The sequence below is a fragment of the Triticum aestivum genome, chromosome 7A (assembly GCF_018294505.1).
Source record: "Triticum aestivum cultivar Chinese Spring chromosome 7A, IWGSC CS RefSeq v2.1, whole genome shotgun sequence".
Lineage (NCBI taxonomy): Eukaryota > Viridiplantae > Streptophyta > Magnoliopsida > Poales > Poaceae > Triticum > Triticum aestivum.
Window position 1 is genome coordinate 246,684,934 of NC_057812.1, and position 72,089 is coordinate 246,757,022.

Here is a 72,089-nt window from a genome sequence, read left to right on the forward strand (position 1 = left end):
TTTTTTTTTCGCGAAATAAGGTGGCCCGTCCGGTGGGTCCCTGCTGTAAGGTGGAAGAATAATTATTTTGCGCGTAATAAGGAGGCACTTCCTTGCGGCCGCCTGGACCCAGTTGTCAGCCTCTTCACGTACAGTACTCTTCCGATGGAAGTCGGTCATTGACCACATTGACCACGCCGCACTGAGAGCACCAGGGCGGTGGTCTGGACGACGACGAGGCCTAGGAAGGGGACGACGCGGAGCCGGGGAAGACGCAAGAGCGGAAGTCCGCGTGGAGAGGAGTACGAGGGTTCACTGGTTCAACTGCGGTGTGAGGCTGCCGTCGCCGCAGAATAACAGGGGGTGTGGGTGAGTGGAGGGATGGCCTGGCCAGCGGTGGGAGTACTATGGGGGCGGTGAGGCCTCCGCGGCAGCACAGCCGGCCACGGGAGGCTGGAGCAGGCGGCACGATCGGCGCTGCTTTGGGCGGCTAGACCAAGAAGACCAGAGGTTGAAGAAGCACTACAGCCGTTGGATGGACATCGTACGGTCACTGAAGCTAGAAACGTTTATTATTGACTAAGTTGACAAAGCCCTTGGTATGCTCCATCTTAGTAGGCCCACAGGTCAGCCTCCGAAACGGTGTGCCCCAGATGTCAGGGGGAGGAATCATTTTTTGGGCGGCCGAAGCTAAGAATATCCAAGATTGAAGAAGAAGCACGACATTCGTTGGATAGACATCCAACGGCCACTGCTGCTAGAACCGTGTGTTGACTATAATAAGTTGGCAAAGCCTTGCATACGCGTCAACTTAATTTTTTCAGGGGACGCGTCACTTAGTAGGCCCACAAGGTGTGGCAGAGAACTTATAGCCCATTTGCATTTTGTAAGAATGTACAACCCATCTTGGAATTCTAATGGAATTTACAACAGCCCATTTATAGTTTGTTAAAAGTACAGCCCATTTTCTAGCTAGGACAATGATTAATAATTTCAACCAACCATTGAAGACAGAATTCAATAAAATTTCCCACATTTTGATGTGCGCTAAAATATTTTTATCTCGAAATTTGTAGTCAGATTAAATATAAATTTATATTACGTAAAAAACCAACAAAACATTGCACGCGCAACAATGAAAATTTAAGATTTTCAAAACCCATAAATAATATTTTATAAACTAATTTCGTGTTTGGTGCATTTTTTTATAGTTACTGCCCAGTTTTTATAATTACATCCCATTTATTATATTTTAAAGCCCATTTTCCTGTTAAGCCTAATGCATCCTCCTAGGAAAGATTTGCAGCCCAGCGGGGTGGAGAATAACAAGTTGACCTTGCGTGGGTATTCTCAAAAAGACGTATAGCTGGGCTAGCCATTTTCAACTTGAAGAAAATAGTATCTGGGCTGGATATCTAGCCTGGGCTAGACGGGCCACAACCCGCCCAGTTAATACCCTGCTCTCCTCTGAACAACAACGAAATCATCGCCAAGAAAAGCTCTGCAGTGCTCACGCCTCAAAAACACAAATACTGCTCGAGTTGCTTGGTCCCAGCTGTCGGCCGCACCTTGTGCAATTCTCTCGTTTATATTGACTACATAGGTTGACAATGGTGTGGGACCATGATGTCAAGAAACCAGGAGAAAGCAAAAAAATAGTTATACATAATAAGGAGGCACTTGCGTACGTACGGCTATGGCCCTAGTGGGTCCCTAGTGTCATCCAGTCAAAATAAAGTCATCACCTGAATCCTCATGTTCGTTGATGATATTAACAATGCTCGGCACCACGGTGAGCGCAACAACTCGAAGGACAATGGAGAGGGCCTCGCGGGCCCTACGGATGGTCTGATACAGCACCCACTACTCATTCAGGAAGCCAGGATCATCAGACACCTATGAGAACCTTCGAGAAACTGAGACGACATGAAACGGTAAGGCCGCACTTGGGAGCTCTGGTTTATTTCAAACCTATATTAACATACAAGTGTAATTTACTCGTCATCGAAAACAACGCGTAAAATACAGGCATAATGAAACCGAGGGCCCGAGGTCTGTAAGTAAAACCGGTGGGTTACGCATGTAATTTGAGAGACCAGTGTATATTTTACGAGCACTGCAATATGGACGACATTACCAGACGATACATGCACGACGTGCGTATCATGCCATCCATGGGCAAGGCTGAAACAACAGCTAACGGCTGGATTAGCAATCGTTCGAGTGTCGTTCAGTGTTTTTATCGTGTCTCAAGTACTTCCGATATTTTACTAGTCGAAATCGACCAACCAAGCGCCTTCGCCCGAGACCATCTACTTTAATTTACAAGCGTCAGTTTTACAAGCGGTTTTGGTTGGAAAACGACGATCCAATCACGGCCTAATATCATGAGTTGGTCAGAAGATCATATGGTTTCACGTCTAACCTACCCGACTTGTCGTATAGGCTATGAATGAAACATCAGACGATGAACTTCTTAAGCACGGAAACAACAGAAGAGGATGATCTTCTTAACAAGCAAATCACTGGCATTAGATCGACATGCAAAACAATATGAAGCATTATTCTCAGGAGGCACGGTGAATAGCTCATGATGCCGCATGCCACAACATTCCAAGCTCAACTTTGCAATCAAACCCAAGGCCTGGCATTACATAGACAATATTCAGAACAAACTCTTAACACAGGAATATCTCAGCAGAGTAACTGTTTACTTCTAAACTGAACACATGAATAGGAAAAACACTTGACGCTGCTCACAACAAGGGCGTCCCACTCAAATATGTCAAATGCATGTCTTCTGGCTAACATCTATGAGAAAATTTTGACAAGGTTTTCCAATTCTAATATATTAGACTAATGTCTTCTTGCTAACATCAATGATTAAACTTTGACAAGCTTTTCCCATTCAAAATATGTAATGCCTATGATCGTGGAGTCCTGTCGCTTCTTGCTAACATCAATGATTAAACTTTGACAAGCTTTTCCCATTCAAAATATGTAATGCCTATGATCGTGGAGTCCTGTCACTTCTTGTACTTGTTTGGGCACTTCTTGCCCAGGGCACTGCACGTGTTGTTAAATTGCCAATGGTCTCTGTAGACTAGTCATGTCACCGATGTCTAATATTTATGGCACCGGCTGTAGCAATGGATGGATTCGGTGCCAAACTAAGAAAAGGTGAAATTGGCACCTCTTTTGGCCTATATAGTGAAAGGCCTAATACTCTGTAAAGCTTCTTGGTCATTCCTTCTGTAATGTAGTGCAAACAATGACTGCTTCTTTCTGCAAAGTGGAACGACCAATTGGACCCAGTAATGCAGCAGTTTGCCTTGGACACATTGGCTCCTTTTGTGCAGTTGAACTAAAATCGAAGTCGGAATAAAACCGAGCTTTAATTTTGATATCCCTGTAAGCAACAAAAGGTACAAGGGAAACAATTACTGAGAAATAAAGGTTGATGACTTGTACTCCTAGAAGAAAAACATCTACTGATCTACCTTATCTTAATGGGAAACAAAGCATGAGAGTAGCAATTCTCAATCAGTGTGATGCATTCATATTAACTGAGACATTATCTTAACAATGCCTTGTTTCAAGATGTATAAAGAACGAAAAAGCAGAAAAGTATCATTCCTAAAACAATGCGACTGATTCATTTTAATAGAGACATTATCTTAACAATACCTTGGTTAAACATGTAGAAAGAACTACAAAGCAGGATAGTACCATTTGTAAAACACTGTAAGTCTGTACCTGATATATAATAACAGAGACATTATCTGAACAATACATTTCTTAAACATGTACTCCGGCCGATCCCTAACAGAAATGGTACTCATGCCGATCCCTAACAAGTGTTTTCCGTTTTGAACTAAGATTCAGTTCCAGGGTAGAGTGGGCGCAACAACAGTATGTGCTTCCCTCTACTTATAAAGGGGGTGATGCAGAGTTTGTTGTAACAAAGCAACAAGCATCATGTCTGGGTTGGTTCCATTTTTTGTTCACTACTTAATGGGAAAAGACAGCAATACAATAGCTTCAATTCAACATTTATTTAAAACAGTACCAATACAAGTAGCACAACATCTCAAAGCACACTGCACAATCATGTGGATGAAGGCCTGTACTGACCTTTCATGAGACCAACAACGATAAAATACGAATCTGCCAACACGAATAAGAAATCCAATCTCGTTTTGTGCAGTTGCATTGAAATCAAGCAAAGTGTTTCGCGTAGCGAAGCAAAATGTCGCAATAGCAACAAGTTGAATAGATATCCCTGTATAAATAGAGGCAAAAAAGGAATCAATTACTGGCTAATAAAGGAGGATGAAACATGCGGCCACAAAAATGGTAATCCTGCCAATCCCTAACAAGTGTTACAGTTTTGAAATAAGATTCAGTAGTTAATTCTGAGAGTGGCATCAATTACTGGCTTATAAAGGGGGTGATGCTGAATTTGTTGTAACAAAGCAACAAGCATCATGTCTGGGTTGGTCCCATTTTTGTTCACTACTTAATGGGAAAAGACAGCAATACAATAGCTTCAATTCATCATTTATTTAAAACAGTACCAATACAAGTAGCACAACATCTCAAAGCACACTGCACAATCATGTGGATGTAGGCCTGTACTTACCTTTCATGAGACGACCAACATAAAATACGAATCTACCAACACGAATAGGAAACCCAATCAAGTTTTGTGCAGTTGCACTGAAATCAAGCAAAGTTGCCGGTGTGACATTTAAGTTTTCTATAGCAACAAGTTGAATATATATCCCTGTTTTAAGAGGCAAAAAAGAAAACAATTACTGGCCAATAAAGGAGGATGAAACATGCGACCACAAAAAGAAGCATCTACCTTATCTTGATGGAAAACAAAGTATAGGACAGTAGCATTTCTAAAAAGGTTGCATTGATCCATATTAACAGAGAAATTCTTTTAAAACAGATCAGTAGTTAATTCTGAGATTAACAACAGCAAAATAGCTGCATGGGACATGCCAGCACCATGTGCGTCCACACGTATAAATGGGTGATGCAGAGTATGTAGCCAAGCAGCATATATGCGCTGGTCCCATATTTGTTCTCTTTGAACCTTCTTCCTATGTGAGGGCAACAAATCTAGTCATGCACAAACTACTTGACCCCCAGTTTCTTTCCCTTTTCAACAAAGAGATCGGTTCCTTACAGATGTGTGTACTGGGTTACCCACTTTTTCCCTTTTCGACCTACAAAGCGGCTGGATAGCCAGTCTATACTACTTTCCGCCCCTCCTTTCCTCATTGAACCACGTCCTAGATTCTTGCTCCAGCCCACCGCACCCTTCTTTCCTCTTTGAACCAAGACCTAGATTCGACTATAGATAAAAAAAGATCCACATGCAGCTAGAGCAATGACGGTTTCAAAGAAACGTATACCTTAGGGTCGTCGGGATGTGGCAAGGCGTGTGGTGGGAGGCCGGATCTTCCCACACTACGTACGACAGCGAGGAAGAAGGGGTCGGTGGCCCTCCCGCACAGGCGCTGGGTGAAAGAGAACAGCGCAGCCAGCAGTGGATTGCCTCCCTCGCCGAAGGCGATAGAGTGAACGTTGCACCTCCTCCCCTTCCCGGTGCGACGGGATACAGATGCCTCCTTCACCAGCTATGAGGGGGGAGAGATAGACAAGAGGCCAACGCAGTCTTGTTTAGATCTGGTGAAGAGAGGGTGAGTATCGGTGTCAAAACCGACGGATCTCGGGTAGGGGGTCCCGAACTGTGCGTCTAGGCCGGATGGTAACAGGAGACAGGGAACACGATGTTTTACCCAGGTTCGGGCCCTCTTGATGGAGGTAAAACCCTACGTCCTGCTTGATTAATATTGATGATATGGGTAGTACAAGAGTAGATCTACCACGAGATCAAGGAGGCTAAACCCTAGAAGCTAGCCTACGGTATGATTGTTGTATATGGAGTTGATTGCCTACGGACTACAATCCTCCGGTTTATATAGACACTGGATAGGGTTAGGGTTACATAGAGTTGGTTACAATGGTAGGAGATCTTGAATATCCGCATCGCCAAGCTTGCCTTCCACGCCAAGGAAAGTCCCATCCGGACACGGGACGAAGTCTTCAATCTTGTATCTTCATAGTCCAGGAGTCCGGCTGAAGGTATAGTCCGGCTACCCGAACACCCCCTAATCCAGGACTCCCTCAATAGCCCCTGAACCAGGCTTCAATGACGACGAGTCTGGCGCGCAAATTGTCTTCGGCATTGCAAGGCGGGTTCCTCCTCCAAGTCCTTCATAGAAGATTGTAAACACCAAGAGTAGTGTCCGGCTCTGCAAAATAAGCTTCCACATATTGCCATAGAGAGAATAATATTAACACAAATCAAATCTGCTGATGTATTCCGCAGTGCGCCATCACACTACGGCCAAGTCCTTTACTTGAGTCGTTTTTACTTTTCCACCTCAGCATGTTTTGCGAGGCGGTTTCCTTGGCACGTCTTGTCAAAGCAGAGATCGTGTACCCCCTTTACGGGATTCTCATCAATACGGACGTGGGCAACCCCACCGCGCCATTTATCACGGCGCTTGGGAGGCAAGCGAGTTTTACTAGGCTGGTGGGGACGCACAACCGCATCCGCTCATATGAGGGGATAAGGATCCACCTTTTTACCTACGCCTTCTTCCTCCTTTGCCTATCCATATCCTGTGCACTCGAGCTCCAACGCCCAAGCCCGCACTTCCCACCTCAACCTTCTCCAGCAATGTCCGAAGCGGGAGGCAAGTGGATGGTCTCCTCCGCTACAGAGGGCCAAGTCAAGAAGATAAGGAAGGCCGAATACCTGTCCAAGGACATCGTGCATCGGCTTCCCGAAAAGGGGCAGCTTCTCCCCACCCCAAGGCCCCATGAGAGGGTAGTATTTCTTCCCCACTTCCTCCGCGGACTGGGTTTTCCACTCCACCCATTTGTCCGGGGGCTCATGTTCTACTACGGCCTGGATTTCCATGATCTGGCCCCGAACTTCATCCTCAACATCTCGGTGTTTATCGTCGTGTGCGAGGCCTTCCTCCGCGTCCGCCCTCATTTCGGCCTCTGGCTCAAGACCTTCAACGTCAAGCCCAAGGTGGTGCGCGGTAGCCAGGCGGAGTGCGGAGGTGCCATGGCGGGCAAGATGGCCAACGTCCTATGGTTCGAGGGCTCTTTTGTGGAGACCCTAAAGGGGTGGCAATCCGGGTGGTTTTACATCACCGAGCCATGCGATCCGGAATGGACCGCAGCCCCCGAGTTCCGATCCGGACCCCCCACGTGGCTTATGGCCTGGAAAGAGACGGGCCTGTCGTGGGGTGACGAAAAAGAGGTGACCGGATTGAAAACATGCATCCAGTCCCTGGTGAACAAGCCAATCTGACTAGTTAATGTAATCCAGGTTATGCTCGTTCGCCGGATCCTCCCGTGCCAACAACGGGATTTTAATCTGTGGGAGTTTGACTCGGCGCAGCACCAAACCCTTAGCAGGCTCTTCGACACGACATACGAAGATGCCTGGAAGGTGCTATTCAAGGGTGCCGAGGCTCCCACATCCGCTTCCGAGGACCGCGGATACAGCTCGCAGCGTCACGCGAGGTAAGCTATCTTCACCTTTCACAGGATGTTAAGCTTTCTTCATAGTTTGACTCTATGCGGGATCTAAACTCCCTTACCTTTGACAGGCTTGGCGGGCGATATCCGGACCGATTAACTGTCCGGCTCCGCTGCCCGAAGACCCAGCCCCAGCTCTACTAGTGAAGCTGCTGGTTCCGGCTCCTTATGTGGTGTCGGAGAAGAAGGCCAAGAAGAAGAAGACCACGGGGACTCGAAAGAGTGCCCGTAACGTGGTGGTGTCGGACTCGTCATCCGACGAGTGCGAGACGCCCTCTTCCCGTGAAAACAAGGAGGAGGAAGAAGAAAACTCTCCCCCCCAGCGGAGGGAGGAGAGAAGAGGAAGGCCGCCCCAACGGGGGAGGCCGAGGGGTCTAGGAAAAGGAAGACCCCTCCGCCGGACTACTCCCCCGACGCCGAAGAGGGCGAAGAGGAGTGGCCAAGCAGGGCCAAGTGTCCGGCGAAATCGTAAGTTCGGACATCAGAGTAACTCATGATGTTCCCTTGTTGCATAGGTTTCCCTAATGTCGAACGTAATTATGCAGCCCGCCCCAGGCCGAATTCAATGAATCGTCGGGCGGCTCCCTAGACTCATCGGACGTGAACTCAGTTCCGCCCACTGTCTCCCCCCGCACTGCAGACGACGTCGAAGTGGCGTCGCCACAAGCTCCGGGGCAGGAGGAGGTGGTCCCGGAGGAGCCGCAAGGCAACCTCCCGGACTCAAGGAGTGAAGGGGATAAGGCCCCCCAGGGCTCCAAGTCCGTCTTTGTGCCGGACATCGCGCCAGAATCTTCCATAGTTCCGGACCACGGTAGGTGAACTCCTTCCAAGAGGAGCAAGCCTTCTGAGCCGACGGCCTCCGTCCAACCGAAGGTGCCGGACAATCTGCTGGAGGTGCTTGACGGCGCCTCCATCGATGAGGGGCACCGTACTATTATGAGTACGGTGATCCAGAAGGTTCAGTCCGCCAAGAGCGGACTGACTGAAGCTTGAGCTAGCCTTCTAACAGGCTTCAAGGTAAGTAAAAATATGTAAAAATATTACTGCATAGACAGTAGCCCCTGATTCTCTGTTTGGCGTTCGGAAAGAAAAGCTAAATAGAGGATCTATTAAATTTCGCAGGAGTCTAACAAAAAGAGTCAATATGCGTCTGCAGGCTTCGCTGCTATCGACGGCCGCACAGACTGCGGAGGTTGGTGTCTTGAAGCAGGATCTCGAGCGGACCGAGCAAGAGCTCGGCCTTGCCAAGCGGCAGCTCGAGGAGAAAGAAGGTAAGAAATACCTTACAAAAAAGTGCCTATAGAAAGGCGTGATTGCAAAAAAAATAACAGGATTGTACTGCTTATTGTAGGGGCCACGACTGAGGTGGCGACCCTCAAGCAGGCGCTGTCCGAGGCCGAAAAGAAAACGGCCGCGGAGCGCACCGAGCGAGAGAAACTTGGGGCTCAGGTCGGCGAGGTGCAGCAAGAGCTTCAGGCTCTCATGAAAAAACATGAGAGTTGGAGCTTGAGTCAAAGACCCAAGCGTCCGAGCTCGCGGCAGCCCTTGAGACTGCCAAGTCTGCTAAGGCCGAAGCCCAAAAGGCCCTCCAAGAGTTGGAGGAGGTGAAGAAGATAGCAGCGGGTAAGGCATTCTTTATGCAAAGCAGAAATATAAAAGTAAACTACTTATTACTTACCCGAATCCGGAGTTCTCTAGGGGCATTTGCAGATCTTCCCCGCAGCGTATCCGACGCTGCCGCATTCTACCGAGCTGAAGAGGGCAGCTCGACGGAGAAGGTGTTCTGGTCTCAGTATGCTGAGGCCGAACACCCTGTGCCCTTTAGCGACCAGCTGAAATAGCTGGTCGAGCTCCACAAGGCGGCCGAACAGGCCATGAAGGGCTTCATAGTTCGGCTATGGCCTGGAGAGGCCCTTCCTGGGAGCTACTTCGGGCTGGTGCGGCGGCTGGTGGAGGCCTGTCCAAGGCTCGAGGTCATCAAGCGCTCCGTCTGCATCGAAGGTGCCCGTCGGGCCCTTGCCCGTGCAAAGGTGCACTGGGGTAAGCTGGACGGTGAGAAGCTTGTGAAGGACGGGCCGCCGCCGGGGAAGGATCATCGCAAGCCCGAGAACTATTACAAGGATGTTCTTGCGGGTGCCCGCCTTGTGGCGGATGAATGTACCAAGGATGTAATTTTTGAATAAACTCGCTCGTTTTTATCCTGTGCGTTGAAAACTTGTTCATAGGCGCTTAAGCAATGCTTGTTGAATTTAAAATATTACTTTCTGTGCGGCCGTTTATCAAAAAATTGAGAGATGGCCAGTCGTCGGCTTCTGCCCCCATGCCACTAGTGCTGGGGTGTTCGGGATAAACCTGAGCGCTCTTTTTCCCATAGTTGGGTCCTTCGAGGGAGGCGCTCAGCACAACGAACCAGGCAATCAGACTATAATGCTTGAACACTCTCACTTAGCCATAGAACTCTATAATTTTAAATTTCGGCGAAGCCCCTAGTTCGGAAGACCGAGTTCGGGGCGCTATCCACGCCTTGGCTGGACAAAGCCAGCTCCTTGCTCGAAGCGGCATAAGTCTTTAGGGACTCGAAAAACCTCTCGAACAGCGACCGGTCTCTCGCCTCATCATGACAGTCAGTTTTAGCTTTCTCCACTGAGGTGCTTAACCCAGCTGAACCGGGGCACAATCGTAGTGGTTCTCCTAGTGCTACCTTAGCCGATAGAGCGGAACTTAAGGCACCAAAACATAGGAGCCGGGCAAACCCAACTATTGACCCAAATCATGATTCGGAGCCGATGCATATAGTGCTATAAGTTTGGGGTGCCGCACTTGTGAAAGTGTACGGACTTCTCACACCATTATGAGGGGTACTGAAGCCCCTGGCGTGTTTGCCGTACCATGGTGTACGGGTGCAATCATGTCATTTAATAAACATAAATGTGAAAAGAGGATAATGCAAAAAATAGACAAAAAGCTATGCATTGTTTATAGAGAGGCTATTTATCAAAGTCGAACGATACAAATAGTGCGGTAAGCAAAAGATATTGGACTATTTAGTATGCCCTGACCAGGGACAGGCCATGGAATTGTATTTAAAACAGGTATACCGCTCGTAACAGAGACCAACTGGGAGTTCCATATTGCGGCATGACTTGTCTGCCTCCCTGGATCTTGCATCGTTTGTGCGGCAGTCGAATTGCCGAATAGGTCGTCCGAAGTATGGAGTCCTGAAAGTAAGAAAAAATTAAAAAAAGAACCCGACAGCCCCTAGTATGTTTTAATCCGTATTTTGGGCGTGCCGTTATTGTGCCCCTTCCCCTGTGCCCATGGTATTTCAAGGGCGTAGTTATGTACGCGAGGTACTGGTTTCGCTATGTCGCGAAAGCTGGGGTTGGGGCCGCATTGCTACGCTTGCTCGGAGTGTGCCAGGCGGTCCTGTTGTGGGTTACTCCGGGCGCGCTTGGCAGTGTCTGGCTTTTTAATGGCCGGACTGGAGAATTTCCTGAGAAGTCTACTTTGTACCTCCGCTGCGAGAGCCGCCGTATGCTCCTCCGTACGGAGGGAGCGTTTGGTGTTTCCGTTGACCGTAATTACTCCTCGAGGGCCTGGCATCTTGAGCTTGAGATATGCGTAGTGCGGCACCGCATTGAACTTTGCGAATGCGGTTCGTCTGAGCAGGGCGTGATAGCCACTGCGGAACGGGACTATATCGAAGATTAACTCTTCGCTTTGGAAATTGTCCGGGGATCTGAAGACCACGTCAAGTTACTGAGCCTGTACAGTTGGCTTCTACACCTGGTATAACGCCTTTAAAGGTCGTTCTTGTGGGCTTAATTCTTGAGGGATCTATGCCCATTTTCCGCACTATATCCTGATAAAGCAGGTTCAGGCTACTACCGCCGTCCATGAGGACTCTTGTGAGATGAAATCCGTCGATGATTGGGTCGAGAACCAATGCGGCGAAGCCGCCATGACGGATGCTAGTGGGATGGTCCCTTCGATCAAAAGTGATCGGGCAGGAGGACCATGGGTTGAACTTTGGGGCGATTGGCTCTATCGCGTATACGTCCCGTAGCGCACGCTTCCGCACCCCCTTGGGAATGTGGGTTGCGTATATCATGTTCACCATCCGCACTTGTGGGGGAAAGCCCTTCTGTCTATTGTTGTTTGGTGGCTTGGGCTCCTCGTCGTCGCTGTGCAGCCCCTTGTCTCTGTTTTCGGCCCTTAACTTGCCTGCCTGCTTGAACACCCAACAATCCCTGTTAGTGTGATTGGCTGGCCTTTCGGGGGTGCCATGTATCTGGCACAAGCGATCGAGTATTCGGTCCAAACTGGACGGGCCCTGAGTATTCTTTTTGAATGGCTTTTTCCGCTGACCGGATTTATAGCCTTTGAATCCGGCATTGACTGCCGTGTCTTCATTGCTGTCGCTGCTAACGCAGCGTCTTTGCTTATTCCGACGTGTCCTGCCACTTTTGTCCTTGGTATCCGAATTACCAGGGTTCTTTGATAAGTTGTTACTGCGAGCTAGCCAGCTGTCTTCTCCCGTGCAAAAGCGGGTCATGAGTGTCGTGAGGGCTGCCTTGGATTTCGGATTTTCCTGTCCCAGGTGCCGGGCAAGCCACTCGTCGCGGATGTTATGCTTGAAGGCTGCTAGGGCCTCTGCGTCCGGACAGTCGACTATCTGGTTTTTCTTTGTTAAGAACCGTGTCCAGAATTGTCTGGCCGATTCCTCTGGCTACTGAATTATGTGGCTTATATCATCGGCATCCGGCGGTCGCACGTAAGTGCCCTAAAAGTTGTCGAGGAAAGCGGCTTCCAGGTCCTCCCAAGAACCGATTGAGTCTACTGGCAAGCTGTTAAGCCAATGCCGGTCCGGTCCTTTAAGTTTGAGCGGGAGGTATTTGATGGCGTGTAGATCATCGCCGCGTGCCATGTGGATGTGATGGAGATAATCCTCGATCCATACCGCCGGATCTATTGTGCCATCGTATGATTCGATGTTTATGGGTTTGAAATCCTCTGGGATTTTATGATCAATTACTTCTTTCGTGAAGCATAGCGGGTGTGCCGCGCCTCTGTACTGGGCTATATCACGACGCAGCTCGGAAGAGCTATGTCTGTTGTGTTCGGCCCGGCCGGATTTGTTGTATCCGGAGTGATGATCATTGTCACATGCCGTAGGGCGCCTGCGTGATCCGTAGATCGATCTTGTTTGTCTTGCCTTATCCTCCAGTATGCCTCGCAGGTCGGGCGCATTTTCCCGTGCCTTAGTTGAGCGCCGTCGGGGCATGGCTTGGGTGGAGGGCCGAGAGGCCTCTCTATCGCGGCCGCGAGGTGGCTGGTCTGCCATGTCATGTGCTGGTGATGTAGGTGCTTCCTCCTCTGATCGGGGTAGCGACCTGCACTTCGGGTAACTCTTGGAGGGGCGTTTGAGTTCATACTCTTCGGCCGCAAGGACTTCAGTCCATCTGTCAGCTAGCAAATCTTGGGCAGCTCTAAGCTGTTGCTGCTTTTTCTTGAGGCTCCTTGCCGTGGATAAAAGCCTGCGTTTAAAACGCTCTTGTTCGGCGGGGTCGGATGGTATGACGAATTCGTCATCATCGAGGCTTGCCTTGTCTTCGGAGGGAGGCGTATAGTTATCATCCTCGACCTCTTGGTCTGCCGCTCTCTCATGAGGGCTGGCTTCTCCATATTCCTGTGTCGAATCTTGCTGAGGTGGGTGTTCTTCGGCGCTGTCCGGGGTAGTATTATCTCCCGTGCCGAATCGCCGTTTTTGCTTTGCCGGGATTTAGAGCGGCGCCGCTGACGCCGGCGCTTTGGCTGTTTCTTGGGGGCGTCATCCCCCACTGTTCCATCGCCATCTCCATCTTTTGGAGTATCCACCATATATATGTCATATGACGAGGTGGCCTTCCAGCGCCCTACAGGTGCTGGTTCCTGTTCGTCTCCTACATCGTCGTCCATGCCGTCGATGTCTTTGGAGCTGAAGTCAGGCATGTCGGTTAGATCGTCGACAATGGCTACAAAGTGGGTGGTGGGTGGGCTTTGAGTTTCCTCATCATCTGTATCCCACCCTCGCTGACCGTAGTCTGGCCAGGGCTCTCCTGATAAAGAGAGAGACTTAAGAGAATTCAGGATGTCGCCAAAAGGCGAATGCTAAAAGATGTCTGCGGTGGTGAACTCCATTATCGGCGCCCAATCGGATTCGATTGGCAGGTGCGCGGGGGGTTCGGAGTCCGGGGAGGAGTCCGGATCCTCGGAGTCACGGGTCGTGCAGAGTGCGGGGCTAGCGTTCGGCTTGATCGCTTTCGGGATCGCAGCCCCCGAGGTGACGTCCAACCGCTCATCGTCAATTGGTGCAATAGGCTCCGAGTTAGGGGTCGGAACCGATGCATGTGCGGCCTCCAGTACACTGTCCGGGGGCAGAGCTAGATCATGCCCCTCGAGATAGTGCGACGCGCTTGGCTGTGGCTTGAATCCGTCGAAGATCAAGTCCCCGTGGATGTCAGCCGTGTAGTTTAGGCTTCCGAACCTGACCTGATGGCCAGGGGCGTAGCTTTTGATCTGCTCAAGGTGGCCAAGCGAATTGGCCCGCAGAGCGAAGATCTGTTCAGGGAGCAAAGTCTCACCCTGGACCGCATCGTTGTTGATGATCAAAGGAGCCATCGGGCCTAAAGGCGACGACACAGAGGAACTCTCAATGAAAGCACCAATGTCGGAGTCAAAACTGGCGGATCTCGGGTAGGGGGTCCCGAACTGTGCGTCTAAGCCGGATGGTAACAGGAGGCAGGGAACACGATGTTTTACCCAGGTTCGGGCCCTCTTGATGGAGGTAAAACCCTACGTCCTGCTTGATTAATATTGATGATATGGGTAGTACAAGAGTAGATCTACCACGAGATCAGGGAGGCTAAACCCTAGAAGCTAGCCTACGGTATGATTGTTGTATATGGAGTTGATTGCCTACGGACTACAACCCTCCGGTTTATATAGACACCGGATAGGGTTAGGGTTACATAGAGTCGGTTACAATGGTAGGAGATGTTGAATATCCGCATTGCCAAGCTTGCCTTCCACGCCAAGGAAAGTCCCATCCGGACACATGACGAAGTCTTCAATCTTGTATCTTCATAGTCCAGGAGTCCGGCTGAAGGTATAGTCCGGCTACCCGAACACCCCCTAATCCAGGACTCCCTCACTGAGAGACAGTGAATATAGCAAACCCTAGCAAATGAACGTTGGGCCTCCAGCGTGTAACATATATGTAGTGCGGCGAGCGTGTGGAGAGTGCAAACTCTAGCGAACAAGCGCTGAGGCTCCCACTTATATATATATATACTACTGTAGTACAGACTGAGCTCCAGTGCCTTCACTGCACCTGCTTTTGGCTGTATGACAGGTGAGCCAGCCACATTTTGGGCCCACCTGTCGTAAAACCCTAGCAAAAATTGCACCAACGTGAAAGACGGCTGCGACTCCAACGCAACCAAGGTGAACTGACGAAGGATATCATCTTTGTGCGTAACAAGCAAAGAGCACTAATGGAAGACAACTTGGTTTCGTCAAAAATTGATCAGTTTCACCCGCCGACGCAACCATGAGGCGCAACCATGAGCATTGATAGGTCATCGTGGTGATGCATCATCCATTTGGCATCAAGTTTGGGTGAGGCACCTAAGAAGTTCGACAAATCCTCACTGTGGTCTGTTTCTTCTCAGTAATCAAGCTCGAGGAAGGAAGAACCACGTGGCAGAGGACAGTGAGGCGGAACAACAATGGCCATCCAATTTTGTGCAGTTCCACTAAAATTGAGGAAGACATGCCTAGGTATGGAGACACGCATTGCTGTTTCCAAAATATAAAAAAGGGTTAGCAACGACATCTCAGTTGTCAATAAGAATTAATGAAAAGTACACCAACAAACAGAAGCATCATAATTATCTTGATGGGAACTAAACCAGGATATCCGAGAAAAAAAGCATTTCTTCATTTAACCAGTGATAGTACTACCACCATATGGACAATGACCGCACAACCACCATGTACTTTTTGTCGAAACAACATGTATACCTCCACCGAGGCATAAATCAGGACAACTTTTTGAGTGGCATTTCCTCTATAATAGTACTAGTAGGTGATGTTGGACCAGCCGACGAACCCTAGCTACTATGCATGGGGAGCTGGGGAGTAGTCGCATAGAAGAAAACCCGCACGCAGCAACCTGGGGAGCTGGACCAGTACAAGAAGTTATACCTCAGGTGGGCGAGATGTCGTTTAGGCGGGCGGGCGGGATCTGCCCACACGACGGCAGCGAACAAGGGTGCGAAGGATCTTCGTCCGTGCTAGCGCCGGCTCTGAGAGGATGGTGCGCATCGGCTTCCTCCATCGCCGACGGCGACAACGTCAACACTGTACCTCCTCACCTCCCGCAGCGGACGGGATTCAGCCGGATCTGTGACTACCGGTGAAGATAGAGATAGAGTGGACACTGTCATCTTGTTTTGATATGGAGAGGGTGAGAGAGCGAGACGCGAGAAACTCTATCAAACAAGAGGCTATAATGGAGTAAAAAAATCTCTCCATAGTAGTGGTGTTAAATAGAATACGCGCGTTCCCGGAAAAAAGAAACGAAAACTGGCGGACAATTTTTTAAGGGTCTGTCTAGGACACATCTAGATGTGACATAGTTATGTCACATATAAGTTGATGTCCACTCTGTTTGTGGTCTTTTCCTAGTTTTGTAGTTTCTTGTTGCTACATTATATACTTGTGGGAGCTTAGATGTGATATCCTTAAATAACATCTAGATGTGAATTAGACAAACTGATTTTCTAACGTACCAAGAAAGAAAACTCGATCAAAAACACGCCCCCGCTTCCAGGTTGTGAGAGTCGTCGCGCACACACACATAGACATAGACATGCATATCCGTGTTTACGTAAAATTCCATTTCCATCTCCATCTCCAATCATATTTGTCCAACTGGCACATTATTTACGTTGTTAACAGCAATATTAACGTACAACATCTCTTGTTTGCGCACGTCCGGACCGCTGCGATGGCCGGTCCTGACCAACCCGAACCCTCTTCATCACCCGCGCGTGCTTCCCGCCCGAAACGTCAGTGCCGCATTGTAGGATCTAGAAGTAGATGTGTCTAGAGGGGGGTGATTAGACACTTAATGCTAAAGTTGCAATTTTTAAGCTTTTTCGGTTTAAGTGGAGTTTAGGCACAATTTCAACACACACAATACATATCAAGCAAGCATGCAAAGAGTATATGAGCAGCGGAATGTAAAGCATGCAACTTGCAAGAATGTAAAGGGAAGGGTTTGGAGAAATCAAACGCAATTGGAGACACAGATGTTTTTCCCGTGGTTCGGATAGGTGGTGCTATCCTACATCCACGTTGATGGAGACTTCAACCCACAAAGGGTAACGGTTGCGCGATTCCACACAGGGATCCACCCACAAAGGGTAATGGTTGCGCGAGTCCACACAGGGCTCCACCCACGAAGGGTCCACGAAGAAGCAACCACCCACAAAGGGTCCACGAAGAAGCAACCTTGTCTATCCCACCATGGCCATCGCCCACACAGGACTTGCCTCACCAGCGGTAGATCTTCACGAAGTAGGCGATCTCCTTGCCCTTAGAAACTCCTTGGTTCAACTCCACAATCTTGTCGGAGGCTCCCAAGTGACACCTAGCCAATCTAGGAGATACCACTCTCCAAGAAGTAACAAATGGTGTGTAGGTAATGAACTCCTTGCTCTTGTGCTTCAAATTATAGTCTCCCCAACACTCAACTCTCTCTCATAGGATTTGGATTTGGTGGAAAGAAGATTTGAGTGGAAAGCAACTTGGGGAAGGCTAGAGATCAAGATTCATATGGTAGGAATGGAATATCTTGGTCTCAACACATGAGTAGGTGGTTCTCTCTCAGAACATATCAGTTGGAATGGTGTATGTGTTCTAATGGCTCTCTCATCGAATGAAGAGGAGGTGGAGGGGTATATATAGCCTCCACACAAAATCCAACCGTTACACACAGTTTTCCAATCTCGGTGGGACCGAATCAACAAACTCGGTCGGACCGAAAAGGTAAACCTAGTGACCGTTAGAGATTTCGGTGGGACCGACTGGATCAACTCGGTGGGACCGATGTGCTAGGGTTAGGGTAAATCCAAAACTCGGTTTGACCGATTACTCAAACTCGATGGGACCGATTTGGGTAATAAGTGAAATTGAGATTTGGCCAAGCAAACTCGGTGGAACCGATTGCATATCTCGGTGGGACCGAGAATATTGCAATGGGTAAGAGAGAGTTTGCAAGCCCATCTCGGTGAGACCGAGATCCCATCGGTGAGACCGAACTGATTAGGGTTTGGCAGTGGCTTATGACAAGTGAAACTCGGTGGCGCCGGATAGGAAGAATCGGTAGGACCGAGTTTGGCTTAGGGTTTAGGTCATATGTGGAAGTGGGAAAGTAGCTGAGGGTTTTGGAGCATATCACTAAGCACATGAAGCAAGAGGCTCATTAAGCAACACCTCATCCCTCCTTGATAGTATTGGCTTTTCCTAAAGACTCAATGTCATCTTGGATCACTAAAATGTAAAATGAGGAGTCTTGAGCTTGAAGCTTTAGCCAATCCTTTGTCCTTAGCATCTTGAGGGAGTTCCCACAACCTTTAGTCCATGCCACTCCATTGTTGAGCTTATCTGAAACATGCTAGATTGAAATGTTAGTCCAACAAGAGATATGTTGCCACCAATTATCAAAACCACCTAGGGAGCACTTGTGCTTTCACGCATTCATGCCCGGCCAGAGTGGACGCGACCTCTCACTAGCGCCGGCATTGAAGCGACACGCCGACCGAGAGAGCGTCACCCGCGCCGCTTCCGGGTGCATGCGGCTGCTCCGCATTCAAAGGTCGCAATACCCGACTACAACATGCGCGATCTCTTCCAGTAGTAAGTTCTTGGGAGTCCGTGCTACAGCTAGCTGTCCTCCCCCAACTTGTCAATCTCTTCTAGTAGTGCTAGTACTCCATGGCGTGATCCATCGACAAGCAGGCGGGAAAGTTATGGTATACTACTCGGTTTGCGGTGAGTGGCATGCCGAGTGACCGTGTGGGGTCGAGCCGTGGAGGAGGGTGAGACACGAAGACGACAAACGTGAATTAAATGTTAGTTTTGCTCAATGGCGCGATCCAACGAAACGAAACGTTGGTTTCTCTCCGTTTCCATTTTTCTCCGGAAAAACAGAAACTTTTCCACTCCATTTTCATTCCTATTCCAGGGTTGCCCCGTTACAACATTCCATCAAATACAAAGGAAAACTAACACGCATGCTGATGCATCTCAATGATTCACAGATCATAGCCAATATTTACTTCACAACTAGAGAAAAAAGTTGTGAGAGCATGTACGATAGAAAAACTATTGATGGGGTCACTAGGACTTAAACCCTAAACCCTAAACATGATTTAATTTCCTGGCCAGGTAGAACCTGTCGAAGGAAAGATGGCTGGCACCCTCGGATCATACGATGCTTTTGTGCAGTTCCACTAAAATCGACCTGAGCATCCCTGATGGCAAAGATATTGCAGAAGTGTGATTAGGATAATAGTACTGGCACTAGTTCATGAGACATAAACTCGTCACAAGTAGAAGCCGATAGAAGTAGATAAAGATCGACATGGAGATGGAGCTACGGCAGTGGAGCAAGCCGGCTCCAAAAGGAAGATGGACTACCTGGGACGTCGGGCTGTAGCTAGAAGGGCGGTTGGGACGCGACATCGACCCATACCGCAGTGACCCCCGATTGGGACGCACCGACTATGGGTTTTCTCCCTCGCCGATGTCGACCGCGTCTACGCAGAACATTGTTCCCTTCCCCCAGCTGCGGGATCAGCCCATCGTTCTATGCTTGTGAAGAGAGCAACCTAAGCAAGCAGGTTGTAGCTTAGGCTCCTGCTAGTGTATATATAGTGGTTTTCTTTTTCTCTCCATATCAACCATTTTATATTGCGTATGTGTCATTCAAGAGTGAAATGATGGTTGCTTCTTCCGACTAACTTACTGTGTGATTTGGCTGCTCCTTAGTGGCCCCTACACGTACTCCCCCTACGTGTATGCAATAGTCACACGTACACATGGACGTAAAAACGCGCACGGCGCCCTAATGCATGCATGTTCGAGCACACGACGGAACACACATGGTCACACTCAAGTGCTCAACCTACACGTGCATGCACACACATAGTCAGTCCGGGTGAGCTAGTGACCATATGAACACCGGAATATATATATATTGAGTGCAATGAGCGTATTATGAAGTCCACTGACCGTATTTTTACAAATATGCAGTGACAGACAATGTATTTATCTTGTTTGAAATTAAGCCATATTAATCGGAGAGGAGGCAGCATGGACTAACATTACTTTGTTGTGTCCCGTCAACTTGCCGAAAGAGGAGAAGGTTGCAGGACAGGAGAAGCATGCGCGCGGTGGCTCGCAGGACAAGGAGAAACTTTTGACTAATGCAAGCTCTCCCTCGCTCAGGCGGTGGACGTTCAACAGTTAATTCAGTGTCAGATTGCCAGAAGCATACACTATACTACTAGTGCTATTATTGTTCGACCTCCCGAACAGCCAAGCGCAAATTTTACTAGTACTACTACTATAGTCCATAAAGGTACGTACTATACTAGTACTAGGAACCGGATGGAGGAGCGTCTGCACTCTTATTATAATTTTAAAATGTGATAAAGCAACCTTCAACACATTTGGTTCTCTTCGAGGGTTCTCGCATGTGATAATGGAAGTTGATTGCATGGAACACTCGCCACAATTCTCTCTTAATTCTGGCTCATATCCTGTTACAAATAGTAGTGCTCAGTAATATTTCCTCTTTTTTTGTTATTCAGCATGTAAACAGGTCAGCAAACCTTGCGGCGCATCTTCATGCGAACCGTGCTTGCTGCACTTTGAATGTGGACGAGAGCTGGCTTGATGAAATACCTCGCTTCCTACTTCTTTTTTGCGGGGTACCTCGCTTCCTAGTGACCAGTTTCTTGGCTGATCGTCCTAAGAATGCTTATATATGAATAAAGCTCTCTCATTTACCCACAAAAAAGATTAAGCCATATTAACCAGAAAGGAGGGAGTATGGACTAGCACTACTTTTTGGTGTGTCCTGTCAACTCGCAGAATGAGGAGAAGCTTGCTGGACAAGGTGAAGCTCGCTTACGCCTTTTGACTAATGCAACCTACCCTCGGTAGACATGCATCAGTCCATTCGGTGTCAGATTGTCAGAGGCATACACTGTAGTACCCAACATGCGGAGTACCATCATTGTTCGACTTCACGAAGGGGCGAAGAGCCAAGCGCAGTAGTACGCGTACTTGGTTTTGCACCTTCATACTACTCCACCCTCCGTCATAGTTTACAGGGCGTGCTTCATTATGATGCATTTCTCTAAATGCATTTCCACCACCAGAGAGACTTTTGACGCGTTTGGTTTAATGCTCAATTAATTAGGGTGTGGTAACCGCAATCAAGTCCACAATTATCTCTCCATGTAATGTACTACTACGGAGTGCATGCATGTGTGTACCCGGGGTGGAAGCACTGCATGCATGTGTGTACGCATTATTCCCTCTAGTAATAGACGCTGTGCTATAACTACCAATGATATTTTTCAGGCCGATCGCTAGTCGCCTTGGTCCCACAGATTTTTTTTCTTTTTTCTGAAGCGCGCTGTATAAACAGTGACGGATGGAGTAGTATGAGCGGATTCAAAGTAGAATGTATTGATGGTTGCTTCTTCAAAGCAACTTACAGTGGGAAAGGTGGGGCTTATGATTTGACTGCTCATTACTCACTATTAATGCGGTGCAACGACCGAGCCGAGTCTCCCATGCAGTTGTGCACTACCCCCTCGGTTCTTAAATATACTCCAGAGTATTTGTCTTTCTAGATATTTCAACGAGTGGCTACTCAAATATTTGTCTTTTTAGAGATTTCAAATGGACTAGCACATACGGATGTATATAGACATATTTTAGAGTGTAGATTCACTCATTTTACTCCGTATGTAGTCACTTGTTGAAATCTCTGTTAAGACGAATAGAATATTTAGGAATGGAGGGAGTACACATACGAAGCAAAATGAGTGAATCTACACTCTAAAATATGCCCGTTTGAAATTTGTAAAAGAACAAATATTTAGGAACGAAGGAGTATAATTTTGTGCATGGCACATGGACCCGGATGATGAAGAGGCTTCTGGCAATGCTATCAAGCTTCCAGTGTTTACATAATTGACGTACTATACAAACAATTTTCCAGCGACATGAAATTGTACAATGGTGTGAGCTTTCAGCTTTTGTTTCGCGTGTCTTGCCATCGATGCTCTTTCGGAAACAATAAAAACTAACTACCTTGCTAATGCTTGTCAATCATTAGCAGATCAGAGCTAATAATTACATCACAACTGAAGACAAAGTTGTGAGAAGGTGTTAATTAAAATTGATCCATGCTTTCTTTGGCAGCAACGTCCCCCCAACCCTGTCTAAATCAACAAGGCATGTTGGTAAAAAGTAGATGTCCGGAGCATGCAACATTCCGATCATTTTGTGTTGTTCCACTAAAATAGAGCTGAGCGTCCCTGTTCCAAAGATATCAAGTGTGATTACGATAATAGAGGACTGCTGATGAAACAATAAACACAGAAATAGAAGCCAGTCACCTTTGCAGTCTCTCTTAAGACTAACTAGTTGGAGAAGATTAGGCTCGGAGTTGGATGAGGAGGATAGAGCAAAACCAATCTCCCTTTGTGCAGTCGCACTGAAATGTAGAGACGTTGCCCGTGTGACATTTCAGTACAATTGCACAAAACACTCTTAAGAAAAAAGTGATTTGTGCAGTTCACCAAAAGGTCGCAATAGCAACGAGGTGAAATGGATAGCCCTGTTTGCAAAAAAGAGGTAGAAAGGAAACAATTACTGGCCAATAATAGTTGATGACACATGCGACGACAAAAAAGAAGCATATTCCTTGTCCTAAGGGAAGATAACAACACGGTTGTGTTTGTCTAAAACGGTGTGAGGACGAGAATGCAATATGGAAAGTCCACCAGACGAGCTACGTTTTGGGAAAAGAACTATGGAAGATCCACATGCAGCGATGTGGGAAAACGGGCAGTGGAGCAAGGCCGGAGGGGATACCTGGAGGTCGTCAGGATGTAACTAGGTGAGCGGCGGTGGGCGGAAACTGCGAGCAGGTGGCGTAGGTCCTGCCGCGCCGGAGCTTGGTCAGAGAGAACGGCGTGTACCGTAGATCGGGACGTGCTGCCTCGACACCGTCGAACGGAGAAATGATGCACTTCCTCCCTTTCCCCCGGAGGACGGGATGCGGCCGGATCAGTGACCAACAGTGAGAGAGAGAGAGAGGCCACCACACTCCCTTTCCCCCGGCGACGGGATGCAGCCGGATCAGTGACCAACGGTGTGAGAGAGAGAGAGAGAGAGGCCACCGCACTCCCTTTCCCCCGGCGGACGGGATGCGGCCGGATCAGTGACCAACGGTGAGATTGATAGAGGCCACCAGAGCCTTGTGTGAGATACTCTGAAGAACGGACTACCTTTTCCTCCATAAAAATCGTTTTATATTATGTGTACGTGCCATTGAGCGCTATAACTTTATTTAAAAATAACGCGGCAGCGCGTCAAGTCGAACTTTGTTTCATGCACGCGTGGTACATGACCTCCCTAGGTAAACAACCGCTACAGGCGTTCAAATTAGCACGTGGGCTACCATTTCGTAAAGAAATGAGCTCCACCGTGTACCCGCGCGGGTGTGGCTGGGCACGAAGCGTGAGTATGTGCACGGTGCACCTATTCTCTTATTGTATATGTACACCACCTACATGGGGTTGTGTGAGAGAGATACAAACCTAGAGAGATATAGTCTGTGGGTTCTTGAGAGTTTTTTTTGTTGGGGGGGGGGGTCAATCAAAAAATTTAACATATGCAATGTGTGTGAAATAGAGTCCTGGATATAACATATATATAGAGGGGGCGATCCATGAGAAGAGGGTGGAGGTATCATCCGCTTGAGGTGTCTATAGAATCGAAGAGAGGGATGATGTGTGTGTGTGTGTGCGCGCGCGCGCGATCGATAAAGAGTGCCATCGGATTTGTGTGTGCCCACGTCAAAGATATAGAGTGGCTGGCCTACTGGAACGTGAGATGGGACATGTGCAGTTTGTCTCTGTGGCATGGATACCTACCTGCAGCGCTCGACTATCGGTGTGTGGTGGGGGAAGAGGGAGGCCCAATTAACTATAGAGGTACAATGGCTGGTATATGTGTGGAGGAGGAGAGAGGCCTACCTCATGTATTAAGGAGATCGATCTGCCTCATGTATTAAGGGAGATCGATTGGCATCCATGCATATGTGCAGGAGATGAATAAGGTTGGGAGAGAGACAGAGCTAGAGTGTTGGAGGGGGTGGTAGTAGAGTTGCTTCTAACAAATGGTGGGATAGGCTTGCTAGATAAACAGAGGGCATGCCCGGAATATCAATGAGAGAGGAGATGGCTGCTTTTTTCTGTGCACGTGCGTGTGAGAGACGGGTCAGGGGGCATGCACGAATGATGAGGGGGACGATGTGGCTGTGGTAAGCATAAGTAACTACATAGGAAGATCAATTGCCCTTTCTAATAGAAAGGAGAGACATAACTTGTGAGGTACGTCGATCGATGGGGGGGGGGTAGTTAAAGTCGATCTAGTTATATGTTGGGAGATTGATCGGTATACATGCATGTGTGTGTTAGAAGCAAATGAGGCACGAGGAGAAGGATAGAGAGAGAGGGATGCATGTAGGAGGTGGTACAAGGGCATACTATATCGAAGGGGAGGAGTGTGCGAGTACGAGAACGATGAAAAGAGTGGTGGGAGTGAGGCATGGACGGTGACAAGAGAAGAGGGGAAGCTTGTGTTTGTGCTATGGAGCTAGAGAGTGCTGAGGGAGGGTGAGAGCGATGCGGGCGTGTGCATGCACAAGAGAAAATTAGCGCTAGCTACAATGATAAGAGGGTTGTGTGGGTGTAAAAGATGAATAGAGATCATATATACTTCATTATAAAAAGAGAATTCAGATATTTTAAGAATTTATCATAGTGTTTCAAACCGACGGATGTGTGAATATATATAACGGTGATACACATGGTGTGGTTATGAACATGGTATACTACATTTAGTATATTTTATCTCTACTCTTATAAAAAAACAGAGTTGTTGATGATGGTGTGCCTGCCATCCTTCATTATAGGCCGTCTGATTTATATCTGGCGGATAGCAAGGAAACTATGATGGTTGAAGTTGGCAACAATCATGATTGTAGATTCTTATTGAAATAGAGAAACGAATTCAAATTTAGTTCGAATTGCAGCGGTAGTATAGACATTTGGAATGCACTAAAATGTTGGTATGAGTAGGTTTACATGCATTATACAGCAAGCGAAAAAATTTAATCGGACATAACATGGATTCACACTCCCTCCTTCCATCTATATAGGGCCTAATGCGTTTTTCGATGCTAACTTTGACCAAATATTAGAGCAATGATATATGACATGCAACTTACAAAAAGCACACCGTTAAATTCGTCTATGAAAGGTTCTTTCAATGATATAATTTTCACATTGTGCATGTCATGTACTATTAATCTTGTCAATAGTCAAAGGCGGTCTTCAAAAACTCATTACGCCCTATATAGATGGAAGGAGGGAGTAGCTTTGAATAGCATTTGTATAGTAAAACGGGGCAAGACTCTCTCTTTGTGTGGTGTGAATAGTTTTATTTTTTTCGTTTTCTTTTTGGTTGAGGGAAGTGCGATTTGATTTGGTACGTACAAGTACAATATTACTACACGTTAGGCTTGTCCCTAAAATTCAACCCGCGTCTTGTTATATCCCGAAAATTCAGATATCATGCTCCCAAAACTGGCGCCTTCACAACCCACGCCTTCCTATCCCGAAATTACAACACGCGCGAAAACTCCCTCCAGTTGCCAAATCCTGACACGCGAAATCCCCCTTCATTTTGTAACACACCCTACATTTTGGACAAGCGCGTTCCTAAGTCATGCTTCACCCCCTCCCATCGCCCCCTTTTCGCCATTCAAAATCCCAGGCCGCCATAACCTCTCTGCTTCAGCCGCGAAACCCCACCCTCCTCCGTCCGCCACGTCACCGCTGCCCAGCCGAAGCCTCTTCCCCGATGACGTCGTCCACCGCAACAGCTCGACGTCCCTCGTCCACCTCCCCAGATGAGGATCCGTCGTCCATCTCGCCGTCCCGCCGGTTCAGCCGCCCCGTCATCCACCTTCAAGGAGCTGCTCCGACGATCGCCCTGTCTATCGCGGCTGCTCCATCCCCACAGCGCCGCCTTAACCTGCTCCACCGGAACCGCAACATCCTCACCGACTCCTCGGACGAAGCCGAGGCCTACTCGGCGCCACCAAAGAGGTTGTACACTCATCGCATCGCACCTTCTCCTTAACTCGACCTCCCGGCGCCGACGGTGCTCCATCCCGCACCCCCATGGAACGACTACCTTGAAGCCGGCGCCGCGGGCGACATCTCCACGGCGGCTCTCCCCCAGTGCGAGGCCCCTTCGGCGGCGGCGTCCATACCAGCCGGATCTGCTGCTGCTACTCCGGCTCTCGCTCGATCGATCGCTCGCCCAGCTGCTGCTGCTGCTCTCCCCCTCGCTCGTGCTGCTGCTCTGCTCCGATTAAGCCACACTTCAGTCGACTCAATCGACTTTTGGGTCAGTCGATTTTCAGGGGTTGGGGGGGGGCTCGCCAGAGTTAAGGAAGAACCACCCGCAGTGGGGACGGGGGCTCACCGGAGAGGTACCCCACTATCTATCTTAGGGTTCAGGGTGGGGGGCGGGGGGCCTAGAGGGCTGGCCGGGGCGGTGGTGGTGAGTTGTTTTGGGGAGGCGAGGTGGCGCTGGGGCCGGCGGTTTGGCCGGTGGTGGCTGACGGCTCAGGGAGGTGCAGGTTGAAGATGAAATGCAGGCCCTCCCTAAACTACATGTCAAGTGCCTCTCTACTACCATTGCATTCAGTTTCGACAGTAGCATTCAGATTCCACAGTAAATTTCAGTTTCGACAGTTAAGTTCAGAGTCAACAGTTTTTACCTCATCTGTTGTAGTCAGGTGGTTTTTGGTGATGTTAATTTTACATCCATTTTACATCATCTATTGGAGATGCTATTAGAATCCCACTTGATATTGATGATGTCTATTTTGTGCTGCTTCAGCCTTGACGTCTTACGGCTCACCGGAGCTGCTCCAACGACAGAACGATCCATCACAACAGAGCAGTGCCCTGGACGCTGTCTACAGATTCCTCAGATCTTCCTCCACACCTCCGACAGCCACCTCTGCCTCAACTGCTTCAGTGACCAACCCAATGATGCTGAGGTCGACACGGCTACGACAAAGAGGTTGTACACTTGTTGCATCACTTATTACTATACATTCACGTCGATCCATTAGGGCTATTTTGGTTCAACGGAAAAACATCGATCCACTGGTTGTTACCATCATATATTTGAATGATATCTTGCCCGTCCTTTTCTTCATTACATTTCCATTTGTCGACAATGTTTTTACATTAAACTACTCTTCCTGTGAATCAGCCATATGGGTGGGAGATGGAAAAATCTGGAGTGAAAACAAGGCCTTCAGAGCAGACAGTGCTTCCTGTCGAAGGAGATCTCTTGTTGGGTCCCGATAGCTCCTCAGAGATGGATTCAGAGACAGATGACCAGTCCTATTCCCCCACTGAGGTGTATGCTCTAACTTGGCACGATTATACTGCTCATATCATGCATACGGTGTCTTGCATTGTATAGTTTAGACATCATATACACAATATTCGACACCATGTTCTTAGTTCAGACATCATATCGAATGCCCTCTGTTTAGCATATAAATCACATATGTGAATTAAATGATGCGATCCTGATTACTTAGATAACATGTAGGTGAATTATGTCATGCGATCTTGTTTAGTTATTCACCATATCTTTGAATTATGTTATGCTATGCTATTTAGTTTAGATAGACATAATATATGTGAAATTATGTCATGCTATCCATTTCAGTTAAACAATATATATGTCAACTATTTCATGCCCTCTTTTTTCCACACTATCTATTGCATCTGTCTCTCATACAATGTCTATACATTCAACTATGTTTCCTATTTATCAGCCATTTGAATTGGAGCGGGTGATGCCAGTATCTTGCGGACTAAAAACACGGTCTTCAAATAAAACAGTGCTACCTCTTGGTGGAGATAGCACCCCGGTTGTACATGCACAAGAACCAGCCCTATCACACATAACCCAAACTCTCGCAGATTGTACCCCAACTACGATGGACAGAGAACCAGCTTCACGGTGACGTCCCTGATTCAGTCATACACTAATCATACAGGCAAACGTGTACGATCAAGATCAGGGACTCACGGGAAGATATCAAAACACAACTCTACAAATATAATAAGTCATACAAGCATCATATTACAAGCCAGGGGCCTTGAGGGCTCGAATACAAGAGCTCGATCATAGACGAGTCAGCGGAAGCAACAATATCTGAGTACAGACATAAGTTAAACAAGTTTGCCTTAAGAAGGCTAGCACAAACTGGGATACAGATCGAAAGAGGCGAATGCCTCCTGCCTGGGATCCTCCTAAACTAATCCTGGTCGTCGGCAGCGGGCTGTACGTAGTAGTAGGCACCTCCCCGAGTTGTAGTAGTCGTCATCGACAGTGGCGTCTGGCTCCTGGGATCCAACGGCTGGTCGCAACAATCGAGTATAGAAAAGGGGAAAAGAGGGAGCAAAGCAACCATGAGTACTCATCCAAAGTACTCGCAAGCAAGGAGCTACACTAGATAAGTATGCATTGGTATCAAATGGAAAAGGCTATCATATGTGGACTGAACTGCAGAATGCCGGAATAAGAGGGGGACAGCTAGTCCCATCGAAGACTACGCTTCTGGTAACCTCCATCTTGCAGCAGAAGAAGAGAGTACATGGTAAGTTCACCCAGTATCATCGCATAGCATAATCCTAACCGATGATCCTCCCTTCGTCGCCCTGTGAGAGAGCGATCACCGGTTGTATCTGGCACTTGGAAGGGTGTGTTTTATTAAGTATCCGGTTCTAGTTGTCATAAGGTCAAGGTACAACTCCGGGTCGTCCTTTTACCGAGGGACACGGCTATTCGAATAGATCAACTTCCCTGCAGGGGTGCACCACATTTCCCAACACGCTCGATCCCCTTTGTCCGGACACACTTTTCTGGGTAATGCCTGGCATCAGAAGATCAACATGTCGCAGCCCTACCTAGGCACAACAGAGAGGCCAGCACGGCGGTCTAAATCCTATGGCACAGGGGTCTGGGCCCATCGCCCATTGCACACCTGCATGTTGCATACGTGGCCGGAGAGCAGACCTAGCAACCTCCATTACAAAGGAAGTTGCGTTACGCGGTCCAACCCGGCGCGCGCCGCTCAGTCACTGATGTCACGAAGGCTTCGGCTGATACCACGACATCGAGTGCCCATAACTGTCCCCTCGTAGATGGTTAGTGCGTATATGCCAGTGAACAGACTCAAATCAAATACCAAGATCTCGTTAAACGTGTTAAGTATCCGCGAACGCCGACCAGGGCCAGGCCCACCTCTCTCCTAGGTGGTCTCAACCTGCCCTGTCGCTCCGCCTCAAAGTAATAGTCGGGGGCCGTCGGGAACTCAGGCCCACCACTACGTGGATGAAGCCACCTGCCCCTCCAGCCCAATCTCCGAACAGCATCATAAGTACTGTAGTAGTATAAGTATATATCATATGCCCGTGATCACCTCCCGAAGTGATCACGGCCCTGTAGTATAGCATGGCAGACGGACAAGAATGTAGGGCCACTGATGATAAACTAGCATCCTATACTAAGAATTTAGGATTGCAGGTAAGGTATCAACAGTTGTAGCAACAACGACAGGCTATGCAACAGAATAGGATTAACGGAAAGCAGTAACATGCTACACTACTCTAATGCAAGCAGTATAAAGGAGAGTAGGCGATATCTGGTGATCAAGGGGGGGGGGGCTTGCCTGGTTGCTCTGGCAAGAAAGGTCGTCAACACCGTAGTCGACAACAGGGGTACCAGCAGCGGTCTCGGGGTCTACCAGAAAGAAGTAGCGGAGGGGAACATAATAAATAATGGTGCAATCAAAGCATCACAAGGCATAACATGATAATATGCGGTGTTAGGGGTGCCCTAACGCGGTATGAGGTGGTACCGGCGAAGGGGGGAAACATCCGGAAAAATATCCCCGCGGTTTCGCGTTTTTGGACAAATGAATTGGAGAGGGAAAGTTGTGTGTTTGCTATGCTAAGGATGCGTGGTGGACGAACGGGCTGCGTATCCGGATTTGTCTCGTCGATCTGAGCAACTTTCATGTACAAAGTTTTTTCATCCAAGCTACGGATTATTTTATATTAATTTATAAAGATTTAATCATTATTGGAATTATCTTATTAATTTAATTAGAAAAAGCTATTATGATGTCAGCGTGATGGCATCATGAAGTCAGCAGGGTCAAAGGTGGACTAGGTCAAATTGATGTGTGGGTCTCATTCGTCATAGGCTCACACTAACTAATCAGTGTTAATTAGCTTGATTACTAGATTAGGTTAACCTATTTGATTAGTTTAGTTAAACAAGATTAATTAACTTAATTACTTTAGTTAGTTAGTTAATTAATTAGTTAACATTTTTATTTACTTATTATTTATCTATTTTTATTTATTTTTAATTTTTTATTAATCGTTCTGGGGCGGGCCCCCTTGTCATTGGCCCATAGGGGTCCAGCGGGCTAACGGGCACGGTTGCTGGGGCGAAGCCCCGTGAGCATATGGGCGTGCGCACCAATTGGGCGAGCCCGGGCGGAGGCCGATGGGGCACCGCGGGGTGAACGCCGGCAGCTGGCGAGCAAGGGCCGGCGGCAGTGAGCGCGTGAGCGCATGGCGGCCGCGAAGTGTGGGCAGGGGAGCCCGAGGGTGCGGCGACGCGGGGCAGGACGCGCCCAGGGCGGCGACGCGCGCTGGGGGCGAGGCGTATGTCGCGGGTGGCGCGGCGCGCAAGTGCGGCGTGACGGCGGCCATGGGATGCAGCGGGCGAGCACAGTGACGGCGGCACGCACGCATAGAGAAGGAGAGGGTGGAAGAGGGAGGCAGTGGCTCACATAGGAGCGGGAGGGGCATGGCAGCGGTCTCGGGGAGGTGGCGGCAGGGTTTCCGTTGATGGGGGGCGGTAGAGGGCGGCGCCGTTCGAGGAAGCAGCCGGCGTCGGGGGAGTGGGGCGTCGGTGGGTTGACGATGATGATCTGCGGGGCAGAGGAGGTAGACGCAGCCGATCCGGCGGAGCCCCGACGAGGTCCGGCGGTGATGAGGCGGCCGGGATGGGCGAGAGTCGACGAGCGCCAAGGCGGCGAGCCTAGCCCCGGCGCGGCAGGCGCGTGGGCAAGGGGGAGGCCTGGGTGCTCGAGGTGATGGCGTGCCGTGAGGAGACGGCCGGTCTCCGGCAAGGGCGTCCGACGCGGGGTGCGAGGGAGGAGGTTGGCGATGCGAGGGGGTCAGAGCATGGCAGGGAGCCGCGAGAAGGTGGTCGTGGCGTGGGATGGCCTTCTACGCCGGCGAGGTGGGGCGACGGGCAGCGGGATTGGCGATGGGGACGGGGCGCCAGCGTCGTGGGAGGGGGGGGCGGGGCGTCGGCCCGATCCTGATCCAGAACTGGATCGGGGGGAGGGGGAGAGAGCGAGTGGGGGTGTGGGTGGTTAGGGTTTGCGGGGGGGGGGGGGGGTGAGGGGTTAAGGTGTGGCCGGCTGGGCCTGGTGGGTTGGCCCAGTGGGGTTGATGGCCTGCTAGGCCGGAGCCCAGTGAGGGGGGGGGGGGTTCTCCTCTTTTTTTGGTTTCTCTTTTGTATTTTCTTTCTTTACTTTTCTGTTTTAAATCATTTTAAATTACTTAGGCGTTCTATAAAAATGTGTTTACTACACCATATTTATCTACGTAATATTTAGTACAAACCTAACATTTTTATTTTAACGTTTGAAAACTTTTATTATCTACCAAACTTTGAATTTAATTTTGGACCGGTTTTTGAACTAACCCGAGATTAACTACAGTGACAGCGGTGACGTGGAATCATTAACGGGGGATTAGTGTAGCCTAATTATCCGGGCGTCACAATTGTCCTCCACTACAAGAAATCTCGTCGCGAGATTTAGGAGGGGAGTACAGGGGAAAGACTAGGTTGCGAAATTCTAATGGGTCTTCTCCATCTTTGTTGCACTTCCCGAAATAGTTGATCCTTTACGTTGATGTCTCCATTTCTCTGCTTCAAGTCATCATGATGAAGTCGGCATCTTTTCTTCGGGATCTTCATCGTATTTACGAATAGGTAATGGGGCAGATCGGCAACGACAGAATGCTATAAGGGTAATATCTGGGATTAACCCATGAATGAGCATATGAGTACCTCTCGAGTTGAACAAATAAAACACATCAAGAGTAAAGTTGGAAGGTACAATAAGAAGTTTCAAGCAGCCAGGCAATTGTTCAATGCCTAGACAGAAGGTGAAAGGGGTTCCAAAGCAACGGAATAATTATTATGGCCGATATCAGAATAGATCACTAGGAATGTGGCTCGTGAATTGCATACGAAGCCAAGCGGGAGAATTAACTTTGGAAACAGAGTGTACAGGAGAGTCAGGTTTTGATCCCGTGGCAATGTGGGTTATGGGCCCACCATGTGGTTAAAGTAGGAGGGCACTGACATCTTGCACGGTCATCATAGCAAGGCATCATGATAGCCAGGCATGTCAGAGAAGAGTGTCGGTTATGTTGGAAACAACATTGGTACCAAGGGCGAGGGACGAAGAGAACCATTTTCCTGCTCGTTAATTCGAGGCGGACCAATAGGCAAAGTTCTCATCCATCGGTGGTTACCTGAATGTCATCAACAATAGTAACAGGGTCTTACCGACACGATTGTGCACCTAGGTGTTTACATAAGCAGAAGAATATTGCTGCTTAGATCATATAGATCACCAGAAAGGTTAAACAAACCAATGTAAAGGAAGTGTGAGCATTAGATTAACAGAACAATGAAAAGGAAAATGTGTTTAAACACATATTTCAAGGGTATATCCTTCCCAAGGACAAGCAGAGCATGATATCCTTGACAGGATATAATGTAGAAAACTCTTTAGGTAAGGGAGAGAAATTTCATGACATTACCCATACATCGGTGTTTGGATAATTTAGCAGGAAACATTTAGCATTGGCTTCAAATGTTCTTGTTGAAAATCGGAGTACCATAGACATGCTTCGAAATAGCATTGACATGGTCATCAGGTGAAGATCAGACTTTGGAAACAGGAAGGATCCATCAGGAACAACTTGTAGAGTAAGTCTTACAATTTCCTCATGGAAGAATGGATAACCTTGCTAATAAGGAAACTATAACAGCAGGTCATCCAGCCAGGTGTGCTGGACATGCCATCACCTTACCGGGTCATAAAAGACCAGTGTTATAACTCTTGGAAAAATGTTCCAACCATCATATCTGACCGAGATTCAGATCTGATCGGTGTTAGGATACCTCGGATTCAGGATGCCTAAGAAGGAAAGGTGCAAAACAAATTGACGAGACATCATTGTAAGATTCTCGGGAAATCTACTACGGAAGCGAGTTACGAAATAGGAGCTCATCATTAAACCAATGAAGGGATAAGGTGGTAGCTGATGAACTCAGCGACAATTCATCAAGGTTTCCAAAAAGATGTATTTCCACAAGTATGTGAACAAGGATATAACATTTGTCAGAACAAAAGATATAATGATGTATGCTCGAGGAAAACATACACAATTAAACATTGGTTGAAAGGTGCGCCCGAAATATGGGTAGGGTTGCACGACCAATGTCAGAATGGTGATTCAATAATCAATAGTCTAAGAATGAACGGCCGACCATTAACTTCAAAGGAATAGGGTTGCTAGAAGGGAAGAATCCAAACAACACCGTTCACTTGTTGGAATCAACACGGGGACCCAAAAAGAATGGTGATGGTGAGAAGTATCACTATACCAAGAATTTTTTAAGAGGTGATGAAATTCTCACGACATTCTTGACATAAAAGATGGTAATACTCCAAGGTAATGGAGAACAAATGCTGGATAGTAAGGATCTCAAGGTATAACACAAAACACGAATAAGTTTGTGTTGAACGGAAGGCAATAAAGTGGTCGGTGATAACACAAACCATTGAGGGGCGACGATGGTATTTCTCATCAAGAATTCGATATATATCTTGGAAGAGCTCAGGATGTTGATGATGACCACGACACATTTGTTGAGAGATTTCGTGGAGATGTAATCGGTCGGCGATGACATCAAGTCAAATGATGATGCAGCAAAAGGTTATGGGAACCAAGGGTACGCCACAAACTCAAAATCAAGTTTGTGGTTCAAGGCGAAATGATATGACGAGGAAAGTAGATGTAAGCTTAGCTCATCGTCGAAAATTGTGCTTCGGAAAGAAGGACCAGTTAGCACAATTAAAAAGTTGCACGATAATGATATAGCCGATCAGGCTAGGAATAACTTGAAGGGTTATTAAATCATAAGCAACAAAAATTACTTAGAGTTATTGAATCATAGTGCGGAATCGATTCACTTAATGGTGTTCTCGAGTGTTTAATAATTCAGGGCCCATGAAAAATTGGAACCAGTGAGAATGTAGCACTTGATGGAGAACTCATTAGAAGTTATGCAGTTCCATGATAATCTCGAGATACCAGGGGGGTAATACTCGAAGGTAGAACAAAATAGAGGTTGGGAAGGCGTACTGATCTGCAGAAGGCAAGTACTTTAACTTGTCCGAGAAATAGAATCAAAGGGGAACAATTATGGTTGGAAACACGGTTGCAAAGGATCAATTCACAGTTACCAGATGATATTTATCAAGGAAATAGTTATTATTACAAGAAGCTTCCATGATAGGATCGACATCGTGTCCATGGGCATGAACACAAGGTCAACTCCCACTTCTCCAATGTATAACCTTTCATTTACTTCTCGCGTTCGATGAAGTTGTAGTGTTGAAATTTTATCTGGCAAAATACCAGAAGAGTATGACTCATGAAAACTTTCGAGTTCACACATATTAAGGAAGGCATAGGTTCAACCCGTCAGGGTATCGTGGAAAGATATACCACAAGCTTCAACAGTAAATACCACAAGCTCGAAAGCAGAGCATGGTTGGTTAATCAGAGGATAGGATTTACCAATGGAGAAAGAACTTCCAAATGGATTGAATATGAAGGATGCTATCGGATAAAATCCAACAAAGGAACCGGTGGTCCTCAAAGGATATGATGTGAGCATCGGTACTCAACCAGAGGAAGAAACAATGCAAGGAGATCAGACTATAGAAACAACTTACTAATTCAAAGCTCAAATGCAAAAGAATTATGGTTTCCGACCAAGGGATCAGAAGCAAACACTCTGATTAAGGATGGATAAGTTGCATATGCTTAGGGGTACAATCGATGGCAATCCGATTGGTCGAGAGCCAGCTCATGTTTAAAATGATGTCTGAGCCGGAAGGATAAATCCTGAGGATTGCAAGCTTCCACAACATATCGACTCAATAGACTCCAAATGATAATGACAAAGGATGCCAATAAGATTACCAGACTTATTGGATTAATCATAATGCTAGCAAGCAAGAATTTCAAGAGCATTAGGTTGTTGAGGATTTTCTGAAGAACGAACGGTATTACGAAGACTTTTGTGAAATACCTGAATCAACTGGGCATGAGCGGATACTCGGTAAGTGCGAGAATTATCCGTAGGGGTATTCAGGTGACAAAGTACAGCAAGGCACTAAGCTCGAAGGATTCTCGGAACAACAGAGAGTATTTCTGGGGTATCTTGTAATAACAAGATCAATGGGGTTGAATGTAAGAATGCCAAGTATATGTAGTTATCCATAAGGATTTATCGGTGGTCGGGAATAGCAAAAGTGGTGGGCACAAGGTCTCGAGAGAATAACGGAAAATATCTTCGGAATCTTTTGGTGAAGCACACCATCATATGGAATGAAGGGGCTCTTCGGAAGAAAGTATTTACGAGAACCTAGAGTTGGAGTTAGTAAATCGTTTAACCCGAATAGCAGAGATGTCAGAGTCCCAGAATATAGGTCGAGGAATAAAATATCCTAAAACCACCCAAATGGCAACGTGGGCCCGTAAGGCACACAACCATGTTAGTAAATTTTTTTGTAATGTCTAGACTCGACTTCGGCCAAGGAGTGTGGAAGGGGGATTCCTACAGGCAGTCGGCTCTGATACCAACTTGTGACGCCCCCGATTCAATCGTACACTAATCATACACGCAAATGTGTACGATCAAGATCAGGGACTCACGAGAAGATATCACAACACAACTCTACAAATAAAATAAGTCATACAAGCATCATATTACAAGCCAGGGGCCTTGAGGACTCGAATACAAGAGCTCGCTCATAGACGAGTCAGCGGAAGCAACAATATCTGAGTACAGACATAAGTTAAACAAGTTTTCCTTAAGAAGGCTAGCACAAACTGGGATACAGATCGAAAGAGGCGAATGCCTCCTACCTGGGATCCTCCTAAACTACTCCTGGTCGTCGGCAGCGGGCTGTACGTAGTAGTAGGCACCCCCCGAGTAGTAGTAGTCATGATTGACAGTGGTGTCTGGTTCCTAGGCTCCAACGTCTGGTCGCAGCAATCGAGTATAGAAAAGGGGAAAAGAGGGAGCAAAGCAACCGTGAGTACTCATCCAAAGTACTCACAAGCAAGGAGCTACACTACATATGTATGCATTGGTATCAAATGGAAAAGGCTATCATATGTGGACTGAACTGCAGAATGCCGGAATAAGAGGGGGATAGCTAGTCCTATCAAAGACTACGCTTCTGGTAACCTCCATCTTGCAGCAGAAGAAGAGAGTACATGGTAAGTTCACCCAGTATCATCGCATAGCATAATCCTAACCGATGATCCTCCCTTCGTCGCCCTGTGAGAGAGCGATCACCGGTTGTATCTAGCACTTGGAAGGGTGTGTTTTATTAAGTATCCGGTTCTAGTTGTCATAAGGTCAATGTACAACTCCGGGTCGTCCTTTTACCGAGGGACATGGCTATTCGAACATATCAATTTCCCTGCAGGGGTGCACCACATTTCCCAACACGCTCGATCCTCTTTGTCCGGACACACTTTTCTGGGTCATGCCCGGCCTCGGAAGATCAACACGTGGGAGCCCTACCTAGGCACAATAGAGAGGTCAGCATGCCGGTCTAAATCCTATGGCGCAGGGGTCTGGGCCCTGATAACCCACAAGTATAGGGGATCGTAACAGTTTTCGATAAGTAAGAGTGTCGAACCCAACGAGGAGCTAAATGTAGAACAAATATTCCCTAAAGTTCTATCAACCACCGATACAACTCTACGCACGCTTGTCGTTCGCTTTACCTAGAACAAGTATGAAACTAGAAGTACTTTGTAGGTGTTGTTGGATAGGTTTGCAAGATAATAAAGAGTACGTAAATAAATAGTAGGGGCTGTTTAAATTAAGAAACAATAAAGTAAATATAGTGAGTGTGGAAAAGTGGTGGTAGGAGTTGTGAAATTGCCCCTAAGCAATTGACTACTTTACTAGACCGATAGCAAGTATTATGTGGGAGAGGCAACTGCTAGCATGTTGTCCCTGACTTGGAATTCTATGCACTTATGATTGGAACTATTAGCAAGCATCCGCAACTACTAATGTTCATTAAGGTAAAACCCAACCATAGCATTAAGATATATTGTTCCCCCTTCAATCCCGTATGCATCAATTTCTATGCTAGGTTGAAGCTTCTGTCACTCTTGCCCTCCAATACATAGTCCTATCAACATACAACTAACCCTATGGTGTGATCCATGCGCGCGCTCATATGATGGGCACCAAAGGACATCAACATAACCACAAGCAAATTAAATCAATCATAGCAATTCATCAACCATCGATAGGACAACGAAAATCTACTCAGACATCATAGGATGGCAACACATCATTGGATAATAATATGAAGCATAAAGCACCATGTTCAAGTAGAGGATACATCGGGTTGCGAGAGAGTGGACCGCTGTAGATAGAGGGGGGAAGGTGATGGAGATGTTGGTGAAGATGGCAGAGGTGTTGGTGTAGATCGTGGTGATGATGATGATGATGGCCACGGCAGTGTTCCGGCGCCACCGGAAGAGAAGGGGAGAGAGGGCCCTTCGTCTTCTTCTTCCTTGAACTCCTCCCTAGATGGGAGAAGGGTTTCCCCTATGGTCCTTGGCCTCCATGGCATGGGAGGGGCGAGAGCCCCTCCGAGATTGGATCTGTCTCTCTGTCTCTCTCTGTTTCTGCATTCTCAGATTCTTCCCTTTCACCGTTTCTTATATTCCCCGGAGATCCATAACTTCGATTGGGCTGAAATTTTAACACGATCTCTATCCGGATATTAGCTTTCTTGCGGCGAAAGAAGGGCACCAACCGCCTTACGGGGTGGCCACGAGGGTCAGGGACGCGCCTGACACCCTGGGGCGCGCCCCCTACCTCGTGAGCCCCTCGAGCATCGTCTCGCGTGGATTCTTCTTCCCAAAAATCATATATATTCCAAAAAAAATCTCCGTCAGTTTTTGTTCCGTTTGGACTCCGTTTGATATCGATATTCTGCGAAACAAAAAACATGCAACAAATAGGAACTGGCACTGGGCACTGGATCAATATGTTAGTCCCAAAAATAGTATAAAAAGTTGCCAAAAGTATATGAAAGTTGTAGAATATTGGCATGGAACAATCAAAAATTATAGATACGACAGAGACGTATCAGCATCCCCAAGCTTAATTCATGCTCGACCTCGAGTAGGTAAATGATAAAAAAGATAATTTTTGATGTGGAATGCTACCTAGCATAATCTTGATCATATGTCTAATCATGGCATGAATATTAAGATACGAGTGATTCAAAGACATAGTCTATCATTTGACATAAAAACAATAATACTTCAAGCCTACTAATAAAGCAATCATGTCTTTTCAAAATAACATGGCCAAAGAAAGTTCATCCCTACAAAATCATATAGTCTGGCTATGCTCCATCTTCACCACACAAAGCATTCACATCATGCACAACCCCGATGACAAGCCAAGAAATTGTTTCATACTTTGACGTTTCTCAAACCTTTTCAACTTTCACGCAATACATGAGCGTGAGCCATGGACATAGCACTATAGGTGGAATAGAATATGATGATGGGGGTTATGTGGAGAAGACAAAAAAGGAGAAAGTCTCACATCAACTAGGCGTATCAACGTGCTATGGAGATGCCCATTAAAAGATATCAATGTGAGGAGTAGGGATTGCCATGCAACAGATGCACTAGAGCTATAAGTATATGAAAGCTCAAACTGAAACTAAGTGGGTGTGCATCCAACTTGCTTGCTCATGAAGACCTAGGGCATTTGAGGAAGCCCATCGTTGGAATATACAAGCCAAGTTCTATAATGAAAATTCCCACTAGTATATGAAAGTGATAACTCAAGAGACTCTCTATATGAAGAACATGGTGCTACTTTGAAGCACAAGTGTGGTAAAAGGATAGTAACATTGCCCCTTCTCTCTTTTTCTCTCATTTTTTTCTTTTCTTTTTTTTCTTTTTTTGGGCCTTCTCTTTTTTTGGCCTTTCTCTTTTTTTATTTTTTTATTTTTTCGTCCGGAGTCTCATCCCGACTTGTGGGGGAATCATAGTCTCCATCATCCTTTCCTCACTGGGGCAATGCTCTAATAATGATGATCATCACACTTTTATTTACTTACAACTCGATATTACAACCCGATATCTAGAACAAAGATATGACTCTATATGAATGCTTCCGGCGGTGTACCAGGATGTGCAATGATCTAGCGTAGCAATGACATAAAATACCGGACAAGCCATGAAAACATCATGCTAGCTATCTTACGATCATGCAAAGTAATATGACAATAAATGCTCAAGTCATGTAGATGATGATGATGGAAGTTGCATGGCAATATATCTCGGAATGGCTATGGAAATGCCATGATAGGTAGGTATGGTGGTTGTTTTGAGGAAGATATAAGGAGGTTTATGTGTGACAGAGCGTATCATATCACGGGGTTTGGATGCACCGGCGAAGTTTGCACCTACTCTCAAGGTGAGAAAGGGCAATGCACGGTACCGAAGAGGCTAGCAATGATGGAAGGGTGAGAGTGCGTATAATCCATGGACTCAACATTAGTCATAAAGAACTCACATACTTATTGCAAAAATCTATTAGTCATCAAAACAAAGTACTACACGCATGCTCCTAGGGGGATAGATTGGTAGGAAAAGACCATCGCTCATCCCCGACTGCCACTCATAAGGAAGGCAATCAATAAACACCTCATGCTCCGACTTCCTTACATAACGGTTCACCATACGTGCATGCTACGGGAATCACAAACCTCAACACAAGTATTTCTACAATCCACAACTACCTACTAGCATGACTCTAATATCACCATCTTTATATCGCAAAACTATTGCAAGGAATCAAACATATCATATTCAGTGATCTACAAGTTTATGTAGGATTTTATGACTAACCATGTGAATGACCAGTTCCTGTCATCTCTCTAAATAGATATAAGTGAAGCAAGAGAGTTTAATTCTTTCTACAAAAGATATGCACGTGCTCTAACAAATATAAGTGAAGCAAAAGAGCATTCTACAAATGGCGGTTGTCTATGTAAAGAGAAACATGTAGTCCAAACTTCAAATGATATAAGTGAAGCACATGAAGCATTCTATAAAGCCATACTCAAAAGATATAAGTGAAGTGCATAGAGCATTCTATAAATCAACCAAGGACTATCTCATAACAGCATGGTGCATAAAAGAAAAATGAAAACTAAATGCAAAAGACGCTCCAAGATTGCACATATCGCATGAACAAAACGAATCCGAAAACATACCGATATTTGTTGAAGGAAGAGGGGATGCCTCCGCAGCATCCCCAAGCTTAGACGCTTGAGTCTCCTTGAATATTTACTTGGGGTGCCTCGGGCATCCCCAAGCTTGAGACGCTGGATCTATCTCTCTGTCTCTCTTTGTTTCTGCGTTCTCAGATTCTTCCCTTCAATCGTTTCTTATATTCCCCGGAGATCCATAACTCCGATTGGGCTGAAATTTTAACACGATCTCTATCCGGATATTAGCTTTCTTGCGGCGAAAGAAGGGCACCAACCGCCTTACGGGGTGGCCACGAGGGTCAGGGGCGTGCCACCCTACCTCGTGGGCCCCTCGAGCATCGTCTCGCGTGGATTCTTCTTCCCAAAAATCATATAAATTCCAAAAAACTTCTCCGTCAGTTTTTATTCTGTTTGGACTCTGTTTGATATGGATATTCCGCGAAACAAAAAATGCAACAAATAGGAACTGACACTGGGCACTGGATCAATATGTTAGTCCCAAAAATAGTATAAAAAGTTGTAGAATATTGGCATGGAACAATAAAAAATTATAGATACGACGGAGACGTATCAGGCCCATCGCCCATTGCACACCTGCATGTTGCGTACGCGGCCGGAGAGCAGACCTAGCAACCTCCATTACAAAGGAAGTTGCGTTACACGGTCCAACCCGGCGCGCGCCGCTCAATCGCTGACATCACGAAGGCTTCGGCTGATACCACGATGTCGAGTGCCCATAACTGTCCCCGCGTAGATGGTTAGTGCGTATAGGCCAGTGGCTAGACTCAGAACAAATACCAAGATCTCGTTAAACGTGTTAAGTATCCGCGAACGCCGACCAGGGCCAGGCCCACCTCTCTCCTAGGTGGTCTCAAGCTGCCCTGTCGCTCCGCCTCAAAGTAACAGTCGGGGGACGTCGGGAACTCAGGCCCACCACTACCTGGATGGAGCCACCTGCCCCTTCAGCCCCCATCTCCGAACAGTATCATAAGTAATGTAGCAGTATAAGTATATATCATATGCCCGTGATCACCTCCCGAAGTGATCACGGCCCTGTAGTGTAGCATGGCAGACGGACAAGAATGTAGGGCCACTGATGGTAAACTAGCATCCAATACTAAGCATTTAGGATTGCAGGTATGGTATCAACAGTTGTAGCAACAATGGCAGGCTATGCAACAGAATAGGATTAACGGAAGGCAGTAACATGCTACACTACTCTAATGCAAGCAACATAGAGGAGAGTAGGCGATATCTGGTGATCAAGGGGGGGGGGGGCTTGCCTGGTTGCTCTGGCAAGAAAGGTCGTCAACACCGTAGTCGACAATAGGGGTACCGATAGCGGTCTCGGGGTCTACCGGAAAGAAGTAGCGGAGGGGAACACAATAAATAACAATGTAATCAAAGCATCACAAGGCATAACATGATAATACACGGTGTTTGGGGTGCCCTAACGCGGTATGAGGTGGTACCGGTGAAGGGAGGAAACATCCGGAAAAATATCCCCGGGGTTTCGCGTTTTCGGATAGATGAATTGGAGAGGGAAAGTTGCGTGTTCGCTATGCTAGGGATGCATGGCGGACGAACGGGCTACTTAGCCGGATTCGTCTCGTCGTTCTGAGCAACTTTCATGTACAAAGTTTTTTCATCCGAGCTACGGATTATTTTATATTAATTTATAAAGATTTAATCATTATTGGAATTATCTTATTAATTTAATTAGAAAAAGCTATTATGATGTCAGCGTGATGTCATTATCAAGTCAGCAGGGTCAAAGGTGGACTAGGTCAAATTGACGTGTGGGTCCCATTCATCATAGGCTCAGACTAACTAATCAGTGTTAATTAGCTTGATTACTAGATTAGGTTAACCCATTTAATTAGTTTAGTTAAACATGATTAATTAACCTAATTACTTTAGTTAGTTAATTAATTAATTAGTTAACATTTTTATTTACTTATTATTTATTTATTTTTAATTTTTTATTAATCGTTCTGGGGCGGGCCCCCTTGTCATTGGCCCATAGGGCTCCAGCGGGCTAACGGGCGCGGTTGCTGGGGTGAAGCCCCGTGAGCATGCGGGCGCAGGCCGATGGGGAACCGCGGGGCGAACGCCAGCAGCGGGCGAGCAAGGGCCGGCGGCAGTGAGCGCGCGAGCGCATGGCGGCCGCGGAGTGCGGGCAGGGGAGCCCGGGGGTGCGGCGACGTAGGGCAGGACGCGCCCAGGGCGGCGACGCGCGCTGGGGGGCGAGGCGCAGGTCGCGGGTGGCGCGGCGCGCAAGTGCGGCACGACGGTGGCCACGGGATGCAGCGGGCGAGCATGGCGACGGCGGCACGCGCGCATAGAGGAGGAGAGGGAGGAAGAGGGAGGCAGTGGCTCACATAGTAGAGGGAGGGGCATGGCAGCGGGCTCGGGGAGGTGGCGGCAGGGTCGCCGGTGGTGGGGGGAGGCAGAGGGCGGCGCCGTTCGGGGAAGCAGCCGGCGTCGGGGGAGTGGGGTGTCGGTGGGTTGACGATGACGATCTGCGGAGCAGAGGAGATAGACGCGGCCGATCCGGTGGAGCCCCGACGAGGTCCGGCGGTGATGAGGTAGCCAGGATGGGCGACGACCGACGAGCGCTAAGGCGGCGAGCCTAGCCCCGGCGCGGTAGGCGCGCGGGGAAGGGGAGGCCTTGGTGCACGAGGCGATGGCGTGCTGCGAGGAGACGGCCGGTCTCCGGCAAGGGTGTCCGATGCTGGGTGCGAGGGAGGAGGTTGGCGATGCGAGGGGGTCGGAGCATGGCAGGAAGCCGCGAGAAGGTGGCCGTGACGTGGGATGGCCTTCTACGCCGGCGAGGTGGGGCGATAGGCGGCGGGATTGGCGATGGGGACGGGGCGCCAGTGTCATGGGGGGGGGGCGGCGCGGGGCGTCAGCCCGATCCCGATCTAGAACTGGATCGGGGGGAGGGGGAGAGAGCGAGTGGGGGTGTGGGTGGTTAGGGTTTGCGGGGGGGGGGGGGGGGGGGGGGGGGGGGGGGGGGGGGGGAGGGGTGAGTGGATAAGGTGTGGCCGGCTGGACCTGGTGGGTTGGCCCAGTGGGGTTGATGGCCTGCTGGGCCGGAGCCCAGTGAGGGCGGGAGGGGGGGTCCCCTCTTTTTTTCTCTTTTGTATTTTCTTTCTTTTTTATTTCTTTACTTTTCTGTTTTAAATCATTTTAAATTACTTAGGCATTTTATAAAAATGTGTTTACTACACCATATTTATCTACGTAATATTTAGTACAAACCTAACATTTTTATTTTAACGTTTGAAAACTTTTATTATCTACCAAACTTTGAATTTGAATTTTGGACCGGTTTTTGAACTAACCCGAGATTAACTACAGTGACAGAGGTGACGTGGCATCATTAACGGGGGATTACTATAGCCTAATTATCCGGGCATCACATTCACCCAATCTAACCCCAACCCCAGCCGATAGTAACCCTGTTCCTGTTGACACAACACCATCAACACCACGGAGCTCCCAAACAAGAGCAGTTAGTAAGGCAGCTCGAGTGCCCAAAGGGCCAGTACTATCACGGCGAACCCCAACTCCACCAGTTAGTACGCCTATTCCTGTGGAGGAAGCACAACCAGCTAGTCGTAGTTTAGCATCTATCGCATTTGATGTTGTTAAATCGTATGTGCGTATCTTCCCATCTTGGAAATATTATACTGAAGATGAAGGAAAATGCCACTTGTAGGTGTTTGTCCAGGAGTTATGTGTAAGTAATGTTATTCGTGGCAATTACTTTGCTTCGTCCCATACATCGTACCTCCATGATGGTTATAATACAACAAATTTTCCCATTTTTCTCTATAGAGAAGGACCGATTTGGAAATTCAGGATGAGGTAACCTGTGCTAATACCTCTGCTATCTTCAAGAATGCTTGGTGGCAGTATCGGAATTACCTAAAGAAAATGTACTTCACCAGCAAAGGAACTCATCAAATTCCCTTACGTTCTCCTGAGACACATTTACTGGACGATGACCGGGAATGCCTTGTTCTGTACTGGTCCCGAACCAAGAATGTGGTAAGTTCTATGAGCTCATTTTCTATTTTTAAGTATTATATTCTTGCGCCTTAGTGTACTCTGTTCATGTAGAACAAGTGCCTAAACCTGAAGAACAACCATTCTAATTTAAGATTCCATGGCTACCATAGGACATAGATATATGTTTGTTTGATGCTTTTATTATGTACTAGTACTTGGCAATAGAAGACTTGGTAGTTTAATGCTGTCCACCTTACTAATGAACTGGTTCACCGAAATGAGTTTCATATACTAGTACATGCTAAACTTGTTATGTGTCTACTTGTTTCTTCTTTTAGAATGCTAACAAAATATTGGGGAAGAGTGCCTTATTAAGCAACGGTAAAGGAAGTAATGTAGATAAGGTTCAGGATAGTGACACATCCTGTCTTGGTTTAATGTTGGAGTTACTGGCCACTACCTCTTGCACAAGCTATTCAAACTCACTGTCTGAATCAGTTCGGTTTCTTGAGTCTCAACTACAAGATGAAAGACATCGATCAGCTGTGCTGCGACAAGAAGCGGAAGGACTAGGGAAGTCCCTGGAGCATTCAGATGCATACTTTCTGGTCCAACAGCAAGCGTTGGAGGATTTTAGCGCCAAACAGGACAAAGCTAATCAGCTTGCTAAGCTTATTGCCAGCATGGTGGATACCCAGGATAACGTTTCTTGAGCTCTTCTGAAGTTGTTTCAGTTATGCTCTTGTTTTGCTGCCGTGTTTATTTGCACTGGTGGCCAATTTTGACGGCCAGTGTATATGATATGCTGCTTTGTTCCCTATATTTGCACTGGTGGCGAACTTTGATGCCCAGTGGATGTAATATGCGTAATAGCCGTGATAGCCTAGCGTTAGTTGCTTGCTTATTTATTTCCTTGTTGTCTTGTTTATTTGTTTTCTTGTAGTCATTGCAGTTCTTTTTCCGCGATTAACTAGTGGTTGCAATAACCTATTTTTTAAAACTAGGCCACAATAACCATGGGCTAATATTTACTGTAGTGACACTCGGCCTCCTACGGGCCGTAGAAACAGTGGGCCTTCTATGGGCCATAGAAACAGTAGGCCTTCTACGGCCGTAGAAATAATGGGCCTTCTACGGGCCGTATCATCAATGGGCCTTATACGGGCCGTATGATCGATTGGCCAAACATGGGCCAATAATAGGCCGCATTATGGCCATAAACGGGCTAGAGTTGGAATCGTCCATTCATGGGCCGACCGTAACGGGCCATCATTAATAGGCCGTATTTGATGACGCTATGAAAACGGCCCAACGTATTAACGGACCACAAACGGTCCGACTGTAACCACGAGCTTAATTTGGCCCACAAGCAGAAAATAACAGTAACGTGTCGTAAGTAAACGAATTCTGGAAATGAGTGTCGGTGTCAAAACCAGCGGATCTCGGGTAGTGGGTCCCGAACTGTGCGTGTAGGCCGGATGGTAACAGGAGGCAGAGAACACGATATTTTACCCAGGTTCGGGCCCTCTTGATGGAGGTAAAACCCTACGTCCTGCTTGATTAATATTGATGATATGGGTAGTACAAGAGTAGATCTACCACGAGATCAAGGAGGCTAAACCCTAGAAGCTAGCCTATGGTATGATTGTTGTATATATTGTATATCTATCGACTAGCCTGGCCTCGGTTTATATAACAAGAGTCCTAGCCGAATACGCCGGTGGGGAGAAGTCCTTGTCTTGATCGCCAAGTCTTATGGAATCTTCCTTGTATGCGGCAGGCGTCCAAACTGGCCCATGAGTATACGGCCACGGGGCTCCTCAGCCCAATCTAATAGATCGGGAGACGACGTGGTGAGTACCCCCTAGTCCAGGACACCGTCAGTAGCCCCCTGAACCGGTCTTCAAGTTAGGGACGCTCCTCGATTCTTCCGAACTGTTCTTCATCTTTGGTTGCCGGTCTTGAAAACTGGTTCAACAAATCTTCTTTATCTTCGATCTTGAGGATCGCCGAAATGCATTCGACGAGTTTACACGTCGGGTATCCGAGGAGCCCCTTTAAGTTTCCGGCCTTTATCAATGCCTTGTTTATTTTTATGCCACACCTCGGGTTTGAAGTTGTCCCCGGGAGGCAGTGTCCTCTTGCGTCTGAGCTCTAACGCCGGACTGTATTCGAGGTATCTTTTACAGCCGAACACCAATGCCGGACCGCTTCCCAGCTCTAACGCCGGAATGTATCCGAGCTCCAACGTCGGACTATGTATCCGAGCTCCAACGCTGGACTGTATCCGAGCTCCAAGGCCGGACTATATCCGAGGTTTCATATCACCTTGGTTCAAAAAAGTTTGAAGGAGTTTAGCCGAGCTTAATGACGGAAATGCCCTCTAGGGAGCCAGCCACTAGCGCCCGAGCTTTATGCGAGACTGCTTCCGAGGTGGTGCACCACCCCGAATGTGGGCCGATTTTTGTGAATATTTTTATTGGTCTAATTTATTCTCTGCCGAGATATATAGCCAGTAGCCCTCAAGGTGTGTATCGGTCTAAAACCCGAGATGCACCTGAAGGATGACGTAAGACCGCTGATCCTAGTAGCCGCTGAGACTCAGGTTGATTTGCAAAATCGTCCTGAGGATCAAGTCCAAGCTCGGCAGAATACTTTGGGACACCAAAAGCGGCGTGCTCAGTCCTTGAGACTCAGGTTGGGTGCGGCCGACCAAACTGAGGATCAAAATCTACTTGGAAACTATATTGCACATAAAATTTTCTACATTGGACAAGCAATGCAGTAGCCCCCGAGACACTGGTCGGGTGGCAACACCAGATCAGGGGATCGATGTGCCCCTTTAATATTTGTAAATAATAAGCCCGAAGCCCAGTAGCCTCCGAGCCTTAATGCGGGCACCGGTGGCCGAATTAAGGATCAACATCCATAGTAAAATCACAAATTATGTGTAATGACTCTATGTATCCAAGTACTTTACGTCATTAATGCTCGGATCCGCATTGTACAAAACTTTGTTGACCGACCATCGGCTTCCACCTCCTCGGCCAGTAGCCAAGGAGTATTTGTCCTACTTTATAAAGCCTTTATGAGGGCAAAGATTTACAAGAAACAAGGCAATCTGGCCATACGGTTTTATAAACAAAGGTACATAGAGAGTTATATTACTGTTTAACAGAAGAAATGTCTTCCAAAGAAAATAGTCCCGCCATCGGTTCCTTTCTTTGGGTTGTCATGCTAAGCATGATCATTAAACCTCAGCTCTAATGTAAGATCAAAATATTGAGGATTTAGTTTGGGAGGCCAGTTAATAGCCCCCGGTAGTGTTCGGCGACAGTCGGGGTCAAGCCGTAAACACTTCGACCAATGTTATGAATGGTCCATCATTTAACATAGTCATCGGATCGCTGACCAGTTTACGCTTATTGTGAAAGTCAGTTTTCGGCTTTCTCCACAGAGGTGCTTAAACATGTAAGCTGGAAGCACAATCGCGGTGGTTCTCCCTTTGCACGCCTAGCCGAACAAAACGGAACGTAGGAAGCAAGTGCAGGAGCCGGGCAACCCAACTATTAACCGAAGACACAATTCGAAACCGATGCATATATAGCAATATCTGAGAATGTTTTTGTCGAATCCCTAAAGGTGTCCGGCGTTGCACTGCGAGACTAATGCAGGAAAAGCACAAATAGTTTAAAAGTGCCAAAAAGCTTGGAAAACCAAGAAACGTCAGTAAAAGCATGACGTCTGAACAAGATCGAGTGTTCGGTGCCAATCCGAAAATTGGTCTTAGAAAAAAGAAGTGCTTCTGTCGTCCTTTAACATTACACATCCTATCTCAAGACTTCAAGCGGGTCAGCCTACGGCTTCAACCTCCTATCCCGAGGGCGGAGTACTTCTCATTAGGCCAGTTTAGCAAACTAAACTCTAGCGGCTTTGAGAGAGAAATTAGGCTCCCCGGCTAGTGACCGCACACTCGCGTCGAAAAAAGGAGTGATAAATAATAATAATAGAACTTTGCAACGACTGAGAAGAAGGACACTTATTATAAAATGGCTCAAATAAACTTAAGAGCCCCCAAGTGACTTGGGTAGAAAAATGATTGCATGTACCAAAGTACTTATATCATATCTATGTTCAACCGAACTTTAAACACGTCTTAACCGACCGTCGGCTTCTCCCTCTTCGGTTAAGGACCGAAAAGTGTTATGTACTCCATCGGTCGAGAATATCGACGGTGTTTCCAATAACCAGGCAATCAGGCCATAAGGCTGTAACAGACAAAGCGCGCTTAGGGAACTTATGCTATATTACTGCGAAGAGTAAGAAGCATCTTTGAAGAAAATAGTACCCCCACCGATACCTTTCTTCGGTGCTCATTGTTATTATGAGACTTGTGCAATAGATTTTTTGTACTCATGAGTTCCATTGTGTGCCGACCATCATTGAATAACTATAAGAGCGCTAGCTTTCAGCTTCACCCAGTCTGAGGTCCGGCTCGGGTGACCCGATCGTGACAATCGCAGAGGTGCTCCCTTTACTCCCTAGCCGAACAATCGGGAATGTAGGGGTAAACACAGGAGTGAGGCAACCCAGCTTGCAAATCGATTAAGTCAATGTGGTGCATATTGTGGCATAATACACGAACAAGGAACGAAGCCGTACAAGTATAATCATATGCAACAGGAAAAGCTTCATAAAGGAAGCCCCCAAGTAAACGGGGTATTTGAATTTCTGCGTCACAAACAAAGTTTGGACAAGGAAATTTTTTAGAAGCAACTTTCTTCCAAAAAAGTATAATGCTTGGTCGAACCGAACGCAAGTTAGAAATTAAAGCTTTGAGCATGAAAGCGACTTAGCTGGTTAATGTGTTCGGTATTGATGACGCGGTCCGAGCTTGATGCGGGGCAAGGTTCCATCCCTCAAGCCGGTCCCGAGGTGGCGGAGCGGAGAGCTTGACACGCCGAAGTGGTGACATAGCACGATCAATGCAGACCGGCAGAGTGACGCCGAAGTCCCCGGATCATTTTCCTGTGCACAAAAAATAGTGCAAACCGGAGATAATAGTAATAATGACAATTAAAAAAAATCGTTGCATAATAAATAATTTATGCAAAGTGAGTAATAAAAGAAATATGGCCTGGCGCCGAAGTCAAGTCGATGCAGGGCGTCGGCGTGATGCGGTAAAGGCGTGGCAAAGCCTGAATTCGCAGGTCGGTCCGAGCTCCGAGTGCGGCGTTCGCCGGACTATGTACGGAAATTGATCGAACCACCATGCGACTGTCGTTAATGCAGCCACCATTTGATAGACCTGTGTACATATGACGGACAAACCAGAGTAATAATTCCTTGGGAAAAATGAACCCAAACAAGCACAAAATACTGGGATTAATAGCACCTGGTTTATTTGTTGTAGCAATCCGAAGGAAGGTGATTCCTAAAATTGGGACCCGCTCCGCACACCCATTGCCTGATGGGCGATAAAACGACGGCATGGCAATGCTGGTAAAGGTTGACTCGCCGAGGCAAAGCCCTTGGCCCAGCTAACGTGACGGAGCTGGTCGGCTAGTGACGCCGAAGTGTCCAGAGTAGGTTGATGAAGAGATGGCGAAGCCCCCAGTCCAGCCGAGATGTCGAAGCCTCGATGTCAGCCGATGAGTTGAAGTAGGTTGGCGTGATGGACACCATCTTGAAGAAGCAATAGTGTGGCCCTGTCGATGCAGGTCGTGACGTGGTCGATGCCGGCTTGATGAAGCGACCGTGCGGCGATGCCGGTATGCCCGCTCCATGTAATCCATGGGGCGGCGATGTTGGTGATGATTTATCCTTCGCGATGCCGGGCTCTTGTTCGGCTTGCCGAGATGATGATCCGAAGAAGTTGAGCTCGGCTCAACAAAGTGACGCCGTGTCTAGCGCAGGTCGGCAGCCGTGGAGTAATATTGCCGGACTGGTTTGACACCAGCATGATGTTGAAGATCATGTTCAAAAGATCTTACAGTTAGTGGGATGTGTTCGGGAACAAAACACAATACACCATACAAAACATCCTTCAAAAGGGATGTCCGAAATCCTGTTCATAAAAAAGATGAACTCGGGTCGGATTTGTTTTCGCGCAGAAAACAGATCCGAAAAATGATGCACTAATCGGAAGGTTCCCGGAGTTTGGACAGTCGGATCGAGTCGAAATTTTGAGAGGTGGTAGATATAGGAATTCCGCAGCCGATCAACGGTTGGATCTTCCAAAGGACGTCCGAGCTAGAAGCTGGACACCACACCCTAAACTCATCCAAATTCCCATCCAGATTTGACAGGGCTCCTGTATATCGTGGATTGCCAGAGATTCCTCCATCGGAACTCGATGAAATTTTCCAGGGTTGTTGTAGACTCAATTCCGCACAATTCCACCAAAGCGATCGTCAAAGAGATACTTGAGGAGGTGGTGGTGGCAGATACGAGTTTGCTGTCCAGAAAAACAGCACGGTCGCTTGAGGGCAATGTTGACATTGAGCCCTCGAGCTCCATAGATGATTCCTCCATGATCTTGATAGAGATCGGAGTTGATGTTTGATGAAGGCCCTTGTCCGGACATGGTGATCCGAACACGGGGCACAATTCTTGGTCGAACCAAGGTGACCAGTCGAGCTGGTGACGAAGATGCTGAAGTCGCAGTTGATCTTCAGGCGAGCCATCAATCCTTTTGTCGATCACACAGCGGAACTCTCAATGAAAGCACCAATGTCGGTGTCAAAACCGGCGGATCTCGGGTAGTGGGTCCCGAACTGTGCGTCTAGGCCGGATGGTAACAGGAGGCAGGGAACACGATGTTTTATCCAGGTTCGGGCCCTCTCGATGGAGGTAAAACCCTACATCCTGCTTAATTAATATTGATGATATGGGTAGTACAAGAGTAGATCTACCACGAGATCAAGGAGGCTAAACCCTAGAAGCTAGCCTATGGTATGATTGTTGTATATATTATATATCTATCGACTAGCCTGGCCTCGGTTTATATAATGCACCGGAGGCCTAGGATAACAAGAGTCCTAGCCGAATACGTCAGTGGGGAGAAGTCCTTGCCTTGATCGCCAAGTCTTGTGGAATCTTCCTTGTATGCGGCAGCCGTCCGAACTGGCCCATGAGTATACGGCCACGGGGGTCCTCGGCCCAATCTAATAGATCGAGAGACGACATGGTGAGTACCCCCTAGTCCAGGACACCGTCAATGAGTCCAAGAATAAATGGGCACTGAGAAGGACGAAAAATAACATGTGCTGGAAACGGCCCAACGGAATAATGGGCCGTTAATGGGTATAAAGTGATACACTGTTCATTACGGGCCAGTTTCACCACGGGCCGTTAATGGGTGTAAAGTGATACACTGTTCATTATGGGCCAGTTTCACCATGGGCCGTTAATAGGCCAAGAGTTACATAGGGCCTCATATGGGCCGAAAGACGTCATGGGCCATACATGGGCCAGAAGTGAAAACAGGCTAGAATCATATTAGATGGCCCAGATGACGCTACTGGGCCTAATTCGGATAGGGCGTAACGGGCCTTGGGTTAGCGGGCTGTAAATGGGGTATATGCAAACATGCCGTTAACAGGCTTTCCATGGGCCGGCCCGCCACCTTTTGACCAAGTCAAACGGGCTGGCCTTTTCACAGGAATGGGCCTTTGTTGGGCCGTGCCACGTGTCGACGTATAATAGGCGCCTATCTAACCACTGACGAGCTGACACCTGTTTCGTCCGGCCAATAAGAATTTTACACATGGAAATTTCCCATTGGTCGGGGCTGTTAACGGGTTATCGGATCCAAAACCCGACCCGATAGCTTAACGGTGTTCCGTTACGGTGGATGCCACGTGTCGGTCACCTTGACGAAAGCACTTCTGTGACGCGCGATTTATCGTCATGGAAGTGGACACTTCCGTGATGATAATGTTGGTAATGTCATGGAACACTTCTACGATAGCACATGTATGACTATCTTGATTCTGTCATAAATTTGTCATGGATGTACATGCATGACAAAAAACGTGACCTACTGTGACAAACACGTATCATCACGGAAGTGTATTTTTTTTCTATAGTGCAATGGCCAGGTAAGTTGACTTCCGACTAAACTCTTATCTTGTTGCTTGTTCTGTTAGGATAAGCTACATGAAAACTTTTCTTCGTGCATCCTCCTGTTATTCTGCACTTCGCATCTGCACACCCACTGGGTGTTTGAATTTATGTCGAGTAACTTTCCCAGTTGAGTCGACTAGGTTGTGTTGGTTGTAGTTCTGGTTTAGTGGGGGCACGCATAGTGCACCCACTGGGTGTAGTCCCTGAGATCACCGTCGAATGTGTGATTCGGCGGAAGTCTTGAGAAGAAATGTCTGTATTGTTTCACTATTCCACTCGGTCCTAGTGGATTATGTCGAGTGGAATTGTCACGGCAGATGTCCTAGTGTAAGGACTTAGTCGTGAGGCCAATGCATCTTTGTGGTAGCTTGAGAGGGGTTGATCGGGATGAGAGATGCAGGGCGGATCAACACACAAGATAAGGATTTAGACAGCTTCGGGCCCCGGGAAACATCATCCGGTAATAGCCCTACATGCTGTTTGTGGCTAGATCTCATTATGCTCATGAGAGAGTCGCTGCATAAGCCCGCAACCCCTTTGTGTCTACCCTAGGAATTATTTTCTTGTCCCTCTTAGGGTGCCCTGCCCCTCCTTATATATGTTGAAGGGGCGGGTTACATGACTAGTTCTAGTAGGATTAGGATTAACCTATTACAAGTGGAGTCCTAGTCTTGCTTCCTTTGCAGGAGAATATTCCTTATGTTTTCCTCTTAAGCCGGCCCACCATCACATGAACTGGCCTTCTCGGCCTTGGGCCTTGTCATCCATCTGACCCGCCGTTGAGGTCATCAGTAAGTCATCAAATACTCATCGGGTCTGTGTGAGCCACCAAGTCCGGCCGGGTCATACCGCGGGGTATATCCCCGACATTAGCCCCCTGTTTAATTTGGATTTATCCATGTTAAACTGATCCTATAAAATAAACACAAGAACAAACTTGATAGGTTGTGATCTAGGTTAAATATTCTTGTAAGCCGACACCTCATCATCCTTAAGTCCTTGTCATTTTCTCCTTCTAGAAAATCCGGGTCAATAAGCCGGCTTCATAATTCATTTGTTGACATTGGCTCTTGTAAATAAATATTATGAGAAATAATCCATTTGAGTCGGCCTTCAATGCTCTGACTTGACAAAATATTGGTCTTGAAATATTCAACTGATATTCAGCCGGCTTAAAGATGTAGATCTTGCCGATTTATGATTGGCAAAATTTTCAGGTTATAAACAAATGATAACGGGTCATGTAATTGTTGCTGATGCTGGGTTAATCTTATGATGACGTCGGGTCATAAGCTTTGCAGATTTCTCCGATAATAATATAATACCTGATTTGCTCAAAACTGAGAATTTGAAATTGTTCCTCCCTTATATGCATATCACCTGTAGCCCCCAAGTGTCGGGTTGTCATGCTTGCAGCAACTTGGGACTTGTAATTGCCTTGTGCTCATAAAAATTTCAACCAGTGTAGCCCCGAAGGGCCCGGTCATTATGCAATAATGAGCAGGGACTTTGTAAATATGATCATGTAAACTTGAGTAGCAACATGTAGCCCCCAAGGGCCGGCTCAGTAAGATATTACTGAGCTGGGACTTTGTATATGATTCATTGATAATAACATCATATGATGTAATCTCCACATGGGGCTTGAACCCACGTCCACAAGGTTAAGAGCTTTGTACTCTACCAACCGAGTAGTGGATCTTTCAATATAATGGATTAAGGCTTGTGTACCTTGAATTTTTGACAGGAGCAATTGGTAGCCCCCAAGGGCCGGCTCATTTAGAATGTGATGAGTCGGGTCTTCAATAAGTTGTGCAAAAAATGACTTTGCATTAACCCCCAAGTGCCATGGTGCATGCTGGCAGTGACATGGGACTTGCATATTTGATATAATCTCAATCTGAATAATGTAGCCCCCCAAGTGTCGGGTCCTAAGCCTGCAGTGACTCGGGACTATTCTTTCCATTGTAGAATAAACCATATCCATTGATAAAATAATAGCCATTGCCCCAAAGCGACTATGAATACCTTATCTGTTGACAAGTAAATCCAGAGTTTAAATACCCGGCGGCTCTTGGCCAATGGTGATTTAATATGCCTCCATTGTAAGCCGAAATTTTTATAACCTGGCAGCTTATAGCCTTTGAGAAATCAAGAATTGATAACCCTTTTGAGACACCAATTTCAATATTTGATGATGTGCTGGAACTTAATCATTTATGTAAATCATACCTCTGTAAATCCCGCACAGAGTTTAAACAACATATGCCCTAGCGACTTAATGTCAAAAGCCAGGGTGGGTAACCACCCAAATGTAATCTTATCCTGCACACAAGTAGATCACAAGATCCCTTGGTGGTTTACCGCAGGGCGGGTCATAATATCCCACATATAACCATTGTGATATTGAATTTGTACTGCCGGTTTACATGACCTGTGCAGTAAGGGTGATAACCCAATCCTGTGAAGCCAATACTTCCAAATATATGATGATTATCACATGCTGGTGACTTATCGTCCAAAGCCAAGCCGGGTTTAAACGAAACCACACATATACTTAGATCTGAACAAAAAGTCTCAAGACAAAACCAACGATTGTTTGCAAAAACTTAAACCAAATAAAAATCGAGGTTTCTGATTTGAATACGATCAGTAAACCGTTCCAAAGGGGTTAATCTAGGATTCGAATACGATCATGTACCCCCAGTGGCTTTGGCGTTGCGCCGATCAAGAGGGTACCAACAACTATGTTCTCTCTGGTTCGAATACGACCTATGTTTGAACAGGAAGCCCCCAAATGACCTTGAGAGGTTTTTATAGACCCTGATTCAAATACGATCCAAGGCAGACCCAAAAGGGGTTAAGCTATGATTCGAATACGATCAAGAAGCCCCCTAGTGAGTTTGGCAGTGTGCCGATCAAGAGGGTACCGACAACTATGTTCTCTTTGGTTCAAATACGACCTATGTTTGAACAGGAAGCCCCCAAGTGACCATATAAATTTTGGCATCGCGCCCATCAAGAGGGTACCGACAGCTATCCTCGATGAGAAGGAAGCCCCCCAAGTGACCATAATAAGGTTAGCCGTAAGGCAAGATACCCATGTTTGAACCGCGCATCATGGCAGCAAGTTCTCTTTGGAAACCTTTAATTTTTCTGAGAACTTGAACTTGCAAGAGATTAATTCTTCTTGAACCAGAACTTTAAACTAGATTTGAAAGCTTCAAAACTTTGTGGGAGATAGATTGTCCTTGAGCCGGATGTTTGAACCGGATTTGAAAGTTTAAAAGCTTTGTAAGAGACAAATTTACCTTGAGCCAGATGTTTGAACCAGATTTGAGAGCTTCAAAGCTTTGCGGGAGAGAGATGTCTCTTGAACCGGATTTTAAACCAGAATCTTTATTTTGAGCCAGAAATTTTCTGACGGCCTTTTAAGTTTTCACCAATATGGCGGTAGCCTCCGGGACCGGGTTGTCGTCCCTCCAATGATTCGGAGCTCTTGAACGGGTCATATCCTTGTAGGCCCCCGAGTCTTAAGACGACTCGAGGAGTTGTCTTGAGATTCTTTGTATTTGACCATAGTAGAAGGTGTATATCACTGGTGTTGATAGCGCGATGTGGATTCACAAAAGGTTGAGGTGACTGCGGCGGGTTATAAATGATCTGTATGAGCCGTGTTAGCAACTGGGCCAATGGTTCCTTCCAACTGGCTATTTGAAGTTAACCAAACTGTAGTGGTGGCGACTTGTGTGCCTGCCCATTGATCCATCCAGTGCAGACGGCGGTTGATAGTATATGATAGTTTGCCTCCAATTTGTTGAAAGAAAACTGGGCTACCCGAGCAGTGACTGGCTTTATACTCAATAAACAGCTCATGCAGACAGGTGCAGCCCGGTGTGTTGATGTAGACCAGGCCGCGAGAGACGGACGACAAAGACGATTGTAGCATCAGAAGCAGTTCAGACAAATGAGTCAGCAGCGACATTGTAAGGCGGTGCGGACAGGCGAGTTAACCACATCATGTTGATGTAAACTGGTTTGCAGAATGGTGGTTTGCAGATTCATCGAGCTTGATGGTGTGGTCAGATGCTAGCACATTATCATGATGGCACGAGCTATACATCCATGACACGGCCATAGCTTTTGCAGTGAACAATTGTCCTGCATAAACAATATTGCAAACCAAGGCAAAGATAAAGGGTGAGTTGGCCGCGGGAGCAGATAGACGAGTCAGCCGCGACATTGTAAGCTGGTGCAGATGAGCAAGTTGTCCTCCTCGATGTAGGCTGGCGCGGATGCGAGAGATAACCACAGTGTTGTAAGCCGGTGCGGGAATCCGTTGAGTAAGGACGACCAGCTGTGCCGAATGATGTTGGCATGCCTCCATCTCCATGGCGTAATACCACTTTGTAATAGATAATTCTCCTGCATATAAAATATAGCAGGACCAAGTAGTTTTGTTTGGATGAATTAATATGTGCTTAAAAAGCAATAACGTAAATAGCACTTGTTTCGTCCAGACGACAGATGATCCTTTAGTCTTTGCGGCGAGACAACTCGTGGTTTACTGCAGGTGTCAGGCAAGTGACTCGGCTCACGGTACGGCGACAGAGACGCCCGACCGGTTTATCAGCAGAAAAAAGCTTGCAAGTGGAGAAGTATAGAAGCATACGGCTGATGGCCCCCAAGTGAGGCAAGGCCGTGCGGCCGAAGCGGCCCATCGGCAGAAGCAGGTGAATCGGTGGCTCAGGTGACTCACGAAGTCCGTTTCCGGGTCGGTTATTCTGCAGAAATCCACGTTCGTCTCATCTTCCTAGTCGTGGCCTGTTGGATGAATCCATGCCCAAGTCGTGGTCTTCCCCCTCCCTTTGTTTTAACGCGTTAGCAATTCGGCTTAGATCGGTGTATTCTGCTGTGTAGCAACTTTTTGCAACTAGTGATATGCCTTGGCGGCCGTGGCATCTTATGGTAAAAAATAAAGTTTGGACTAACACTTTGTACTAGTGCCTCCGTACATCATAGTGGATAATGGTGTACCAGTTGATGTCTTGTTTTTTGTATTCCTGAGAGGAGTCAATGACCGGTTAAATCTGGAGTTGTGGCCAAACTATCTAACAGCTGCCTTAAACTTGACGCAACCTCCCGTGCTCCAAAATAAAAGCTGCAGCAGCGCTGGCGCACAAGACGACGCGTACGTACCCATGTTGATATAGTAACACCTAACTTCAGTTGACATCCTTGTGATCTCGTGTAGCGTGCCGCTCTTGCTAGACCGCCTCGGATTTGGATGGATCTTCTCAAGACATGAATCTCCAAATTAATCATACTTGTAAACATAATACCGATGAACGTGTCGGGCTATCCTGCCCAAGACTGTCTGACTCCTGGTTATCCTGCGCACTTTCCGTGCTGGCGCTTTTTTATCTGATATATCGTGAGCTTCTCGATCTTTGAAGAGATCCCTCCAAGAACTCAACACCACCGTGCACAGGCCCCACGGTGGGCGCCAACTGTTGTGGAATTGTCATGGCAGTTGTCCTAGTGTAAGGACTTAGTCGTGAGGCCAACTCATCTTTGTGGTAGCTTGAGAGGGGTTGATCGGGATGAGAGATGCAGGGCGGGTCAACACACAAGACAAGGATTTAGACAGCTTCGAGCCCCGGGAAACATCATTCGGTAATAGCCCTACATGATGTTTGTGGCTAGATCTCAATATGCTCATGAGAGAGTTGCCGCATAAGCCGGCTTCCCCTTTGTGTCCAGCCCTAGCTATTATTTTCTTGTCCCTCTTGGGGTGCCCTACCCCTCCTTATATATGTTGAAGGGGCGGGTTACATGACTAGTTCTAGTAGGATTAGGATTAACCTATTACAAGTGGAGTCCTAGTCTTGCTTCCTTTGCAGGAGAATATTCCTTATGTTTTCCTCTTAAGCCAGCCCACCATCACATGAACCGGCCTTCTCGGCCTTGGGCCTTGTCATCCATCTGACCCGCCGTTGGGGTCATCAGTAAGTCATCAAATACTCGCCGGGTCTCTTTGAACCGCCAAGTCCGGCCGGGTCATACCGAGTCGACTAGGTTGTGTCGGTTGTAGTTCTGGTTTAGTGGGGGCACGCATAGTGCACCCAGTGGGTGTAGTCCCCGAGATCACTGTCGAATGTGTGATTCGGCGGAGGCCTTGAGAAGAAATGTCTTTATTGTCTCACTCTTCCACTCGGTCCTGGCGGATTATGTCGAGTGGAATCCGAACCAGTGGGGGCACGCTAAGTGCACCCACTAGGTGTAGTCCCTGAGACTGCAGTCGACTATTGGCAGTCGGCCGGGGTCTGAGTATGTCTCTCTTTTTTTAACTCCTCCACTCATTCTGGGCAGGCCATGTCCAGTGGAAACCAGTTGGGGCACGATAAGTGCACCCACTTGGTTTAGTCCCCGAGACTACTGTAGAATGTTTGATTCTGCGGTAGTCTTAGAATTCTATTCACTCAGAAGCGAATGATCTTTGATCTTGTCCATTGATGTATCTTTTTCCGACTGTAGAAATCATGTGAGCTTATCTCCAAGTTCACCGAATTCGAGGAAAAGCAGAGGCAACTCAACCTTGATTTGGAGCTGGCCAATCAAAACTAAAAAAAGGCTCGAGACGAAGTAGCTGGTAAGGAAGGTAACGACCTATAGACTGTTTATCTTGACCATCTCTTGAATTATCTCTTTGTTCCTTTCCTTGACCTGAATGCACATTCTTCAGAGAAAATGAAGCAAGCCTTGGCGGAAAAGGATCTTGACCTTGCAGCTACGCAGAAGGAGGCTAAGGAAAAGACCGCACTTGCCGACATAAGCTGGCTTCAGTAGGAGCACTGGAGAAAGACAACGCCAAACTAAAGGCATCTCTCACCGAGGCCAACAAAGAAGCGACCCGTCTGAAGAAGGATAAAGTTGCTTTGAACGAGAAGATCGAAGGCATTTCTCGTAAGAGAAATGACCTGGAGGCTTATCTGGGGGCACTTGCCAAAAAGTTGTTCCTTATGCTTGAAGGTATTTCCCTTTGCTCGACTGTTTAGCTGTTGTCGATTCATCAGGCATTTGTCGACTCATTATTTCTCTGTGTTTGTAGAATTCTGCCAAAACTTTGAAGAAGAGACTGGGCGGGTTAAGACAGGTCTGGACCCCGTCCTTTCTCCCGTCGGTGATGCTGCTGCTATGAACATGCTTCGAATGTAATCCCGTGTTGCCAGCGTTACGAGCTATCTTGCTCGCCTGAAGGTGGCGGTGTCGCGCATCGATACAGCACTCTGGCCAAGGGCAACGCTTCAAAATGACCTCGAGTCCCTAATGACTTGACTCAATGAGGTCCCCGGTCGAGTGCAAGAATGGAAGAAATCTTCTGCCCGATGCGGTGCTGAAGTGGCTCTGTCGCTGGTTCGTGTCCACTTCAAGGAAGCCCGAGAAGAGAAGCTGTCAGCGATCAAGGTTTCCAATACCAAAAGGCATGACTTCCGATCCTTCATGCAAACCTTCATTGTTGCTGCCACTCGGATTGCTGACAGAATTGACTTGGACGAGTTCGTCGAGCCTACAAGCCCTCCTCCTGAAGAGTGAGCAAACTTCTATGCCTCGCCTTAAATTTGCCTCGGTATGCCAAGTGATGTCGTAACCGTTAAACTCCTTTGGGCCTGATGCTCGAGTAATTTAATCCGTGTTCTAGAACCTTAGGATTTTATCTGAACTTCGGTTGCCTTTGAATCTTTTGACTCTTTGCGCATGACTTGTTTCTTGAAGTTTGAGTTGCTATTGACTTTGTGATGTAGCTCAGTCGAGTGAATCATGGGAAGGTTGTGGTCGATCTGCACCCCGCCACCCTTACAGATAAGGATGGAGCAGATGTTGTATTTGTGGCAAAGCTTCAAGGGCAGATCATGTCCGATCTGCACCTCGCCGCCCTTACGGGTAAGGATGGAGCGGACATTGTATTTGCGGTGAAGCTTCGAGGGAAGATCATGGTCGACCTGGCCGATCTGCACCTCGCCGCCCTTACTAGTAAGGATGGAGAGGACATTGTATTTGTGGCAAAGCTCCAACGGCAGATCGTGGTCGACCTGCACCCCGCCGTCCTTACGGGTAAGGATGGAGCGAGCTTTAAGACTTAGGCGAGTACTGGACTTCAGCTAAGCCTCCGAGTGGGAGGGTTGTTCATCATTTGGTAGAATTGTTTTAAACTTAGACAAGTATAGAACTGCAGCTAAGCCTCCAAGTGGGAGGGTTGCTCACCACTCGGTAGGATTTTTTAAACTTAGGCAAGTATTGAACTGCAGCTAAGCCCCCGAGTGGGAGGGTTGCTCACCGTTCGGTAGGATTTTTTTAAACTTAGGTGAGTACTGGACTGCAGCTAAGCCTCCGAATGGGAGGGTTGCTCACCACTCGATAGGATTTTTTAAACTTAGGCGAGTACTGGACTGCAGCTAAGCTTCCGAGTGGGAGGGTTGCTCACCACTTGGTAGGATTTTTTGAACTTAGGCGAGTATTGAACTGCAGCTAAGCCCCCGAGTGAGAGGGTTTCTCACCACTCGGTAGGATTTTTTGAACTTAGGCGAGTACTGGACTGCAGCTAAGCTTCCGAGTGGGAGGGGTTGCTCACCACTTTGTAGGATTTTTTGAACTTAGGCGAGTATTGAACTGCAGCTAAGCCCCCGAGTGAGAGGGTTGCTCACCACTCGGTAGGAGTTTTTGAACTTAGGCGAGTACTGAACTGCAGCTAAGCCCCAGAGTGAGAGACTTGCTCATCACCCGGTAGGAATTTTTGAACTTAGGGAGTATTGAACTGCAGCTAAGCCCCCGAGTGAGAGGGTTGCTCACCACTCGGTAGGATTTTTTGAACTTAGGCGAGTACTGGACTGCAGCTAAGCTTCCGAGTGGGAGGGTTGCTCACCACTCGGTAGGATTTTTTGAACTTAGGCGAGTATTGAACTGCAGCTAAGCCCCCGAGTGAGAGGGTTGCTCACCACTCGGTAGGATTTTTTGAACTTAGGCGAGTATTAAACTGCAGCTAAGCCCCCGAGTGAGAGACTTGCTCATCACTCGGTAGTATTTCTTAAACTTAGGTGAAACGGATTCGGAGCTAAGCCCCCGAGTGAGAGACTTGCTCATCACTCGGTAGGATTTTTTAAACTTAGGCGAAATGGATTCGCAGCTAAGCCCCCGAGTGAGAGACTTGCTCATCATTCGGTAGGATTTTTTAAACTTAGGCGAAACAGATTCGTAGCTAAGCCCCCGAGTGAGAGACTTGCTCATCACTCGGTAGGATTTTTGAAACTTAGGCGAAGCAGGTTCGCAGCTAAGGCACCCACTGGGGGATTTAGAGCACTTAAACAAGGAACAACAATCATTTGAGAAACTGTGTCTTTCATAATCGAACTAGAATGTATTTCTTATTACATCACAACAATATGAATGCTTAAGTATAAAAGGGGCGGAGCAGCTGCGCATTCCAAGCGCGTGGCTCGTCTTTATTGTGCTCCACATTGTAGAGGCGATAAGCCTCATTGTGAAGTACTTTGGTGATGATGAAGGGACCTTCCCAGGCAGGAGCGAGCTTGTGGAGTTTCTGCTGATCTACTCGAAGAACCAGGTCTCCCTCTTGAAATGCTTGTCCTATCATGTTTCTGGCGTGGAATCGATGCAGGTCTTGCTGATAGATGGTCGACTGGATCAGCACCATCTCTATTTCTTCTTCCATAAGGTCAACAACATCCTGACAGGCTTGTTTTGCTTCGGCTTCTGAGAAGAGTTCCACTCGCGGGGCGTTATGAAGTAAGTCACTCGGAAGCACAACTTCAGCCCCATAGACTAAGAAGAATGGAGTTTGGCCAGTTGAATGATTAGGAGTTGTCCTCAATCCCCAAAGTACTGATGGAAGTTCATCAACCCAAGTGCCCGCGACATGCTTGAGGTCACGCATCAACCGGGGTTTCAGTCCTTTGAGAATCAATCCGTTCGCTCTTTCAGCTTGTCCATTTGACTGGGGATGGGCGACTGAAGCATAGTCGACCCGAGTGCCTTGGGAAGCGCAAAAGGCTCTGAACTCATCAGAATCGAAATTCAACCCATTATCCGTAATAATGCTGTGTCGGACACCATATTTGAATGTTAACTCCCTGATGAAGCTGACATCAGTACTTGCTTCGAGGTTTTTAATAGGCTTGGCTTCAATCCATTTGGTGAACTTGTCGACTGCTACAAGCACATGGGTGTAGCCACTTCTGCCAGTCCTTAGAGGTCCAACCATATCTAATCCCCAGACAGCAAAGGGCCAGACGAGTGGAATGGTCCTCAGGGCTGATGCAGGCTTGTGAGACATGTTGGAGTAGAACCGACAACCTTCACATCTGTCGACTATATCTTTTGCCATTTCATTCGCTCGTGGACAATAAAATCCCGCTTGGTATGCTTTGGCCACAATGGTCTGAGAGGACGCATGGTGACCACAGGTCCCCGAGTGGATGTCGTTGAGGATCACTCGACCTTCTTCTCGTGTTATGCACTTCTGAGCAACTCCGGTAGCACTTTCTCTGTAAAGTTGTCCACCCACTACTGCGAAAGCTTTAGATCGATGGAAAATCTGACGAGCCTCTTCTTCATCCTCTAGAAGCTCTTTCCTGAGAACATACGCGACGTACGGCCCTGTCCAATCGGGTATGACGACCAAAACTTCCATGACCAAGTCGACCACGGCTGGGACTTCAACTTCAGTCGGATCAGTAGGACTCTTAGGTTGTGGGGGCTCTTCCGTGAAGGGATCCTCTTGGACAGACGGCGTGTGCAGATGTTCCAAGAATACATTACTGGGAATGGTCTCACGCTTGAAGCCAATCTTTGCCAAATCATCAGGTGCTTGATTTTTCAGTCGGGGTACATGATGGAGCTCTAACCCATCAAACTTCTTCTCTAACTTTCTCACTGCATTACAATAACCAGTCATAGCCGGGCTTCTGACGTACCACTCCTTCATTACTTGACTAACCACCAAATCTGAGTCGCCGTAAACCGTTAGGCGACAGACGCCGAGTGAAGTGGCCATACACAACCCATACAGAAGTGCTTCATATTCGGCTTCGTTGTTGGAGGAATCAAAATGGATCTGAAGAACATAGCTGAGTCTGTCTTCTCGAGGGGATACTAATACCACCCCAGCACCAGAACCGTTCAGCATCTTGGATCCATCGAAGAACATGGTCCAATGCTCCGAGTGAATCTAAGTCGGTTGTTGCTGCTCGATCCACTCGGCAAGGAAATCTGCTATTTCGTGGGACTTGATAGCTTTCTTTGCCTCGAACTTGGTATCCAAGGGAAGGAGTTCAATCGCCCACTTTGCCACTCGACCAGTTGCATATCTGTTGTTCAGAATCTCTGACAAATGTGCGTCGCTGACGGCTGTAATAGAGTGATCAAAGAAATAACGTGCAACCTTCTTCGTGGTCATGTATATCCCATAGACAAGCTTCTGATAGTGAGGATATCTTTGCTTGGATGGAGTCAAGACTTCAGAAATATAATACACTGGGCGCTGAACTTTATAGGTTTTTCCTTCTTCTTCCCGCTCGACCGTAAGTACTGTACTGACGTCTTGTCCAGTGGCTGAAATATAAAGCAATAAAGGCTCTTTGCTGATTGGGGTAGTGAGCACCAGCTGGGTGGAAGGCAGGGTTTTGAGTTCTGCAAATGCTGCATCAGCTTCAGGAGTCCACTTGAACTTATCAGATTTCTTCATCAGTCGGTAAAGAGGCAATGCCTTTTCACCGAGGCAAGAGATTAATCGACTCAAGGCGGCCAAACAACCAGTAAGCTTCTGAACATCATGCACACGCACAGGGCGTTTCATCCGGAGTATGGCTCCAACTTTCTCTAGGTTGGCATCGATACCTCATTCGGAAACGAGGAAACCGAGTAACATTCCTCCTGGAAACCCGAATGTGCATTTCGACGGATTAAGCTTGATATCATACCTTCTTAGGTTGGCAAAGGTTTCAGCGAGGTCAGTCAGCAGGTCGAAACCTTTGCACGACTTGACCACAATGTCATCCATATATGCTTCCACGTTCCGACTAATTTGAGTGAGCAGGCACATCTGAATCATCCTCATAAATGTGGCGCCAGCGTTCTTGAGACCGAATGGCATGGTGACATAACAAAAGCACCCGAATGAGTGATGAAAGTTGTTTTTATCTCACTGGGTCCATACAGTCGGATCTGATGATACCCGGAATAGGCGTCTAGAAAAGACAAACGCTCACACCCCACAATCGAGTCGACGATTTGATCGATATGGGGGGGGGGGGAAGGAAAATGATCTTTCGGGCTGGCCTGATTGATATGCTTGAAGTCAATGCACATACGAAGTGAATCGTCTTTCTTGGGGACCATGACAACATTGGCAAGCCACTCGGAGTGGTAAATCTCTCGGATGAACTCAGCTGTTAGGAGCCGAGCCACTTCCTCGCCAATTGCTTTTCTCTTCTGTACGGTAGACCGTCTAAGATGTTCCTTGACTGGCTTCACTTTCGGGCCGACTTGCAAAGAATGCTCAGCCAGTCCCCTGGGTAGACCCGGCATGTCAGACCATTTCCATGCAAAGATGTCCCAGTTCTCACGGAGCAACTGGATGAGCACTTCTTCCTATTTGCTGTCGAGTGAAGTTGAGATATGAGTAGGAGCAGCATTAGGATCGGTCAGGTGAATATGAATCGGTTTCATTTCTCCGAACGACTGAAATGCAGAATTTGTGGCAGGCTTCTTTGCTCGCAGCAAATCACTCGGATCTGCATTTTTCTGATACTCTTGCATTTCAACTCCTGCCATTTGTGCATCGGCAATTTTGGAACCCTTCTGGAAGCATTCCTCTGCCTTCTGCCGATTTCCAGTGACCATGATCACTCCTCTGGGACTAGGCATTTTCAACTTGAGATAGACATAACATGGTCGAGCCATAAAACGTGCATATGCAGGCCTTCCCAGAATAGCATGATAAGCACTCTGGAAATCCACTACTTCAAATGTCAACTTTTCCTTACGGTAATTGTTTGAGTCACGAAAAACCACGTCAAGGGTTATCTAGCCGAGTGATTCAGCCTTCTTGCCAGGGATGACGCCGTGAAAGCTCATGTTGCTCTCACTAAGTTTGGACATTGGAATGCCCATCCCCTTCAAGGTTTCAGCATAAAGGATATTCAGGCCACTACCACCATCCATTAGCACTTTGGTCAGTCTAGTGCCTCCAACAACTGGGTCGACCACCAACGCTTGCCTCCCAGGGGTGGCTATGCGAGCAGGATGATCAGACTGGTCAAATGTGATGGCCGTTTGTGACCACTTCAGGTATGTTGTCGTTGTCGGAGCAACCATATTCACCTCTCTGTTGATTACTTTCATTCAACTTTTGCTCTCAACGTCAGCAAAAATCATTAAGGTGGAATTGACATTGAGAAAACCATCATCTTCCTCTTTATCTTCATCCTTGTCAGATTCTTTTTCCTTCTCATTAGGCTGTTTCTCTCGGAATTGCTCGATCAGAACTCGACACTGTCGAGTGGTATGCTTGGGATAAATCAGATTGCCTTCTTCGTCTTTCTTGGTGTGAATGTGACATGGCAAATCCATCACATCGTTACCAGCTGCATCTTTTACTTTCTTAGGGGTCTAGGGCCCCTTAGTTTTCCCTTTAAACTTTCCTTGAATCACCACTGCAGTTTCACCAGGTCCTGCAGGTTCAGCTTTACGCTTCTGTTTCTGATTGGAATTGCCTCCACCGGTGTCCTGACCGACTGGTTTGCTCTTTCCACTGCGGAGCCGATCCTCCTCTTCTCCGTTAGCATACTGAGTGGCTATTTCCATCATCTGAGTCAAATAAATATCTCCTGTCCGACCAAATTTCAGGACCAGCTCTCGATTTTTGACGCCTTCCTTGAAAGCGCAAACTGCTTGATAGTGGGACACATTTTCCACCGTGTGCTGAAGAGTGGTCCACCTCTGAATGTAATCTCTCAGAGTCTCACTTGGTTTTTGCACGCAATGATGTAATTCCATTAATCCTGCCGGCCGCTTGCAAGTACCCTCAAAAGTTTGGACAAACACTCGGGCAAGTTCTTCCCAGCTGAATATACTGCCTGGTGCTAACTGAGTCAACCATGCTCTGGCTAATCCTTCCAACATCAGAGGAAGATGCTTCATGGCCACTTCATCGTTGCCGCCACCAATTTGGACAGCCACTCGGTAATCCTCAAGCTAAGTGTCAGGCTTGGACTCACCAGTGAACTTACTGACCCGAGTCGCCAATCTAAAGTTGGGAGGAATCACTACGGCTCTGATGGCTCTACTGAAACACTCTAGACCTGAAACATGAAATCTATTGCCAGTCGGGTGATCTTTGTCAAGGCCCTCTCTGTGTGCTCTATTCGTGTCAACTAGACCTTGAACAAGAATAGATCTCGCATCGAAGCCTGGCTCCCTTGGGTCAGCTGGTACTCTTTGCTCGCCACTGCGAGGGCGTCTGTCATCATATTGTCCAGGCACATATGATCCACTCCTCGTAGGAGGTGTGGATACTCAACGACGGTCATCACGACTGAGTTGGTGATCGTACTGCTTGTGGTTTCTGTATTGCTCCTGCCGATGTCCACGTCCCTCACGCCATAGGGGTGATCTTGGGCTGTGGGCCGACTGGACTGTATCCGCCATCACAGATCTGATATGAATCCTATTCCGCGACTGAGATACTGTTGTGTTCTGCTCTCCTGCTGCCCGGAGTAAGACCCGGATCTGCATCAAACCTCTGCCAGCCTCCGACTGGGAAGGCTGAATCAAAACTACTATACAGGTTGCAGCTGTGAGATTTTGAATCAGAGTGCGGTATAACTGAGGTTAAGGCGGAAAAAGCTGTCGTCGACTGGACTCAGGGATCCGTTGCCGTGCACACTCATCGAGTGCGTGCTGAAGGTTCTCTAGTCGAGTGCGCTCAGCCAAATTGGCCAGGCGCACCTCCTCCAAGGCCTAGGCCTCGGAGGTTTCCCCAATGATGGGCATGTGAAGTGCATCCATGTTGCGGCGGTGAAGCTCTTCTCTCTGCTGCGAAGAAAGAGGCTCGGGGCGGTATTCCTCGTGAGCGCGCGACGGATCGCCGCCGCCGTCGCGGCGGAAGCCAGGAGGACTATGTGGTCCGTCGACCATCAAGACTTCAGCCGCAGGATTGCTGATGTCTCATTCGGATGCGGTCTTGACGGATCCAGTCGACAGGTCGAACATGCCATAGAGAGTTTCGTCGGGCTCAATTGCCACGAGTTGTGGGGTGGCCGACTGGCGGGCCACCGCGTGTTTCACCCATCGCTGAAGCCGCGACCTGCTGGATCGCTTGCGCCGGCGAATAGCGGGGAGCGAAGACACCATGGGAGCCGACCGATATTGGGTCTACGTCTGCCGGAGAAGGACGCCGCGAGCGCACGCACGAAAGTGCGTCTCTCCGTGATGTCTACTACACAACCTTCTTCTTGTAGACGTTGGGCCTCCAAGTGCAGAGGTTTGTAGGACAGTAGCAAATTTCCCTCAAGTGGATGACCTAAGATTTATCAATCTGTGGGAGGCGTAGCATGAAGATGGTCTCTCTCAAGCAACCCTGCAACCAAATAAAAAAGAGTCTCTTGTGTCCCCAACACACCCAATACAATGGTAAATTGTATAGGTGCACTAGTTCGGCGAAGAGATGGTGATACAAGTGCAATATGGATAGTAGATAATAGTTTTTGTAATCTGAAAATATAAAAACAGCAAGGTAACTAATGGTAAAAGTGAGCACAAACGGTATTGCAATGCTAGGAAACAAGGCCTAGGGTTCATACTTTCACTAGTGCAAGTTTTCTCAACAATAATAACATAGTTTGATCATATAACAATCCCTCAACATGCAACAAAGAGTCACTCCAAAGTCACTAATAGCGGAGAACAAACGAAGAGAATGTAGTAGGGTACGAAACCACCTCAAAGTTATTCTTTCGGATCAATCTATCATAGAGTTCGTACTAGAATAACACCTTAAGACACAAATCAACCAAAACCCTAATGTCACCTAGATACTCCAATGTCACCTCAAGTATCCGTTGGTATGATTATACGATATGCATCACACAATCTCAGATTCATCTATTCAACCAACACAAAAGTACTTCAAAGAGTGCTTGTCGGAGTCCTGGATTAGGGGGTCTCCGGACAGCCAAACTATCTCCATTGGCCGGATTGTTAGACTATGAAGATACAAGATTGAAGACTTCGTCTCGTGTCTGGATGGGACTCTACTTGGCGTGGAAGGCAAGCTAGGAAATACGTATATGGATATCTCCTCCTTTGTAACCGACCTTGTGTAACCCTAACCCTCTCCGGTGTCTATATAAACCGGAGGGTTTTAGTCCGTAGGACAACAATCACAACATACAATCATACCATAGGCTAGCTTCTAGGGTTTAGCCTCTTTGATCTCGTGGTAGATCTACTCTTGTACTACACATATCTTCAATATTAATCAAGCAGGACGTAGGGTTTTACCTCCATCAAGAGGGCCCGAACCTGGGTAAAACATCGTGTCCCCTGCCTCCTGTTACCATCCGTCCTAGACGCACAGTTCGGGACCCCCTACCCGAGATCCGCCGGTTTTGACACCGACATTGGTGCTTTCATTGAGAGTTCCTCTGTGTCGTCGCCGTTAGGCTTGATGGCTCCTACTATCATCGATAGCGATGCGGTCCAAGGAGAGTCTTTTCTCCCTGGACAGATCTTAGTATTCGGTGGCTTTGCACTGCGGGCTAATTCGCTTGGCCATCTGGAGCAGATTGAAAGCTACGCCCCTGGCCATCAGGTCAGATTTGGATGTTTGAACTACATGGCCGACGCCCGTGGGGACTTGATCCTCGACGGATTTGAGCCACAGCTGGGCGCGCCGCACTGTCGCGATGGGTATGACCTAGCTCTGCCGCTGAAGAGTACCCCAGAGGCCACGCCCGCATTAGCTCCGACCCTTAGCTCGGAGCCAACTGCACCAATCGAGGACGGGTGGCTAAACAACGCCTCAGGGGCTGCAGTCTCAACGGCGATCGAGCCAAACACTAGCATAACCCTTCGTGCAGCCCGTGATTCCAAGGCGCCAGACTCTTTTCCGGACTCCGAACCATCCGTGCCCCTGCCTATCGAATCCGATTGGGCGCCGATCATGGAATTAACCGCCGCGAGTATCTTTCAGCACTCGCCCTTCGGCGACATTCTGAATTCACTAAGGTCTCTGTCTTTGTCAGGAGAGCCCTAGTCGTATTATGGCCAACAGGATTGGGATGTGGACGACGAAGAAATTCGACGCCCACCCACCACCCACTTAATAGCCACTGTCGATGACTCAACCAACATGCTCGACTTCGACTCTGAAGACATCGACGGCATGGACAACGATGCGGGAGGCGAAGAGGAACCACTGCCTACAGGGCGCTGGACGTCCACTTCATCATATGACGTATACATGGTGGACACACCAAAAGAAGACGACGACGAGGAACAGAAGGACGCACCGAAGGCTTGTTCCCTCGAGAAGCAGTCAAAGCGGCGGCCGCCCCAAATCCCGCCTCGCCATAAATAACGATCACACAGACCCAGCGTTGGAGCAGGGCGAACCACTGCCGGACCACGGCAATACGGAGAATCAAACCGAACAAACCAATTCCGTCAAAGATAATAGTCCGGACGACACAACACCGGACAGGAACCCGGAGCAGCAGAATGCCCGTCAAAGGCTTGTTGTCACCGTGAGGAGTCTGAAAAAGCAGAAGCAAAGGCTCAAGGCTACACAGGACACACTCCAAATTAGATGGAGTAAAGTACTCAACACAACAGTGAAGTACGGCGACAATCGCCCCACCAAGAGCTACCCAAAGCGGAAGTTTCTACCTGAATTCGATGAGGAGGCCTCAGACCCCTACCAAAAATCAAAACAGCCACCTGGCTGGATACATGACCTCACGGCCAGCATCAAGCGACAAACAAACCAATACGCGATCCACGCGAGGGCTCGCACCAAAAGGATGGCGCAACCAGATCCATCTATGGACCACACAAGCACGCCCCAGCATACAATGTAACAGAACAAACATCCGAACAACGCGGTACACCCAGATACAGGGGTGCCCCACACCCCCTATGTTTCACCGACGAGGTGCTGGACCATGAATTTCGAGAGGGATTCAAACCCGTAAACATAGAGGCATACGACGGAACAACAGACCCTGGGGTCTGGATTGATGATTATATCCTCCATATCCATATGGCATGAGGAGATGATCTCCACGCCATCAAGTATTTGCCCCTCAAGCTCAAAGGGCCAGCTCATCATTGGCTTATATGCCTCCCCGAAAACTCCATTGGAAGCTGGGAAGAGCTCGAAGACACTTTTCGGGCAAATTTTCAAGGGACTTATGTCCGACCTCCGGACGCGGATGATTTGAGTCATATAACTCAACAGCCCGGAGAGTCAGCCCGAAAACTTTGGAACATGTTTCTCACTAAAAAGAACAAAATCGTCGACTGTCTGGACGCCGAAGCCTTGGCAGCTTTTAAGCATAGCGTCCGTGACGAATGGCTCGCCAGACACCTCGACCAAGAAAAGCCAAGAACGATGGCAGCATTAACAAGCCTCATGACCCGCTTTTGCGCGGGTGAGGACAGTTGGCTAGCCAATTGCAGCACCAGTGACCCTAGTACATCTAAAGCTAGAGATGGAAACGGGAAATCACGGTGCAACAGCAGTAACAAACGCCGGAACAAAGAAGACAGCGCGGAAACGCCGGATTCAAAAGCTCTCGGCCAGGTCAGTAAAAGCCGCCCTCTAAAGGCGCCAGAGACGAACTGTCCAGCCTAAACAAAATTCTGGACCAAATATGTCAGATCCATAGCACCCCTGGTAAACCTGCTAATCATACCCACAGAGAATGTTGGGTCTTCAAGCAGTCCGGTAAGCTCAACGCCGTACACAAGGGGGAGGATACACCAAGCGAAGACGACGATGAGCCTCTCAAGCAAGACACTGGGGAACAAAAGGAATTTCCACCAGAAGTCAAAACAG